Here is a 60948-nt window from a genome sequence, read left to right as displayed (position 1 = left end):
TTCTTTGTTGCAGATGTGCAGGAGAGAGCCATCTTGCAGTAGGTGTGGTGGCAGAAGACCAGAAGGAATTTGTATAAACACTCAGGGTGTGCTGTGCACCCAGTGGCTGCCCAGGGAAGGCTGTGCTTACATGGGGACATCCTAGGCTGAGCCTGAGAGGGAGCTGGCAGGGCCTGGTGGGCACTCTGTCACTCTGTCTGGTCAGGGACAGAGGGAGGTGTGTGGGGGTGAGCAGTTGCAGGGCTGTTTAGGTTGGAAGGGTTCTCTTTGGAGCAGTTAGCTAGTGAGGGGTGATGAAGAAGGGAAGGGTAGAAGGAAGGATTGATGTAGTTGCCCATTCTTAGGGCAGGGTGTGAAATGGAAACCCTGGTGTCCAACAGCTCCTCAGCCTTGGAGTTTTGTCAGATGAGGGGTGGTGACTTTGCCTGAACATTTTATGGCTTGTGCCCTGATTTCAGTGGTCTCTTGGTAAAGGAGAAGGACAGCAGCAGTGACACCCTGAGTGGGTGCAGAGCAGCAGGGAAGAAAGGAGTACCACAATGAGGAAGCTCTGTAAAAATAACTCAGTAGAAGTGAATGGCTTCCCAGTGTTGAGCCAGCCTGTTTCCTCTGGAGCTGCTGTGGAGTGCTGGACCAGGACCCCCCTGCTCCTGTCTGCAAACTTCACTGGCATCTGCAAACAAACTTGGATTTACACACACGATGATTCTTTGCAGTTAAAAGGCCACATCTGCATGGCAAAACCAGGTGTTTTCATCCTCCTGCTCCGTTTGAAATTGAAGGATGTTTTAGGGCTGCAATCAGGGATTAACACACCTTTGAGCTAGTCTGTGCATTTGACATCAGTGCTTTAGGCAGTGATTTTGTGGAATTTAGATTACTGTCTTCCTGCTTACATAGAAAAATATCTTGCTAGTTCTGATTTGAATTAGAATAATTTTTAATTTTGAAATTTATCCTTTTCTGATAAAATTATTATAGATTATTAAATTAACCAGCAGACCTACCTGAATTTCTACTTATTAATTGTACAGATGTGTTTTTACTATAGGATTCTTTAGCAGCATTAGCAGCAACAACTGCACGTTCACTTTCAGGAAGATTGTAACTTTTCCCCTGTTCACAAGAGGGCGATAAATCCCCTGTCATCTTTCTGCAGCCTCTAGTGTGTGTTCAGTACCTCGCTGCAAAGCGTCATAAAGACCAGCTTGCTGTCAGAAAACTGATATATAGGTATATGATCTGTATGAAATATTGCGATGCCTTTTGTTTTGGTTCATGGGGAGTTTAAGCTATTCCCTGTTTATTTCATCCCACTGCAGATCCTACTATGAGTAGAAACTAGATGTGGAAAAGTTATTTATTATATCCATCCACCACACACTGCAAATGTTTTCTTCCTGGTACACATACAGGTACTAAATTCAGACAAATGTCAAGCATGCAATAAAAAAGTGGTTTTGAGCAGAACATTCAGGAGAATTTCCCACAACCTAAGCATTTTTGTGTATGTTTATTTCTTCCTCATATTAAAACTTTTTCTTTGGTAATCGGAACCTTCTGTTTCTTAATGTTAATCTTTTCCTTGAATTAAAGTACATTTTGTTTTGAACCTTCCCTTTAAATATCATCTAAATTCATAATTCATCTAAAACCAAGACTTTTGGGGTAATAGTATTGGTATAGACAGCTGTCATAAGAACTGTGATTTCTCTATTTTTGTTGACAGTTTTGTAATTTATTAACATGCTATTATATATCCAATATTTATACTTATTCACATTCACTATCTCTTTTTCACATTGTATAATAAGAATGATTTCAGGAGTCTTACATGGAATAAGGAAAAGAAAAAAGAGCAACTTGTTCAGTGTGCTAAATTTTATCCCTCTGTTGATGTTATCTGAGTTCATTCCAGCTCCTGTGTTTGAAGGATCTGGTTTTCTTCCAGCTCTAAAGCTCCATGACCCAGCCCATGCAGTTTTTAAGCTGTCAGTATTTGAACAAATTCTCAATAATTTACCATTAGTATGGCCTCTGAAGAATGTTTTCACTTTGTATCTTAATATGAAAAATAAATAAATACTGAGAGTCTCTAGCAATGCACTGAGGTATTTGCTCAATATGTCAGTACAACGTCCAACTGAGTTTAAGGGCCTCAGCTGATGTGACTTCCTTAAATAATAAGACAAGTCCATGACTCTTGAGGTTCCTTCTGCAGTCTCAGTAGAGTTCTGGGGCTGTCTCAGATAGCTGAGACAAAACCACCTTTATATTGTCTTTCAACAGCTTCAGCTGTGTTTGATTGCAGAGACTCAGTCTTGCCTGGCTCCTCCCCAGCTGTTGGTTACCTCAGGCCTGCAGTACGAGGGAGCTGTTAGAAATCAGGGCTACCAAGAGCTTATTTATCTTGATATTACCTTGCCTGTAACCTTCACAATTCACCTCCACCCTCCTGCAGTGGTGCCTGCAGGGGCTGCACCAGTGCCAGGGCAGAGCTGTCCTTGAGCGCAGCGCTGGGTGTGTGCTCTGGCAGCTGGGATGCCAACAGGAGCACGACTGGGCAACAGCACAGCTGGGGAGAGGTGCAGATTGCAGCTCTGGGGAGAAAAATTTACCCTGTTGAAGGGAAATCAGAGTCTGCCTGTACCTCTCCTAATCACCAGGTGAGGTCTGTGGCTTCTTCACTGTTTTTTGTCAGCTCTAAAACTGGAGTGTTTTAATGGGTGTCTTACAGTCAGTAGTTCCCAGGTTGGGAGCACCACTGTAAACACAAACTCCTTCACAGAGATTCTCTCAGTATGGCCAGGCATTTTGGCTATTTTAGCAAAAACCAAAATTATATAACAAACCCATGTGACTGTGTCTGTTGGTTTACTATCAGCTTTCCTCTGGACAGCAGCAGAGTTCTGTGTGCTTCATGAATGTCTCCTGACTGCCTTGGCTGATGCAGCCCCAGCTCTGCTGTGTGTCTGGGGCATGAAAATCCTAATAGGCACACTCAATTGTAAATATGATCTGCCTCACTGTAATGTGTAACTCGTGTGTTTCCAGCCAAGGAAAACAAACTTTTCTTACCACAAAAATTCACCCTTCAGAACTCCATCTGTGTGTCAGAAGGATGCGTAAGTCATATTTTTGTCATATTATTTGGAGTTTTAAGTACACCACAGTAATAGGAAAGTAAGTATGCAGATGGGCCGATTCTTTTTATACCATTTCAAGACACAAAGAGGAGTTGAGAGTGAACAAGGAAGAGTAAATGAGGCATTTCCAACTGACCCACTAAGTGTGACTCAGCTGAGGTATCTAATGAGAGCAAGAACTTGGTAACTAGAATTAAGGAGGGAGAGGAAAGCATGCAGTAGTTCTTTTTTATTTATCAGCTGGAGGAAGATTTCTCCTACCTATTCCTTCTGTAGTGTTAACAGGTATCTGCTCAAACCAGTTTCTGCTTTTTTAAGCACTATCACTGAAGCCATTCTAATGCCATTAATTTGACAGGTGAGGATGAAAGATTGTAAGGACAATAGCAAAATTCAGGTGTGTGAGATCAGTTAATGCTAATGTGTTGTCATTTTATTTTAAAGCTCTCACACTTTCTTGGTGATTTTTCATGGTCAGCTCTTCACATCACTGACTCTTCTTTACAGCTAACAACTCTAACTCTCTTCACAGCCCAGCTAGCAAACTTTAGCTCTCTTTTCAGCACAGCTAACAAACTCTATCTCACATCTCAGCTAGCTAACTTACTCTTTTGTAGCGCTCTTCTTATTGCCCCTATTAAGGGCAGGCCTGTTCCTAATCTTTAGTATTAGTACTGCAGCTCCTCCAGTGTGAGATTACCTTCTCCACTTTGTTTTCTTACATTCTGTCTCTCCACACTAATCTTCCCTGAGCCACACTGCATCTTCAAATACTGAAGCTGAGGATACTGGGTAATTTAAAGCAAGACCAAGTATTGCTGTTGTTTAGCAGTCAGCACCCTTGAAGACCACAGCAGTGTCTCTTCTGCACAGCTACTCATAGATAAGGTTGATCTGACATAGGGACCAGCCTAGACACTTGCTGTGAAGCCTAAAGCAGTAATCTATTATAAGTTTTGGAATACAGGTTATTTTTTTTTTCTTTTTTTTCTAGAGGAAAAGGGCAGGAAGGGTGGAAACAATGAGTCTTGCAAAAAAAGGAGTGAATGCTAGGAAACAGGCTTGCTATAACTTGGCAGTTTTCAGAGATGTGCTGCTAGTTGTGCCTGAAGAATAAACATTCTGCTTTTCTGCTGACTCTAGCCAAAGTTTGTGGCCAGCAAAAAGGCAGGGGAAGCTCTGAGGAAGTGTGTGTGTGCCTAACAGGACATTTCAGATGCTGATTACAGGTGCTTTGCCCAAGCTTTTCATTCTTTATTTCAAAGAAGGTTTGAGTCTGGAAATGTGCTGTGGGATTAGAAACAATGCCTAAGCTCTACCCAGCTGGCTTGGAGAAGCTTTTGGACACTGATATGTAAGGCAGGCTTAAAAAACTGAGATTGGGCCTTGAACAGTAAAATAACCTCTTTTTCTTTTGTGGAATCAGATCAGAGATGTGGATGTTAACAAAGGATTATGAAGCTGTAGTTCAGTTCTCATAAAGAGAAATTATGATTAGTTACAGAGGCTTGTGAGCTTCCTTTCCAGCAGCAGAGGGGCATGGACCAAGGGGCTGGGTGTTGGAATTTCACCCATGCTTCACTGGGCAAATGACAGTACCTCTGTGCTGGTTTTCCAGTCTGTAGGATGAAGGGGTTTTCTTACTGGAGGGATTGAAAGGCATAATCGGTTGTAGAATGAATTGAAACAGAAAGTGCTACCTCAGTGCAAAGTGGTTTTATCTGCTGCTGCACACCCACAGGATTTACTTTTGAGGTGGAGACACATTTCGTAATGCCTGTGATGTGTACTGAGACAACTGGAAATAACAAAGCCTTGGGGTAGTGGTGTTGGAACCTTGCTCTTATTGAGGTCACTGGCAATTCCATCACTGATTTCAGCAGGAAGAGGATCAGGCTGCTTTATCAAGAGGCCTTAGGTAAACACAAGACTTTCCAAGACTAAGGATCTGGGGTTTTTGGAAGGCTAAATTGTGCAGTGCCATTCCCTGCCTTGGCAGTCCAATGGTATAGTGTAGACACTTTATGTCAATTAATTACTCAGGGATTTATTAACTTGAAATTTTAAGAAAACTGATAGCTTTATTGCTGTCTGCAAACAAAACATGCAGAGTGAAGGAGGTTCACATACCCTAGGCATTTTGGCAGAAAGTGAACATAAAATGTGTTAATTGAACAGAGGACAGTAATTTCAAAAGGATGTGTGCCATTAAAATGGATCATACAATCCATGAAAGAACTTAGAAATAAACACAGTGTTTCCACCACTGTTGTGGAAACTGAAAAGTGACAGTGGATGGGGAGACAACAACAGAAAAAAACCCAGGATAATCTCCACAAACACAAAATAAAAAAGGTCTTGTGGAAATTTACCCCAATGTAAATCAAGTTGAAAATGTATTGATATTTGGGAGATGCCTCTGACAGTTATGAACTTAAGCAAGAAGGATGGATATTTCTCTGAAGAATTTCAGAGTGTATAGATCTGCAAACAATTTATATATCAAAACAGTCACCAAATGGGCTGGAGAGGCAGAGCAACAAATCATTTCCAGAAACTGCCATTTTCAGAATTTGTAAGTAGGGGTAATCTCAGTGTTACAAAAGTGAATATTAATGTCTGTATTTTAAATAAAATCTGATTTTGATTTTGTTATGGGGCCTTAGAACTCCTTGGAAATGATCTTGGAAAATTGTGCTGTAGCCATGTCAGCTGGGGTCTTTTGACATATAAATGACAGAAATCTGGAAAGTATTCTAAACTACCTGTACTGTCTTGTTAAATCACAGTGCAGTGTTTCATCTGACCATTGAAGACTGTATAGTAAGCAGAGTTAACAGACAGATGCACAGCTGACTTCCTTCTTAAAAACAGACTATTCCTTATTTATTTCTAATGTTTCCTTAAAGAATTTGTTCTTCCAGATGATTTTATGCTTTTGCATTCATTTCTTGTTTTGGGAAGGAAGATCTTTTAATAATGTTTAGCATCAACCTCTCCCACATGTGCAATTTGCTGCTCTAGTAAAAGTGCTGTTCCCCTGCAAAAGCTTATAACGTGCTATATGAAATGTCAGAAATTAGAAAGCAAACCCAAGAACCTCTGAAAGAAAATGTACTGCCATGAATATCTGAAATTTACCAAACCACTGCTTTTATTATACTTAAATTTTAATAAACACTTAAGAGTTTGTGCTTCAGTAGGCAAAGAGATGTGTCTTGTGTGTAAATAGCTGTGTTTGACTTTTTTAAAAAAACTTTATTCCACTGCAGTAATAAATCCTACAAGCAAACTAGGACACAGTTTAGGCCATGAGATATGGAATAAAATCTCTGAAACCTCTCTCTATGCTTGCTGGTTGCCAGTTGTGGCTGTAGGGCAAGAATGCCTTAGAGAACTGATTTTCTCAATGTTTTCATGTGTGTTCAAGTTTTGAAAATAAGAGGGAAGGGAGGAAGCCAAAACTCATGAAAGGGTGCTAATAAACTCTTTGCCTCTTCATTGTTTTATGCCTTGCCTCAGAGTCTATGTCCTCACTCTCCAACGAGACAATATGGCACAGGATTGATTTCTGAGCGCGTATCACTCCTCAGTAGAAAGCTTTTCCATAAGAATGCTTTCTATTCATAACTTCCTTGATAGCATTTTTATCCATTAACTGTACCCAGAGGTATCACTTAGAAAAAGCTATTATAAATATTTCTTAAACTACAGAAATTAATTTAATGTCCTAAGGCAGTTCAAGACTAGGAGAGACTATTGGTTCACTTAATCCATTCCCTTCTTGGTCCAGGCCCGGAATTTGTTTTCCCAAAAACCATGAGAAATAATATGTCTGATGAAGAATATTCTCTGAAAAGAAAAGGAGTCTTGGTCTGAAGACATAGTTGCTGGCTTGGTTGTTGTTTTGAGTTTTTTTCCTGACTTTGTTTTTTTTTCTTATTACAGTTTCCTACCTGGAAACACCTAATTCTTCTGATTGTTTTACATAACTGGACTTGAACAAGTGTTTCTCTTTGCTTGTACCAGTCTCTGTGATTTCACAGAGCTCAATGCCTGCCTGTTTGCTGATTTCAGCTCTTCCAAAACCAGAGGTACATTCATTCACTTAATCTTTGCTGCTAAAAACATACATGTCTGAGTTTATAAATAGAATTGTGTCCAAAATGGACCTAAAGGGCCTACTTCCTCCTGATTTTAAGACCAGCACAGTTACAGTCAATTCCTAAAATTTATGAGTAACTGCTGCTTTGTAAAATCAAAACAGAATAGCAGGAAGAAATTGTATTTTTAGCAAATACAAAGTGTTAGTGAGACACAAAGTGTTAAGCTTGATTCACAGTTCAGGCTGCTCTGTCTGTTGAGTGTTTAAGCTGTGGCATTTCATTATAGCCTTGGCTGCTTTTTATGTATTGTGCTGGAGCAGTTGCTAAACCACTGCCCTTTGCCCTGCTGGACTGGAGCTGCCCTGCTGGAGGCCTGCAGCCCATCCTGCTCAGAACTGGGAGAGATTTCCTTCAGCTCAAGGAGCAAGAGTGTCTGAACTCTCCCCATGCTGCAACAAGCTTCGGTGCAAGTCTACCCTGACACCAAAAAGTTCTATGTGAACCCAACTTCAATTTAATAAAACTCTAGAAGAAGAAGAAGTTCAATAAATGCTTGCACTGGATTTTGTATGGCTTTGAGGTAAACACTTATTCTTTTTCCCTTTGCTTCTTTTTGCAGAAGGTAGGTAAAATCTCTTGGTTCTGTTCTGGGAATGTCTTGGGAGAAGCGTGTTGAGGGCAGGAAAGGCAAGGGCAGTGTCCTCCTTGACAGGGGCACAGTGTCAAAGTGCACAAGAGAGGTGAAAAAAGAGGCTTGGGAAGGATAATCTGGTTCAGCTAAGGGTCCAGGGATCATCAAGGCAGTTCATAGTGTTGGGACAGTCCTGGAGTTAAACAGGGAAGCAAATGAGTGGGATGGGTTTGCATGGGACATGTTGGGTACAGGCTGAGCTGCAGTGCTTCTCAGGTCAGGACTTTCCATCTCATGGTTAACTCATTACCAACAGGAAAGGAGAGGGAGGTTTTAGAAGTGGCTCTCAAGAAGTGGAATTAGACCCAAAGACTTTTTCAGGACGCATTTTGTGACTTAGTGTTTCCCAGGTCAGATGTGAAAGGCTAATGAGAAGGTCAGTGTACTCCCCCAGCTTGTCTGACATATGTAAGTGATAACCTGGCAAGTGTTACAGCTGATGAGCAGAAACAGATGTGTTTATAAATGACCTGTGTTAATCTTAAAGTCGCCAGTCTGAAACTGAACCCAAAGAAGTGTGCATTGGGTTAAGGATAGAAAATTTATTTCTGGTTTTCTGCCAGTGATTTAGTCATTGGAGAATGGGTTTACACAGGCAAGAACAAAAGGAGACACTGAGCAGAACTCCTTACACCCACCAGATGTGCAGAGTTTTGTAGGATTATGGTGCTATTACTACAGAACATAAGATGGTAGATTTTCCAATATTGCAAAACATGCATGAGTTGTAGACGAAAAGGAAACTGTTTCAGTAATCAGTAGAAATGTGATTTAGCAAGTTCAGAGCTGGAAGGCCCATTGCAAATGTTCTACTATACCTATGTTTGAAACTCCTTCCATATTAAATACAGATGCTAGAGTAGGCACGTTGGGGCAGTATTGACATAGGAACATAAAAATCTTCAGGGGATGGTTATTGAGGATTCTTAAAACAGAGCTTAAATTATTGCAGTGCTCAAAAGGAATGCCTGGCAGTCATTAAAGCTAGAGAATATTTTCAGTACTAGTGCAGGAAGATTTTTATGGTCAGGACAGATCATACATCCCTGAAATAGATCCTGCTATCATAAGAGGGTTGCCAGGTGTTTGTAAAAACTGAATCACTAACATTTTGCAATTAGAGCCACTTTGCTTTGTGTTTTCTTTTGTTGGCTCTGGTGCAAGACTAATTGTGAAGGCAATTAATGATTTCTAATGAGAATGAGTATTCTAAGGAGGAGATAAGGCATCTTTCCTTTTGGCATAAGTAAAAATAGTGCTGGCTTATCCCGGTGAGGATTGTCATAGCAATCCTTACCTGGATTGACAGCTTCCTAAAGTGGAGTTATATCTGGATGAGTGCAATTAAAAGATGATTTGGCAAATGCCATTTTAGAAAAAGTATCTTTTCAAATATCATAGTAAAAAAACTCTGCTTTGAACAGAAAAGCTCTGAGTGTAAACAAACATGAAACTGTAAATGACATGAGAAGAAAGCAGACAATGGGCTCAGGTATTAGTTACTGGTCAGTTCTGTGAATCATGGACTTAGAGATGTTTTTAGAAGGACCTAGGTTGATCCCTTGCTTGATCCATAGAGGATTATGAAGTGTTTCATGTGCATGGAGTAGGATAAGATCCTTGGCCAGATGGTGTCTGATCTCATGGGCAGGATAAGGGCTTACATCCCTGTTTCTCAAGCTTCCATCCCTATAGGATGCATACATCCCTACAGAATGCATACATACAAGTGTGGAGGACATACAGGAGCAGAAACTGTTCAGGGAGAGTAGCAGGCTTTGCATAGACATGGGGTCATATCATCTCTTTAATTAAATTGCTGCAATTGCACCTTGGAACCAACAGAGAAAATAAACTGGGTTTCTAAATAACCCCCCTGTGTGCTTATATACTGGGGTAATGTTTTTTGCCTTTGACACGTAATGCACTGAAACGTGCTACTGGATTTATAATTTCAAGTGATACAAGGGAGCCTGGCCATGAGTAGTGTTGACAGTGTAATTTGGTTTTATTGGTATTGTTGGCACTTCATGTGTGGGACATTCTTTTCTGGTTTATTTTTTAATGAGAAACATTCTATCAGATTGTGGAAAGAACAAAGCCTAATTGAACAACCCCCCCAATATTCTAAAGAACAGAAAAATAAAACACGTTAAACAATACTTGACTTTTATGTATAAGGCATTGTCTTCAAAAATCTGAGTCGTTTCCATCCATATAAACAAGTTATATAGTAGTAACAAAGTGCATGAAGCAAATTGCTAAATTTAACTAAGGTATTAAAATAAAAAGTACTTTAAAACAATACTTTAACACAGTTTTTTGCCATGATTCTATCATGCATCAACACAAAGCAGATCCTGAGGCAACCTGTGCCTTTGACAGTCTTTCTGTATTATAATGTAAATAAATGGAAGTAATGATCAAACTTGTAAGAGGGTGAAGAACATCAAGACAAACCATCCATTTATAACAGAGTTGTATTTAAAAAAAATAAAAATCAAAGTGCACTGCTGGTACATCTCATTTGAGCCTATCTGGTATGTGAATAACAGAGGGGCATGATCCAGTCTCCAAAGGTTCCAAGGCTTTGTTTAAGCACCAAGGCAATAAAGAATGATGGCTGTTCTGTTCATTGCACTACTATGACTAGCATGACAACGGAAAAATTGTACCAGAATATATAGTAAACATCTTTTGTATACTGAGGAGGCAAACACTCTTAAATTATCTGATGTGTACAGTACTGGTACTTAGTGTCTTGGTGCCAGTACCAGACTGGTCCAGTAATTATCATTCAGATCTATTTCTAATTACAGATAAGGCATATAACAAAAAAGTAAATATTTGGTTATTGATATCTCATGTGGTTCAGCAACCCAACCAGTCAGAGCTTATCTTGCCAATTTTAACAATCTTCAAACTCTTGTCTTCCATTTGTAGATAGTACTGGTCTTTGAAAAAGTAGGTATATCCTGTTAAAATAAATAAATAAACATGCTCAGATTATGGAGCACATAATTTTTGGTCAAAGATTTTTTGTCTTAGTGATTTCATGAACCTTAATGAATTGAATGACTTATTTCCCCAAATATTCATATGCATTTGTATTATTAAAATATATACATTTAAAAATACATTGAAATCCCCATCCTGTAGAAGAGAGCTCTTGTTAAATGGAGCATTATTAAGGTCACTACTTTGTGAGCCAGAGTTTTCTGGGATGAAATGTTTGCTGGCAAATTTGATGTTGAAAATGTGACTGAGTCAGGACTCATGTGACACCAGTGTTGCTCTCAGACTTGAGTGCATATCTCTGCAAAATTTAAGGCCCCTTAAAACCACGGGCCAGGATCTCAGTTGGAGTGCATAGGAAATTAGGAAAAATTGCGACATAAAACCCATTCATGGCTGTGATCAGGGAGATTATCATCCTTGAGTTCTGGTTGTGCTAGGGCAGGATGGTGCTGAAATGGTGCTGGGACTGTGTGCTGGTGTGGAGGAACCTGGGGAGTGTCGAGGAGCTGGGAAATGTCCAAGCCACAAGGACTGGCTCAGTCATGCACCCTGGTGTTAGGACATCCTGTGCATCAGACACTGGGTGGCTCCATTTGGCTCCTACTCAGGGACCACAAGAAATTAGTTTCCAATAGGTTTTTCAGCAAACAAATAAGAGAGTTTGTTAGTGATTTAAATCAGAATTACAGCTTACCACTGTCCCCAAGGCCCAGGACAGCATCAAGGTTATCTGGAACACCATTCCAAGAGTCAGCAATGAATTTAGGGGATGCAAGCTCCATTTTCTTCTTTTCTTCATTGTACCTGAAGGAAATGATATCTCTACATTACAAATCTGCATTTAATGTTAAATTTTAATATAATTTTTCAGGGTGTTCTCAGCAAATGTGACAATGTAAAACACAGAGAAATATAATAACTGAGATTGTAACATGGTTTCTATTTCATTACAATTATTGCTGATTTTTTTTAAAACCCTGTGAAATTTTACATCTTTCCTTCAAAAATGCAATGCTGAATTGAAAATACGCTTTCTAAGGAAAGTTCCTTCCAGAAACATAATTTGGAAGGGAATCAGTGCTGAGCAGGAGTTGTGGAGGTGTCCTGAGCACTGTGATGTGCAATATAGTTTGAACCAGGCTTCAAGTACATCATGTGAGGCCTCAGTGACCCTTCAGGTGCTCAAGCACCTCTTCAGGAGCAGGAGACTTCAGGGAGGGTGTCTTTGACAGTACTGGAGGGAGAAAAGCATTTATGTTCCCAGTTTCTATTTATCCATGTCCATAGATATCTCAGGTTACTTTTCCCTCATTGCTCTATGGAACTACTTGGAATATATCCAAAGTTACACCAGTACTAATGAGCACTAGGTTGGTCAAAATCAATTTAAATGATTCATTTGAATTCCTTACTAATTTTTTTTTTGCTGGGCTATTTAAAGAAAACCTAATACCTTGCTGGGTAGCTTTAAAACTTCAGCTGTGGAATCTGAGCCAGCTCCTTTTCCCCTCCCTCACAAAACTTTGCTCTGCTCAACAGTCTTGTTATAATAACACTAAAATAGCTTGTGGCTGGAATGAAGGAGAGAGAAGGCTTCCAAAAAATCCATTTAAAGTAAGTGTGATAATGACACAGGAAGGACTATGGTATGTAAGTATTTTGATTCCACTGACAGAGTCCTTGTATAAAATGTAACAGCCACATACTTAAGGGTCAGAGCGTCTGTTCAACAGAGATGCATTTTTTTCCTGAACTATTTTTCAACTGCTTGCTTTCTTCCTTACACAGATAGAAATCACTTAATCCTATTTTGTTTCCTTAACAATAAATTATGCATTCTGCACTGACTGCACTTGATAAGTTACTTTAATACAAATACTGTCTGTGATTGGAGTGATGAATTACTTGGAGGCCCTGCAGTACAGTTAATCAAAACAATAGTTGGTACAGAGGAAACCAGCAGCTTTTTAACTCATAGTCTGTAGGTTTCAGTAGGAGTCTGAAGTGTTGCAAATGGCTGTATTAGAACTACTTGTAAGTATTTAAATGGTCTCTACAATATGACATTAAAGAATTTATAACATTCTTTAAGTTTTTAGGGGTTTTTTAATGTTTAGATAATGGAGAAAAGCACTGTCCTTAAAGTAATTGAAAATTATGATCAAGTGGTAACTGTAGGGAAAGACTATTTTATTTACTTACAGGAATCCACAGCCATTAGGTCAAAATAAAGAAAGTCATTCAGTTTAATCATAACATGAAATTATTGTTCACATAAAGTGGACTCAGTTATACTGAGACCTCCTTTGATATCTCGTATAGAACATCTCTCAGAATGAACTCCTAAAGGTTGGAGAATCTATTAATTTTCTGGGTCCACTTTCAGCCTGTTGTGTCATGTCTGCATTCCTGAAGTGAAGTCCTGTTCCTGGATCAGGCCTCTGACAGTGACTGCAGGAGTCAGGGCCTCTCTTTTGTTCTGATGCCATTTTGACAGCACAGGGGTAACTCACAAAGATCCCCCTCTGCTTTTTGAGATGCTCTTTGTGCCAGATCTTCCTGGCAATTATGGTAATAAAATTCTATTAAATATAATCATTCAATTAGTAGAATCTTCAGGTGTAATGTAGAAATACATTACACCTGAATTTAAAAAAAATCATTTAAAAAAAGTAATTTTTAAGGACATTCTTTCTTAATCTAAGATGATAAGAGCATGGTAGCAGGTCACCTGAGTTTCACTGGAAACATGAAAAGGATTGAGAGACTGTCCAAATGAATTGAAGCTTAGATTTTGCTCAAACTGCTTACAGATACACTTGTGCCTTGTTCACATTTCCTCAGTGCCAACTATATTAGTAGAGAAAAGGTGTAAGTGATGGTAGATCAGCTGCTGAAAGGATTTACAGTCATCCACAGCATGTTTTGGGTAGTCACACTGTTGTTTCCTTTAAATCCAGTCCCTCTTAACCTGATGGCTTAGTGAAAGAATTTCTTAGGCAATCTGGTCAGTCTTTGAGTTCAAGTGATTGGAGGTCAGTGAATTTTTAAGGAATTCCTTAAAAATAGAGAGTTTTCTCCCAGCATTTGTGAGGTGACAGTAAGGATAACTCGTCCCTGTTAAGAGCCAGGGACTGCTGTGGGGCAGTTGCTGGTACATGGGGGCACAGTGATGAGTTGTTAGTGGTGGCAGCCTGACAGACACTCCCAGATACCCTCTTCCATTGCTGTTTTTGAGGCTGTTACTTTCTCAAATATGTGCCAGTTTCCTGCTGCTGTACTGAAGCATTTCCTGCTGTCAGCACTGTCCTGGCAGTCCTTGTTCTGCATTCCCAGAGGATGTGCCCTGTGTTTGGTCCCTGCCTCCTGAAGCTCAGGGTGCATTCAGCCCTGGAGACAGCTCAGCTAACAGCATCCCACCACCACCCAATGCATCTTACTTCCAGTATCTGTCTCCAGCAAAAATGTATGTCCTCTTGTTCCTGCCCCAGTTGAAAGCTGCATCCACACGCTGCACATCAGGGGGCAGTCCCAGGCTGCTGAGCTTCTTTGGATAGCCCCTGTCCAAGTTGCTGGCTGAATAAACCCAGTACTCATTTCCTAAGCAGGGGAGAAAAAAAAGCAAACAAAAACTATTTATTAAACCAGACACTGCCTTGGTACATTGGAGTTATATGCTAAAACAAGTAGTTTATACAGGAAATTTTTTGTAGGATGAAAACTGTTTGAAACCAGGCAGGGGCACCTGCTGTTCAAATGCAGCAGCTCATTTTCACCCTTTATTTATTTTGTTGGCCAGTTTTATTGAGTGATTAATAGGAAGTTTTTGCTCAGAGTTCCTGTTGTCCTTTGTCACACAACATTGTCCAATTTCTCTCCAGATATGTACTAATGGACTATGTGGTAGTGTTCCATGTTCTTTACATGGAATCATAATTTGCATAGTAAATAGCCTCACTGAATTCTCTGAAAGCCATGGAAAGATTTATTCATAAAAGGACATTTCTTTGATCCTGATCTAGTGGGAAAGTAAGTAAGAAAAGTATTAATGTGAGAAAAATGTAAGGTGTAGCATTTGAGATTCTTGGAAGTTATTGATTCACTATTCAGGAGCAAAGGTGGTATTATATTACTTATAATACTAATAACTAAGGACTAGAAGTCCTATACTATAAGTATTTTTAGAAGGTTGTGTTATTTTCAAACCAATCTTTGTTTTTTAATAGTTCTTATTAATTTCTTTAAAAAGGCAGGTTAGCTACATTTTCCTGGAATTTATAAAGAAAAGGAGAGGTATAGATGTGATAAGATTATATATAATATATGCAATATTTGAAGTGTTTTGGTTTGCCTGACTAATTTTAGGGTTTTTTTTCCCCATCTATGTAAACTGAAGCAAATGGCCTCTGGGCCATGTGGAATAGATTATCATTACTTTTTTCTCTCCTGTACAGAAAATGTACAGCAGCTTTTGCCATATGGTTTTTACATGACTGGAGATGTTTAGTCATGTTTTTAGTAGATACTGGAGCCCAGGTTTTGCTGGCTCAGTTCTTCATGTTGAAAACAGTCTCACAGCTCTGCTCATTTGGCCACTGCAGCTGAACCATATGTGGCAGACAGAGCAGAGCTTCCTGTCCTCCTCTTCTCCCATGGAGGCAGCTTCCCTGTATCCTCTGCCTGATGAACCACCAAGGAGAAAGAGCCCTAGGTGTAACCCTAACCCTAGTGAGGAAAAGCAGCCCTGGCCTGGGGCTGCTCCCGAGGAAAAAGCCGTGGAGGAGCCGTGTTGTGGCAGTTTTGTGCTCCCCTTGGGATGCCTTTGGTGGCTGCAGTGCACCTGGAGCTCTGGGCTTTGTGGTTTCACCAAGACAAGGAGAGGCATGAGGAGAAAAAATTGTAATCTTCTCAAGCAGCATGTGGTGAGATAATGGAGGGAAAGAAATACAGAGCAGGGACTGAGGTAAGAGAGCTCCCACTGTTGTTTTTGCTTTGCATTTTAAGTAATGATTCCTGTTTGGTTTTGCCTATTGTTTATTATCTCTTTTTAGGTGCTTATAGTTATTCTTTTGTTCTGCTGGAGGCTGAATGCTGTTTTGAGTGTTTCAGATCCAGCTTTTGTCCTAAAATCCTCAACTCGTGAATAGGGACATCGGTCACCCTACCTGCTGGCTTTTACACAGGCTGCTCCCTGTGCCAGGTACATTATGCAAATGGATACTTAGATTTTGAAACTTAAAACCCATACCTGTTAAAAAAATATAGCCTTTAAAACCAATACCTGAAAAAAACACAGCCTTCTCGTCCTGAGGAGCCTCATAGACAGCATCAATTTTCTCTGGCAGATCAGGCCAGAATGTAGCAACAAGAAGAGGACCTGTGGGTTTTCCTCGGGGGTTTATAGTTCTCCACATGAATCTGAGCAGAACAGAAAATTGTACAAGATTTACAATGAACTAATTCAGCAGCACATCTGTTTCTCATCACTTCTGGCACAGCCACGTGAGCATGCACACACACACACACACATGCGCACACTTGTGACTCCTCTCTCCACTGACTGAAAGGCAAACTCATTTATTTGGAGTTTATGCTGCTAGAGGAGCTGCACCAAAAGCTGCATGCTGGACTGCAGGTGAAATTGCTGATTGTTCCTGTTGCTTTTTTGCATCGGAGCAAAATTTATCCTATGCTTTGAGTACACAAATAAAGTGCTTTGAGCATACAAATAAACTCATTTATGAAATATTTAAACTTAGAGCCCTCCTGGTGCTGTGGATGGAGCTGATGGACGAGCATTTAACAAAAGCAGAGTTTTGCATTCCATGAACTGTTCCTGCAATTACTACTGTAGTGGCTAAAAGTTCAAGTTTAATAGCAGTATATCATAGTGCTTGGAAGTGAGTTTGGCTGTAAAAGAAATTGCTGGCACTAAAAGCGTTCATTAGAGAAATGCTAAGGGTAATTTATTGGCTATTTTATGTATAAGTAGGATGATCATTTGATTTAAGCTTTAAAAAGCTCTAATTATTTTTAAATGGCAAAGCTTTGTGCTGAGGGCTTTTGGTGTTTAAAATGGCACTGCTATTTCATCCTCCATAGAATGAAGAACTTTTTCCCCAACAGAACAAAAGTTTTGACTTGGTCTTAAAATGAAAAATCAGCAGGCTGGTGGAATTGTTCTTGCACCAAGCTGTAGTTGTTAAATTCTGAGGTCAAACTGCTTTTACCATTAATGTGTTTCTGAAGCTCAAGGTGCTACTGGCATTTTAGTTTTTTGCAGGATATAAATTGTTATTACCCATTCCTGCCTAGAATAATTATACCTTTGGGAAGCCCAGGATATTAAACTGCATTTTTTTGGTCTAAAATTTGGAGGAGCAGTCCTAAATTAATTTAACAAATTGCTGTATTTTTATCAGCAATGAAGATTGTAATATGTTATCCTATCCTTGTTTTGCATACACAGATATATTTTTAACATGTACAAAAACATCTCTGAGCATGACTCATATTTTCATTTACAAAAAAGAGGTAAAGAATAAGTCATCTCACTAACTAGTCCTCTTGAAAGTGTTAAAACACATGTGGCATGCTGTAATAGGTAATAGTGCTCATTTCATGCATCTCTTTTTAGACAGAAAAGAAGATCCAATATGATATGGAACAGAAATTCATATAGAAAATCTTGATAACACAGCATTCATAAAAGAAGTTCCTTTAAAAATCCAAGTTACAGAATTCTCAGTCAGTTTGGAGCTGATTTATGGCTGAACCAGCTCCAGTAATTGCTATCTGCATTAATTTCAAACTTTCCAGGGCCAATGGAGACTTAACACCAGGTTTTTAATAAACCACACATTTCAAGGGACTTGTTAAATTGGTGAGGTTTTCTTTTGGAAAGGGAAACTTTGTCCAAGATGAATTTTGTTTTAGAATTGGGTAGAAGGTATTTATATTTTTACATGTCTTACTGAGGAAATGGTGAAGTTAATTATTTGGCTTTCTCATTTCAGTTTGAACAGAATAAAATGTTTTAACTCGTCCATAATAAATCTTAATATTACATTTATAGACAGATTTATTAATTTAGTTACAGTAGGTATTTTACATCATGTTTTAACATAATTTATATTTGCAATGATGATGATGATGATGATTTTTATATGCAGTTATTGAAAATGGGTCTTTTTTCGTGTCCTGAAAAATTTCAAAGTGTGGACTTCTGTTCACTCTCAGAATAAAACCATCTGTGGAAATGCTGTTTTTGAGCATTCGGTGCCCAACAGAAAAGCTCAACTGCTCTCTATGGCTAACAGCCATAATTCCTGTAGTTCCCATTTCCTGGTAATTTCCTTTCCTTTCCTTGATAATTAATCATATCTGACCTCCTTTTTGCTATTTACTCTCTTTGCCGTGTGACAGTTGGATTCTATGGTAATTTTCATGAATCATAAAAGTCACAGGACACATGACAGACAGTTGTTTCTTGAATTCCAAAAGTGAGTCACAATGCTGTTTGCCTGATCCTTGGAAAGCTGCAAGACTGACAGGCAAAGCCATTCCAGAGCAAAACAATTCAACAGTTGTCTGCTTTTACTGCATGCTGGATAAAGGCTGAACAGATTGTTTTGGTATTTGCATAGTTCTTAGACCAACTGTATCTACATGCAAAATAGTTCCATTTTGTTGGGATTATAGAGAATATTGGATCACCCTGGTTTAGGAGCAGATTTCATATTGTTCCTGTGTGTGACTGTGGGTTTGCCAGGGCAGAAGGAAGGTGGAGGTCTGGCTGAAAACCCAGGGCCAGGAGGGAGCAGAAGAGGAGCAGGAGCTGGGCATGGTGTGGAACTTGGTGGGGTTTTACTGCTGTGAGGTTTTTCCTTTGAAGGCTCTGAGCTCAGGTGAATACTTCAGCACTCTGATGACCAAATTAGCAAAAGTGGGCACCGTTTTTGGCAAACTTGGTATGGGCTTGTGGGGCCAGCCCTGTGAGGCTTTGTGTGAGGCTGATCTGTCAGTACTCTGGAGCCATTTGGTGGCCAAGGAAAGAATGTTCCTTGCCAGTAGGGATCACTGGAGTCTTAGTCTGCTGCTGACAGGGCCAAGAGAAAGAATACAAAAGGTACCAGGGTGATCCCCACAGACCAGATCAAGCAGAAGGTTTAAATTCCATTTCTGCAGTGCTAAAACACATAGCCATAAAGTCCATCTTCAAACCTAAAGCACCATGATGCTGGGTATCATGTAGATCATTTGATCTAGAAGGAAACACATGAAATCATGGTATTTACCCTTAAAAATCAACTAACTAACCCTGGGTTTTTTTGTTACTAAAAGCTGGTGAGTAGAGTTAAACCATGCAGCATAGCATTAAATGCTTCATATATCAAGCTGAAAAATTTGAATCTGGAGAAGATGGCTGGACTCAGGTACATCACCAGGAGATAAAAATAATTTTTAAATTGCTATTTTGTGAGGGCAACTTGTTTGTTAGTTCCTGTTTCCTTTTAAATTTCAACTGGCAACTGGCAAGGAGCAGTGAACAGGTGAGTTGCAACACTTTCCTTAGCTTGAGGTGCTTGTACATGTTTTTATATGTTAGGAGACATGTTTGATTTTGGCACTCATTGAATGTGTGTGGAACCAGATCTTCAGTGGTGTTGGGAGAATGTTCAGGGTAGCTGAGGATAAATGATTCCAAGCTTGGCCTTGATTTGTGACAGGGAAGAAAGGAGCTTTAGTGTCTCTCACAATGGTGCTGCCAAGTCCCATACTCCTTAGGAGATGCTCTTCATTGCTGAGCAGTTGGGTAATACAGGCCCTGGCAAAGGCAGGGGGAGCTGCAGCTGAGCTGCCACCTCATTTGATGAGGAGTGTCTCTGCTTTTGCATCCAAAATGCCTTTGGTGCCTTCTGTCTTGGAGGCTTTGCACACATGTAGCCTATCCCAGGCACCAGTGTCCTTGATGTGTTACAGAAGCCACGAGTCACATACTGCTGTTGTTTAATGACTTTGGACTCAGCCTGAATGAAACCATTTCCATTTCCTTTAGGAGTTGATCAGGACACTTTCCCAGCTCTGAATACACAAAACAAAGGGTGGATGATGTGCCTGATAACAAATATCTAGATTTTAGTGGATAGGTCTCACAGATTCCTTCACTTGAGGTTCTCTTGGTAAGCAGTTTATCTCACTTACCTATCTTTGAAGAAAAATGTTTCTCCTCTAATTTGTGCGACTCCATCAAACACAATTTCATGCTTGCAGAGCTCTGGAGTGACAGGTCCAAGGGTTGGCTGTGGGCCTGGTCCTGGTCCTGGTCCTGGCCCCACATCAGGTGACACCTCTGTGATGGTGAACAGAGACATTCTGTTACATGGGAATGAGGGGCTTCACATGGAGAGCAAGAGCTGCCATGGCTTCTAAAAGGGTAATTATTTGGAGAGAGTTCTTGAAGGAGGAAAAACTGATAATGAAATCTCTTCAGAAGAAGGGTGGTTTAGCAGAGCTGAGGAAGCCTTGACTTCCACTCCTGCCTTATTCCTCTGTGTGGCCTCATTTGAGACATGGTGCCTGTGTGTGTCTGTCTGGGCTGCCTGTTTAACCTGAGAGATAATTAGAAGTGACTACACTGGGTTCAGAAGTGAACATTAAAATTTTTATTTTGCTGGCTTCTGAAAAGAAGATCGAGATTTCAAAGTCCTTGTACTCAGAATTATGTGCAGCTCTGCTGAGAAAGATGTCAAAGTGGATTTCTCTTTTTTAAAGAAGGGCCAATATTTGGCAAGTTACAAAGCTGCATTTTGAGCCATTTGTGTGATCTTTCTGCCCTCACCAAGAATCAAAATGTGTTTTTCAGAGCATGCATTTTTCCATCTGGTTTATTTTATTTGGTATTATTATTTGGCTTGGGGCATTTGCCTCTTTTTCTCGGACATTGGGTTAATTTACGGCATGAGAAAAAATTTGAGTGTAGTTGATTTATAATAACAACAAAGCGAGAAGTTTTTTTGGATACTTATTTTACATGGAAAGCTGTTTGTAAAGGGTTATATGAGTTAAAAAGACAAAGAAAGATTGGATCTTGAAGCATGCTTTAAGACACCTGGTATAAGTTCTGAACTCTTATCAAGGATACACAGTATGGGCTCAGAAAACTCACTTAATCTTGACCATGTCTCAATTCCCATTCTTAATTAAAGCAGCTAAGAACAAGGAATAATGAAGATTCAAATCAGATTTTTGTCTCATGTGATAATATTTTTGGCATATTCTTATTAAAATTTCTGAGATGGGGAATACTGTAGAATATAGTCACAGTTAAAAAGATCTCTCAGTAGAAAAGTGAAAAGCAGGGAAAGAGAAATAGAATATGGGAATGACTGCTGAATTGACTGTAGTGTCCTGCTGCCTCTGCAAGGTAGAAAATGTATACATGGAAGGAATCTTAATCATGATACCACTTATGCATTTTACTAAGACTATCTGTGGAGAAAACAGCAAGTGCTAAAGATGCAGCTACATAAAAAATACTTAAATTCACTTTTTCTTTAGGAGTCTGCCTAATACATTTGCACTGAAGTTTCAGCTCCCACACATTTTCTGCAAATGTTATTGTGATGGTACAGCTTGAATTGTGGGAAGGCAATGTGAGCTGTTTGCAAGCTGGGACACAGGAAACAATGTCCTTCCCCTCTTGCAGAGGGTCACAGTCTGGGCAGCTCAGAGTGTTTCAGAAAGTGACATCCAGGCCCACCCACGTCAGGTATTTCAAGCTAGAGACAAACATGGCATTTCGTTGTCCCAGTAAAGGCACTAGAAATTCTCATCTAAAATTTTGTTTGTGGGGTGTTTTGATGCTCCTTTTGATTCAGTAACTTTAGTGATCTGTCACACTTAAGTTGTGATATTTGATTGAAGTAGGAGGCCTGGTAATATGAAGAAAGCAGGGGGAAAGGAGCAGAGGATGTTTCTGGCACTGGTGGCATTGTGCCGTTTGTAATTCACTGCAAATTCTGAGTGCCAGATTTCAGCCTGTGCTGGCTGATTTTCTGATGAGTTCTGCTGATGGGGGAGGACTTTACCATAAAGCTCCTGGATCCCTTTAATGTCATCCTGAGAGAGACGGAAGTTCTTGGTGTAGGTGTAGATGGGGGCCATGAGAGCTCCCGGGTCCTCAGAGTGCTCTAATCCCATGGCATGGCCAAATTCATGGGCAGCGACCAAGAAGAGACTGTACCCTGAATAACACAGGAAGACAGTGTTAGCTGCTTGCATTTGAATAGAATCGTGCCACACAGGTTATCCACAATAAATAATAGTGATTAACATTTACAGCCTCCCATGGTGAACATCACACCTCTTGCCAATAATGCCATTTCACTGGGGAGGTTCTATAACCTTCCTGTGTGGGTGATCTGTGCTGCTGTCTCCCATGCAAGGGACTCTGAGCACAGCCTTAATACTTGTGTGAGAAAAGGAACTGTAACAAAAAACATTGGACACCCCGTTTAGATACAGAAGGATTGCACTTGCAATCTAGATATCAAATCTTCCTTTCCACCATGAAATGGATTGTAAGTGATAAAAAGGTCTGTAAATATGTGTTTCTGAGAACAGGCTCTGCATCAGCACTGGTGTACCAGATATTGTTAGGTTAGAAATAACCTTCTATCAGAGAATGAGATTTTATCAATTATGCCCAAATAGTCTCTGAAACTTGTCAGATTTCTTTCTTCCTAGAATAACCCCCCAAATCTAGCATTTATTTGTAAACATGTAAAAAGCCTTTTGCCCTTGTTAAAATATGGCAAATATTAACCAAAGTAATTTTAAATAACGATATCGGCTACATAAACTTTATACTGTCACACTTTTTAAACATGTTTTTCATCCTTCCCAATATCACTCACAAATGTATTAATTTTTTACATTAGTGTTTGTTCCTAATTTGTATCAGTGCATAATTTATTGCGTACTAGCGAAATGCTATAAGTACTTGTGGCTTTTAGCCTTGGAAGGAAAATCTGGTGGGGAGAAAAACATCTATTTATGCATTAATTTATTTCATGGTTTTGTATTTTGTATTTTGTATATATATATATATCCTGCTTCACTCTAGCTTTAGAAAATCTGAATATTTCAGGCAAGCTCAAGGTGTGACTCTAGCTGTCGTCTCACGCTTCAGCACAGGGGCTTTGCTGAGACTGCAGCTGGGGAGAAGCGCAGGAGTGCTGAGCGTGGCATCATCGCACAGGTGCTGCCATGGAGGTGGGCACTGCCCAGTGAGCCCCGTGCTGTGACAGGAGGTGTCACCTTGGTCGGGACAGAAGCCCCACTTGCGGTCGTCGTCGTAGCTGCTGGTGGAGGCGCACCAGAGCTTGCCGTCGCTGCGCCCCGCGCTCGTGCACGACTCGTACTTGTTCCCCAGGAAGATGAAGGGGAACACGCACGGAGCTCCCTCGGAATTCCCACCAACTGTTGACATGGCTGTGCAAAAATGACAGGAAAACACAGTGAGAAGGGGGTCCCTTTGGCGTCCTCTTAACTGCACTAAAGCAGGAAGGAAGCAGAAACAGTGAGGTCCTTCCAGGAATATGAAGAGTGAGGTTAAAAGTAATATTTGAAAGTTGTCGGACAGAATTAAAAAGGAAAATTCTGCACATTGCCATTGCAATGGACTTGCCAATAGTTTTGGTGGGGGAGAGAAGGAGCCCTGGACTCATGTTCAGCTCTGGGAAAGCAGCAGTTTAACTTATGCCTTTTACTAACACTGTCTGGGGAGAAAACAACAAATGTTAAAGATCTAGGTACATAAAAATACTTAAATTCACAGCTTTTTTAGGAGACTGCCTAATACATTTGCACTGCAGTTTCAGCTCCCACACACTTTCTGCAAATGTTATCGTGATGGTACAGCTTGAATTGTGGAATAACCTTCTGCTTTATCTTTTTTGGAAGGTGATTCCCAGCAAGTGCCTTTTAATGCTCATTCCTGGTGTTATTTTAAAGTGCTTTAAAGTATTTAGGTGGAAGGTATGGTTAGTGTCAGAAAGGTTAAAGAGCTGTTGAATATCCACCTGGCTGATGGGTGTCCCACTGAAGAATAAGCTTTATATATCCTAATAAATAGAATATTTAATTATAATATAATACAATATATTATATTAGATATATTATTATAAGTATTAGAATTTACATAATCTATAATATAATTATAATATTTAATATAATATAATAAACAGCAGGATGCTGTTAAAAATCATGTGATTTTAAACATTTTTTAAAGAAAAGGATGTATTAAATGGGGATAACGTTTTTTTAAACCATTTTTTTTGCAAATACCTGAGAAATTTTCCTGTGTTCTCATCTAGGTAGTATATGGCAGTAATATATAAGAAATAATACTTGTATGTGCAAGTACAAGTATTTCTAGAGGGAAGAGGATGTAACTGCATTTAAAATAACAGTTTAAAGTAGGTGTCATGAACAGAATATGAAAAGAATATAAAACTCATTTAAATTCATTTACACAGCTACCTGGAAATTACAGTTCCTTTCCAATTATGGTCTGTCTTCTGGGAAGGTACATGACAGCAATATAGAGGCAAAGCTGGTTGTGTCCCTAATTATTTGCTAGTATTTATTTCTCATTCATTATTATTTATTAATACCTTTTTATGCTGGAATTAAAAAGCTTAAACTAAGTGTATTTCTTACTTCCAGTGATAGTGACTGCATTACCTAGGACTTTGAATACATTGATTCTAGATATACTGGTTCTTTTGTCTGTTGAATGATCCTTTAGAATTTTCTCTTCCTAACCTTGTAGCAAGTTATAATGAATTTGATCCTTTCTTTTCTTTTTTTTTTTAACATCTGTAATGTAAAATGGAAGGGTTACATCTGGTTATCAAAAGTAACAGAAAGCTGAATATCAGTAAGGCCATTTTCAAGAGATCCCAAAAAATCAAAAAGCAGGATGCATGTAGGTTTGGATGTAGCTTCCCATTGGCTCTGTTAAAAGACAGATTTTAGAACTGCCATGGTTCACTTCATCTCTATGCTTATGGCTCTAGTGTCACAAAATGAACACCTGCCAAGCTATTCAACACTATAAATTAATTTTTGTTCCTTTATGTAGTAAAACTCACATTAGAAAGTATAAAAAAAGTGTGAAGAAAGCTGAAATTTCATGGCTAAACCATTTCACTTAGTTTTTTTGAATTGCTGAAAAGATCTATTAACACAAGCTTAACGTACTAAACAGGATTCCTTTTTTTCACAAGTGTACATGGTAAGTATTAAGTTAAAATATTAATCAGACTTTCTTCTGTCTCATGAGACTTCCCTTCCAGGGCCATTAACAAATAGTAATCTGCTTGTTATTATCCTGCAGTGGTAGCTATGCATTTGTAGGTTCATTGCCATTTTTATTCCTGACAAACCTGAGCTGTGACACACCAACAGATTGCTCCTGTTCCAGTTACCTCCTTGGCCACCTCTGCTGAAACTGTGTTTAACTCGTCCACTTTTGTGTGCTCTGTGCAAAGTGTGCCAAAGGAGAGTTGTTAAAACCATGCCCAAATAGTCTGTGTTATGCAGGCAGAACACAGAACCTTCCTCGTACCAGTCTCTGGGCAGAATCCGTATTTCTTATCCCTGTCGTAGTCTTCGGTGGTTCCGCACCATCGGTACCCGTCTGTCCTGCCCTCTGTTGTGCACTGCTCATAGGACTGGCCTTGGAATTTGAAGGGAAACTTGCATGGCTGCCCATCACCATTGCCACCCATTGTAAAAAGTGCTGTAGGGAGAGGAGAGAGGAAAATGTCAATACACAAAGCTCAGTATCAACAAGGAATCCCAGTGTTCCTGTGGGAATGTGCCCAGGTCTGGACAGACAGTGGACACCATCAGATGGGATGTACTTCACCCTCAGAACCCCTGTTTTACACCAGCACTGAAATGCCTTGGCAAGAGAGACCAGGGCTGTTACAGTCTCACAAGTGTACAGAAGGGAATGGCTGATTGATCTTAGCACAAACTCACAACACAAACCTGATATTCCTTCTTAAAACAGCATTTAGAAACAGGGTTCTGAGCAAGTCACTCATGTCCCTTAGCTCGGTGCTGATTCATTTGCCTTCTGTCAGAGATGTTAGCTAGAATGGCAGACTTTGGGCAGAGTTTCTCAAAATGCTGGTGTACAGTAAAATTGAATAATAACCTGTAGGTTCTTCCTCTATATTTGCTTCTCATTTCTGAGAATCTCTGCTCAGCCACTCAATAGAGAAGCTGGAGAGGACAAATATGACTGGTCCAAGAAAGCTGGACACTGGAAGCTTCTCCCATCCTTTGCCTGCTCAGTGCTCCTGAGTTTTGTATTGGTCTTCTGGGAGAGGAGAGGGGGTGAAGAGTGCTTATTGTCAGCCCATATGCACAAACAAGGCCCAATGGCTCAACCCTGAGAAGCAGAAATCTTTCTCATGTATGAGGGATTAAAATGGTTCATATTAAAATGACTTGAGTTCTGGGATTGGATTTAGGATTTTACTAAACTTTCTGGAATATGTAGAGGAAGATAAATACAATCCCACATGCTGATATTAAAAAAAAAAAAAAAAAGTGTGTTCAAGTTGAATTCTGTGAAAATGCAGGTGGCTTGGAGTATCAGACATCTTGTGAATCTGACTGTGTCTCCTCCTGGCTGCTCTATCAGTGGGAATCCTCTGTGGTAGGACAATATGCTGTGCTGGTGAGAGGAGTCTGTGAAGGCAACAAACTGCTCTGGGCCTTGCCCTGACAGAGATTAAAAGTCCTCATGCATTCATATGCTCATTCCCCTGGAGTTTTAAGAACAGCAGTGCATAATTTGGCCTTTTTAAGGTGTCCAAGGGCACCTTTTCCCTCTCTCTCATCCAGTAAAATGCTGCAGCTAAAACCCAAATGTGTCTGTGGGAAGCTTGGCAGGTTAGCTCTAACTTTGCTGTTGTTTTTGGTGATTCAACAGCCATTGCAGCCTCAGTGTTTGTGTAGGGTCTGAGGGGTTTGCCTTTGCTTAGTCTGATGCATCAGGGAGAAGAGGCATTGTTTATGTTTGTGCTTCTTTAGAGCAGCCCTAAATAAACCCCCCAGACCTCCTCTGGCTTAAGGGTGATTGGGAAAGGGCTCTGACCGTGGGGTGTTGTGACACAGATGGTCCATTTTGCCTTTTACATTTAAACCAGTAACTGGCCACAGCATCAGGGACATGAACCAGTAAGTTATAGAATCCAGTCCCACTAATTAGAGGACTTGGAGCTTTGCAGGCCTGGCTCACCCACACCTCTGGTCTGCCTACAAGAGTGATTCTGTCCTTCATCCTGGGCATGGATGGGGTCCTGTCTGCAACACACACTGTGCCTCCCCAAAAAAGCAAGCTGCAAATGTTGGCTTTTGCCTCAGATGCTGGACTAATATAGGAAAGTGCATTAACTGAACTGTGGCTATTGTGATTGGAGAAGAACTTTATATATATATTTTTAAAGTAATGATAGAATTGGAAGGCAAAGTTAAACTGAGTTGTTTACATGACTCACTTACCATGAGCTGCTTCCAGCTCTAGTTCTGGCAAACTCTGCATTTTAATAGCCTTTTTTATATTGGTTTACATGTGGCTAAGTTGCAAAAACCATATGGAAAGCCTGTCTCTTAGTTTGCATGCAGCGTTTCTGAGTCACAGTCAGAATGCAGTTTTTCATTTTGCTTGAGGCTTCATCATGTGATGGTAACAACAATGGTTTATTAAGTTTTCAATCCCCCCCTCCTTACCATAAAATTGCTTTAATGTAAATGAAAGTTGGAGACTGGGCAGTTTCCCCAAAATAAAGGGGCAATTTACTTGTAAGGGGATCTTAAAGGGCCTTGTTCTGCCTCATGGTAGTTTAAAAACTGGTGAAGATACACTGATGTGAGAGCAGATTCAGCCTGGGCATTACGAATATGTGCACTTCACTTTTAGCTCTTGCTAGAAAAATCAACCAGTTGTGATGTCAGGAAACCTCAGGCTGGAAGGCTGCTAACACCCCTGTGGCACAGATCCAAGGTGGAGGTGGCAGCAGCTCCAGGAGGGCTCTGCCTAGCAGCCTGTTGGAGCTGTGGTGAGTGTGAGGCAGGTACAGGCAGAGAGCAGATGATTAGATCTTGGAGGACCAAAGTTAGGAGCTTAAACTGCCTGTAGTGTCAGTGGAGTTTGGAAATGAGTGCTATCAAGATGCCTTGATCCCAAAGGAGAAGTTCAGCACACCTGTGTAAGATTTGGGTAGTAGGTAGATAGCTTTCTGCTTTACCTTTTGTTTGGACAAACTATAGTTTAATCAGTTTACAAACTGGGGTGCAGATCTGGGATTAACTTTAGAGAAGCCTGGTGCAGCACCATAGCAGTAAAGATGTTTCCATATATGCACTGTGGCTCTATAATGAGAGGAATTGAAACTAACTTCAGTGAGTTAAGCATGAGAGAAACAAAGGCCAACAACCAGGAATGTTGCCCCCAAAACAGAGTGTCAGATGTAAATCCTCCCCTATCTGAATGTATTAGCTGGGGTTTAGCAAATGGTGCCTTGGAATAATGAGTGAACAATGCCACTCTGCACTTAATAAGGAACATCTGTGCATAGCTGTTCATGGGTCTTGCAAAACAATTCCATCAGAAACAAAAGGCTGAAACCCTTCTGTTCCATTTCAGAAACCTTGACAGTGGCATTTCCAAGAATTCACTTTCAGAACCAGCTCTCTCTGACAGTGCTTCACTGCTTGCATTTTCAGTCTTGCATGACTCGAGGATGTTGCAAGGGTGTATCAGTCAGGCTATGTGGATTTCCATTTCTCCAGCTGCCTATAATCTGGGCTTCCTTCTGACTGTATCTGAATGCTTGCAGTATTTTAAAGAAATGAGCCAAATTTTTATCTTTTCTGGCTGAAAGAAGTAACCCAAGGTAGAGGAGATTTGGGGAAAGGTGGGAAATGAAGGAGATGGCAGTTTCACAAATAAAAAACAAAGAGTGTGCAGTTATGTGCATGTGCACACTTATAGCCTGCTGAAGTAAATATCCTGAAATTCATACCACAAACAATAACTTTTTAAAAAATTAGTTGCAGTCTGTGTAAAGTTCATACTCCTGCTTGTTCATCCTCTATAGCTGTATAATAACTGTCACCAGGGTAGATCCCAGCTCTAAATGTGATCTATAACAGGCACTGAGGGGTTTAGAAATTAAAGAATAACATTTTACCTCATTAGGACTAGAAGACTGATATGTTCTACAACAGATTGTCTTTAGAAACCACCACCATCCTGATGCAGAAAATACACAATCTTGTATTTGAAACTGTATGGTCTTGCTTGAAAAAGTCCAAAAATTTGTCAAGCAGGAATCCATGTAGTGTAAGGCAACAACAAGATTCCAGAGAATCCTGTTTTGAATTTTTTCTATGTACACATACCTGCAAACTTTTGAAAAATGTGTTTCTTTTCAGACACAGGCATATTAATACATGTACACGTGTGACAGTACTTGTGTGCTGGGACATGTTGGGCTCTACTTGTGCACTCTTGGCTGGCAAACCCCTGAGCATGTGTTGTTAGCTTAAGGCATCACCAATTTTCTTTCAGCAATCTGCATTCTCTTTCCTTGTACTGACTGCACGTAGCCATAATGTTGTAATTTAGGGCTATTGTTTCAAGCAGGATTAGCATGAATCTGAAGAAAGCACCACTGCTTTCTGGTTTGTTCTCTTTAAAACTCTCTTCTTATTTGTTATGACCTGGGGGTAGTAGGCAGGAGTTTTAGTGACCTAGGGCTTGATATGAAAGGTAAAGATTGATGGAACCCTCCCCAAAGCTAACAGTTGGTTATGTACAAAGGGAAAAACATTAATGTGGGAAACTGCAGTACTGGGAATGGCTGTTAATATCTGTGCCAGGAACTAGCAAACAGGAGGTGTAATGAGTGGCTGAAAGCTCCTTACCTTCTCTACGTCTTCTCACTGCTGATAAATTATCTCAGTAGGCTACAGCCAATTACACTTAATTGCTTCTCTAAAGGTTTCCTGCTGTGTGATGTACAGGAGATGAAATTAACACTCATACCAATAAATTGTCTGAAATGCTGTATCCTCAAGCTGTAAAGACTCATCAAGATTTTCAAACACAGAAATATGTGTTCCTGTTGTTTTAACAGGAAACATATTGTCATAAATACGTTTGAAAGATAATAATTATAATCTTGTGTGTAGTTAAAAAAAGTAATGGTTACATGAAGTATCTAATGCATATATGGCTATATATATATATTATATACTTCGTCTAATTTGCAAATTAATATGAATTAAAATTCTTATGAAAGATAGTTCTGTTCATATTCCAAGGAGGTAGAAATGAAGTACAGTCTTAGTTTTCATGGACTTCTAATAATTTTGTACAGATACTGGTATGTTGTGATTTCTGAAAGACATTCATTCCTTTATCTGAAAGGGAAGGAAGTGGGATAAGCACAAAAAGAAATGGATAAGCAAAGAAGAAGGGAACAGTCTGCCAGGAAAAAAATCAGTAGAAACATTGGTCTACTCACACTCATGGGGACAAAATCCATATTTCCCATCGGCATCAAAGTCTTTGGTTGTGGAGCACCAGAGGAATCCATCGCTGCGTCCTGCATCTGTGCAGCTGTTGTACTCCTTGCCATTGAACCAGAAGGGAAATTTGCAATATTCACCATCTGCATTTCCATACTTCACTCTGACCACTATAAGGAGAACAAATGTAGTGGTGAAATTAGCCACCCACTGATGCAAAAAATACAGCTTCTGGGCATCCTCTTTTCTTGGAAAATACTGATATAGAAATGCAGTCTGAATTTCCAATTTGAAATTCAATATGCTGCTGGTCTCTCTATTGGCAAGATGATCATAGCTGAAATATAAACTGGTAATTTTAAAATAATTCCATGGATATTACTCATGGTGAAGTGTTAGAATCAGCCCAGGAAAATATATATGTTGTTACTATGGCAAGGCAAAGTTGAAAAGGTGCTGTTATTACATTTAGTAATTTAGTTTCTTAAGTAATATGGTCTAAAATGTTCAGTATAGTTTCAAAGGTTCCAGGCAGCAGCTGAACATGAGCTGAACATGCCCTGTGCCTCATAAACTGCTTTGATATTTCCAATGGGCCTTGCATGGCATTTGCTGTAGCAGGGGGGACAGGGTGGAAACACAAACACACCCATATCCTGGGGTTTGTTTCAGTTTGTCACATGGAGTCTTCTGAATACAGTATTGGTGCTGGAATATATACTAATGCATAGGTAAGTTACTTATGCATAGCATTTTTTAATAGCAGAAATTTTAAATTTTATGAATGAATTTTTACCTCCTAATATTTAGTGTCAGTCAATGAAAGCATTTAATGCAGCATTAAAATCGAGCAGACAGCAGACCATATGTTCTGAAACATGAAAAAGTCTGGTACCTTGTCCCTCCCCAAGAGTCCACAGTTCATCATCATCAAAATGGGAGTCTCCTCCAATTCCTGGTCCTGGTGCAAAGGCATGAGCCAGGAGACCATCTTTGCCATCAAAGGGATAGCCATCACCATGTTCTGCAGGAGTGAGCAGACAAAAAAGAGCAGTTTCTAATGACCTCAGGCACAGTCTATACAGGACTGGTGATTATCATGTGTACTTTCCCATCCAAGACAGCAGCAGAATACTTTAGTGAGTGAATTTATTGCTTTGGGTTGTACTAGCAAGACTGATCCAGAAGAGAAGCAGCCAGTTCTTACAAAGAACATGAAGTGTCAGCACTGCAGTTGTCACAGGATGGTATTTTATATCTCCTAAGTGTGGTGGAAAGAAATCAAAAATTGTGAAGGACAGTGAAGTATTGTACCTGAGATGTATGACTGCATACACAGTGCTGCTTCTTGGTGAGGGCTGACAGGGAGTTATAACTTAAATATTGTGTATGAGGGGTATTTCCAGGTAGTTCCTACCCCTCTCCAACACAGAGATTGGAAAGTAAAGGCAGATTTCACTTTGCAGGCTGCTCTGTTGTGCTGCAGCTGAGATTGCTGTGCTCTTTGTGCAGGGTACTCACTGCCCCAGCAGGAAGGCACAGCTGGGTGTCTCAGCAGTGAGCTCTGCAGAGCCAGCTTGCTCCTGCTGCTCTGAGCCCTGAAGGAGCCTGTTCCTCCTTTGCTTCAAGCACTCCAGCACTCACAGGGCAGCAGCAGGTTAAGCAGCTCTGCTCCTATTACACTGTGGGCTTTTCTTGGAAGTTCACCACTTGTGGGTAAGGAGGCTGGCACGGGCATAGCCCTGGTATTCATTGCTCTCCCACCACACTGACCTGTGCAGCAAAGCTGGCTGCCAGCCTCTCCCCTTGCATCATTTCTGGTCTTTTGGTCTGATGTCTTGGCATTAAACAGAAGCCCTAAATACACAGGCCTGACTCTCTCCTCTGTTACACTGATTTCAGGCTGGTGTCACTCCTAATACAAGTTCAGTTAATTCCCTTCAGGAGACCAGTGTGTCAGTTGTGAAGTACAAGATTCTGACCTATATTAGGGGCTGCAATCCCATTTATTTCAAAGTTGACCCTTTATTTAAGAGAAGGGTTAAAAATGAAGAAACCTGGTGGATGTCTCAGCCCCTGTGAATCTGACCTGCAGTAAAGTGATAGCAATGACTGAGTGTGGAAGGAGCCACTCTTTGCCCACAGTTTCTTAGCCAAGCACTAAAACCAGCAGAAACACTTCAGCTTTTGTAAACTTTTTTTTTTTTTTTTTTTTGGCAAACTGAGCCAGTCTGGATGAGGATCTGAAGTCCTGAGTGTACAGAATCTCTGCAGCTTTTGAGGTCAACTCATCAGTAGCTGAAGCAAAGAAAACCAGCTTGAAATTGAAGCTTTTACAAAGACTTCAGTTATTCTTTGAACTGTTCACTCAACTTCCAAAGTCTACCTCCCAAGAAATTGGCTGCACAAGTATCCTCATTTGTATTAAAAATTCTGTGACTATCCAGAAGTTAGATGTCCCATGTTTACACTGAAAAGCCATAAAAATTCTTCCAGGGGAAACCAAAATTAATTGAGAAGACATGCACAATGAAAATGAATCAAGTCACCCATCATCAGCTGTACTCAAACCATAGTTCAACTCATGATATTTTAAATTCTTCAAGATCAAAGAATGCATTGAAAGCTTGCATTCTGCCATGATAAAAGAATGGAAAGCAGCTATGGAGTCAAAATGGGAAGACAAAAATCCATTTTAAAACTCTAATATGTTAGAACCCTCACCACTATCAATGGAAAACAGCATACAGAGCTATAAATAAATGGTATGATGGCATTCCATTTTCTTCTGTGGCAGGAAGCCAGCTCACACCATCTGAAGATCCGTACCAATATGTCTCAGTTCTATTTCTGATTTATAAATTTAAAAATAAAATGTTGCTCCTAGCAATTCTCTTTTGGAAAGATAAATATAGTGCAAGGATATTGTATAAATACTTCTCTCTCTCTCTAATGTATAAGAAATAGTCTTAGTGAAATGAGATCTTAGCTTGTGTGAGCCAAGTGTGAACTAGGACAAGGTTTGCCAGAAAGGATCATGGGTGCTACTTATTGAGGGTGGATCGTTCTAAACTGAGGATTAATGACAGGAACAAACCCAAAAGCTTAGTTAAAAATAGAAAAATATACCCCATCGACCAAAATTAATCATGATGTCTGCTTCTCCATCATGTATCCGGTTAAATCTCAGTGGTGTGACATCACTCCAGACTTGAAAGGCTCGAGCAAAGGCATCATCTACTGTCTCAGGATCCAAATCCGGGGTATAGCCTATAATCCTTAGAGGGAAAAGCAGCAGTTAAGTAACACACAAACATCCTCCCTGTATTAGCTGTTTACTGCTCAGCACACTGAGGAGGCTCAGCAGTGAAACCAGCTAAGAGGTAACACTGAGACCTGAACACCTCCCTTTGATTCACAGATGAGTTTAGATGTGGCACTTACTGTTTATTTTCATTTGGAATTGACTCAGCAGCAAGAAGAAAATTATAAACCCAGAGGCTGTAAGGCCTGGATGGCAGTGGGCCTTGCACAAAACATTCTGGGTTTTGCACCAGCACTGAGACCAGAAAAGGAACGCAGTAACATTCTGAAAGATTCAAGTGTGGAGTGTTTTGCTCTTTAATAAGAGAGAAAAGCAGCCCTTCTCCCTCACCTTTGTTGCTAACCATATATTGTTTAATCCCTGTGGAATGCTCATCCTTTATCTGTGTGTGGGATACATTGGCAATAAAATCCACGGGGAAATAGGAGGAAAAAGCATGGAAGACAAAGCTGTGTCCCTGAGAAAGGGACAAACTCTGAAGTGTATTGCTTTCTTCTTCTTCCTGTGTTTCAATGGCACTTCTTGTGCCTTGTATTATAGCCTGCTATGTTCCATGTAAAGACAAAAGACAAGTTTCCAATTCTTTGCTGCTGGGGCTGTGCATAGTGAGGGAAACTATTTTGTGCCTAAGGAGGATGAGGAAGATTCAGAGGAAACACATCAGCAAGCAGGGGCTGTGAGAGCTGCCACAGGTTTTTTCAGTTACTAGGTTAGTTGCAGCCCAAGGGATGCTTTGAGTCCAAACTTGTGAGGGAACAGCAGACTAAGTCAAGCAGCTACAATAAATCTGCTGTTCTTTCTCATTCATGGTAAGTGTTTGTTCATGGGCTACCTAAGGTAATGAGTTTTTTACCACAGTGAGGGCTGGATTGGTCTCTAACTCTTCAGAAGAAGATGAAATTGCCAAACTTATTGCAATAGTTGTTACTTGTTGTAACTCATGTTTGTATGTGTCTGAAATACAATTGTTTGATTTTAAAATTTATTTAATCATCTCCTTTTTAGGACTGCAAAATGAAGAGGAGTTTGGCCTCTGCAATCAATAAGTACTTTGGTCCTCCTGGAGCAGATGGGCAGGTGAGGCACTCCTGCTCCAGCTCCCTTGGGATGCTCTCTGCAGGGCAAAGAGTAAACCCAAAATCTCTTCAGTTTCAACCAGAACCAGAAAGTTGATGTTGATATGGTTCTTCCTCATATATTGCAATTTGAAATGACAGAGGTATTTGTTAGACCATTTGGTAATTATCCAAACAACAGGGGCTTCTATCTAGAGGAATCTTGTCTAGCCCTCTAAACAGCTACTGCATTTCTAAGTGCCTTCCTTATTTCTTTGAAGTGTTATGGGTATATGTGACAGAACCCACCATTACCAGTCTGTACCTGTATGTTATATGATTCTTTTCCCATTTTGGCTTTCTTGCAAAGAAGTTGTAATTGGCTACATCAGGGTTACCACAGCGAGGTTTCTTCATTGTCTCAATAGTATTTTGATCCAGATCTCCTGTTTCAGGCAGCCCAAAAAATTTCTGCATTTTCTTCAGAGTATCTTTCAGGACAAATAAATTGCAACTGTCTTTTGGGCAGCCATAGTATTTATTCAGGTATTGCTTGGGGAAAAAAGCACAGAACAGAGACTTTAAAATTAATAAAATAAATAGTTAATCATTATCAATAAATAGATATTATAATACTATGTTAGCTTTCCTTCTGTAATTTGCAAGTTTTCTTTTAAAAATTACAATTATTAGTAAGTGAGGAACAGCAGAATCTTCTTAATTAACCAAAGAATCCTTGATCACATGATGTTGCTAATTAAACAATCATTTCCATTCTTAGCTATCACTTTTACTTAATGAATTGCTTTCAGTTATTAGAGCATAAAACTTTAATGTAGAACTACAAGTAAAAATGGGTTTGCCTTTTTTTTTTTTTGTTTCTTTATTATGTAGAAATCTGCTTACAGTTTTAGATTTTGTGCAATGTTTTCTTGGAAGATTCTGCATTATTGAGAAACTTCTCAAGAAATCAAAGCAACCCCACAAATGAGACCACAGTGATTGCAAAGAAAAACCCCATTCTTTACTCGAACTGTCAGAGTTGTTTGAATGTTGGATGGGTTTTCTTTTGAGTCAAACATTGCAGAGACCTGAGAAAGAAAGTGTTTGGTAACATCTCAGTTGCTTGGACACTGCAGCCAATCAATGTTTGCATACTTAAAACTCCATTGAATGCTCCAGCACATTATGGCCAGACTGATGTTTCTGATACAGCTGTGGTGGCAGTTCACAAAGTTCTTTCTCATTCAAAAAAAAGTGGGCATAAGGGACCCAAAAGATGGCACAAATGACATTATTTTCATCTCTTAAAATCCCACCCATGAAAGTCTCCTCCCCTTTTCTTAAGGATGGGTTTACAGGGTTTTATGCCCCGCTGTGAAAGAGAAGCTGTGTGAAATGGCAGGTATTCCCAAAGTGCACCCACATGGGTGGCACTGCACAGAGCTGAGGGATGCTCTTGCCAATGGTGCTGTGAGAATGGAAGGTTGCAAGTTACTGATCTTCCCAGTAAAAACAGTCTGCAGCAGAGGAAAAAACACCCTCCAGGTATTCTATCCCAGATATTAACTACAAGTCCAAGGGAGGAAAACACCTGAGTGAAGTAAAGGTATGTTTGCCAAAAACATATGAGGAATATCAGGGAGAACTATTTGAAACTGAGCATTACAAGAAGTCTGACAAAATGGCTGCACATGTAAGTCATGCCACCAAATATTCCCAAGAGAAACCTTGTTTCATGTGTCTAATTAATTGCTTAAGTTCGCCCAGGGGACTGGGGATAAAACCACAATACCAGCAAAATAAAGCAGAGGATATTTGGTAACTGCAGTTGGTCAAGCCTAGCTTTCACAAACCTTCCTCACATAGTCCAGGCTAACCTCCCCTGCTCAGCATAGGAAATGGTTCAGGGATTACTCAGAAAAGGATTTAATCAAGATGTTACACTATTTCCTTCAGAAGGTTCACCATCCATCATGACTGAGCACAGACTGTGGCTAGCTTTTGTGATTTTTGAAACCTCTCATGTGCTATTTCTCCAGTGGGGACTGGCAAATAAAGGACACACAGCGGCTTCATCTTTGCTTCCACTGAGCTGCTCTCCACACATAGTGAATGGGGCCTGGTGGGAGTTATGTGAAATGCATTCAGAACATAATCAAGCCAAGCCAGTTTCATTAGCCAAGCTAATTTTCATTTAGCCTAATTTGATGGGTTTTCTTATGCTTCTGCTTGCATCCCCCAGTGATGTACCTGGTGTGATACAGACTGCATGTCAGGACTGACTGAAGAACCAGGCTGCTGCTCTTGCCATTTCAGGTTTGGGAGCAAGCTATACAATCAAAACTATAAACTGAGGCATGGTGAAGAATTTTACTTGCTAGGATTCTAAATAAAAAGCCCCCTTTCAGTTTTTCCTAAAATGGAGATTTTATTGAAGATGAGAAGTGACCAAGATCAGCTGTTCTATGAGGAGAGAATCTTGAAGAAAATGTAATGTCTGTGCAAACCACATCTTGGCCTAGGCTGTGAAATGCAGTTTCCTCAGAGTCAGCAGGGAGCTGTGGTGATCTGGAATTTTGATCCAGCCCATTAATGAAACAGGGTCCAGCTGCAACATAACAATTTGTGTGCTGATGCTGAGTGTTGGGGCTGTTCTGATGGAGGGCCTGAGGAAAGGCAGCCAGTTAGCATTGCCCAAGAATGCCCCAAGAAAGACAAAGAAGGACTGCAGTGTTAAACCAGCTTGTAATTTTCCTCTGAGTACACATAATAAATAGGTTGTTTGAAAGAAACAGAGATGAGGGGAGATGTGGATTGCGATTATTGAATAAAAGCCTGGCTGTGTCTAAGAAAATAGATTTTCTTAGAGTAGTTAAATTGCTCACAGACACGTGGGACCCCACTCTCCTCTCCCAAATGCACTGCCCCTGCCCCCAGCTCTTGGCTACTGTGCTGCTGAGGCAAAACCTTGGGTGATCTTGTTTTGTTAACAGCTGAGGAATGCCCTATTTGGGTCAGTTTGTCTGTTTTTCCTAAACTTTCTGACACAGCTCCCAACTGGAAATTTTCTCTGTACCCTCCCCCAGACCTTCTTTAACCTGGCAAGCTTTCCCGAGATGCACACAAACTCCTAAGGAAAAGTGACCAACTTTCAAGTCTCTGTGTTCTAAAATAAGAATAATTTCTCTCAATCCTCCTTAAAATGGATTTACTGCCGAAGAAGAGAAATAATTAGTCTATAATTTAGTCTATAATTTCCATGCTAAAGTAAGGATAATCCATCTCAATCTCCCTTTAAATGGGCTTCCCCATAATGTCACTTTTATGAACGCCCACAGGGCTAAGAAAAGGTTAGAAAATAATGCTGTAGAGTTAGAGCTATAATTTTCTAATATACAGAAATACAAACTCCTTTTTTTGTTCTAGATTGGATTTGGGAAAAAAAAATTGTTTAAACCTTCGTGAGATTGTTTTCCAAAGTCAAAACTAGTCACAATGGCTTCTGAAATTCAAGCCAGCTTTCGGTTGTAGTGTCCCTTAAAGTAGTGTTTATGCAACCCACAGTAAACATTCTGGAAAACACACTTCTGAAAGCTAGGATACATACATACATTAAGGAGTCTCAACTGCCCTCACTTCTACTTGATTCAAGTAAAAAACGTAGATGTCTCTTATTTGCCCTTCTCCCCTCTTACCATTGCAATTTTTTGATTATAATCATGAGGATTTAATGAAAATGTTTTGTATCTTGAGACTTAAGGGGAAAAAAACCCCAAAAAACCGACTTTCTTTGCTGGCTTAAAAAATTTTAAGAGAGGAAACATGACTTGGCTCCAGTTTTAACTTTTGAAAGCTGATACCTTTGCTAGCTAGCTAGCACTTCCAGGGAAAGAATGCTACAGTCATTCCTTAGCCTCAGCTGAATCAAGAAACAAACATCTGCTTATGAAACAACAATACAAACCCGAAGAAAAGATGAAAAGATGAAACCAACACTTACCACTGCTAGCTCTTTGTCTGTTTTGGGAGTGCTGTCTCCAGGAAATTTAATGATTGGTGACGGTGCGGCTAAAGTTTTGTTAAAGAGATAAACTTGGACGAACAGTACTTTAAAAACGAAGCCACGGCCAACGTGAGTCTTCATTCTGCCTAAACTTGTGCTCTCCTCTTTGGAAAAAGCTTTTCCCCACTGCCTCTCCTTTACTTTAGCTGCAAAGTGCACCAGTTGCTTATCTGCACATCTTAACTCTGAGCACCGGGCTCCCTTTTGCTTGCTCCAGCAGTTCCTTTGTATGTTTAAAACATCCAGATGCGCAGTCTCAAGCTACCACAAGAGGAAGTCTGAAAACTAGTGGAAACATGAGAAAAGGGCAGTTACCAGATGTGATTGCTGTGATTTTAAGGTAGCAACAGGCAGATAGCTACTATTGCTGAAAGAGGCCACATTTTCTCCTCATTTGCATATATGAAAGTATTTATTTTTGCCAGAGAAGAGGGAAAAACAAAACCTGATTTAATCTTAAAGACAAGGTGTCTCACATATATTTGAAATTTAAAGAAAAGAAAAAGAGAAAGAAATTACTAAACATTATTTTCCTGGCTAAGCATTTTTTACTATTTTTTAGACTAATTTAATGTCACAGATATAATGATATACCTTAGTTATGTGTGATTATGCTCCCACACAGTGCTTTACAGCAAACATTTTGATTATGGATTTTGAGACAGACCCTGCACAGGGCAGTGCAGCTGAGCAAGGCTTCTTGTCCCCCTGCTGCTGAGGCTACACAGAGTGTGGGTCTGTACTCAGGGCTCACTGTGCTCCCTGTGAGCCTCCCTCCCTCCCTGCTCTCTGCACAACGTGCACGGCTCTCAGTAAGATCATTGTGGCTCGCTGGGTTCAGAACCAGCTTTAGGCTTTGCCACCAGCAGGTATCAGCTTACCCCTACAGGGTAAAAGAGAATTCGTCAGATTCAGCAGCAGAAATGAACAGAAATAAAGGATGTCAGGGAAATTGTACAAAACCCAGTGTTTGCTAGTAATGGGGTTTTGAGCACCTGGTGAAACTGTCTTAACCTGGATTTTGGTGTAAATATGGCCATTGTCATGGTCAACAATTTATTATTGTGTCATTCATAATATTGCTGGCTTTGAGGTGCTATTACAAGTGGAATGTTATGTTAGCTGAATTTCCCTAATCTAGAGATTTGGCTCATGATTTTTCAAGATGGGAAGCTGCAATTCTGCATGATTGCAACTGTGTTCTGGCCAGCCAAGGGTCCACTCTTTCTCCTGAACACAAGTCCAGCTATGAACGTTCCTCTGACTTGTATGTCACCATAAAGATTGCCAAGACTTTCCAATCAGTGCTAAATGAAAGTTTACCCATTAGCAAATAGGGCTGCTAATGAAAAGAAGGTACTTTGCAGGTGTCTGGTGTTCACTGATGTTTGATAATTGGTTGTAAATAGTTAATATTGGCAGTTGTTAGATTTATGCTAATTTCAAGCTATTTTGCTAACTGCACCCCATCATCCATGATGTGAATAACCTTTCATAAAGGCAAGGGTTTCAAGGGCAGGGCTGAGGGGCTCAGGGAGAAAGCATTTGCAGAGGTTTTGCTGCCCATACCCTTCAACTGGGAGCCCAGCACAGCAGCTGTATGCAGGGCTGCTGGCTGAATCTGCCATGGGAAAGGACACTTGAGGCTCAGGAGAGAATGAGGAGTTAGGGGAACTTGTGTGTGAATGGAGCTGTCTTTGTCAGCAAGTGGCTTTGTATTCATCCCCACTCATCCTTTCAGGAATGAATCTGAGCTGACTTGAGTTACGGTGAACAACTTTCCCCTGATGGTTCAGCTTTGAAATGACACATGCTTTTTTAGCTTTTCCCCATCAGCAAAAATCCATGGTCATTTAAAGTGTTGCCTTAATAAGCAGCAGTTCTGAAAATATGATGCTGTTTTTCCAGAGCCTGGTACTTGGTTGTGGGGAATGACTCTTCTGCTTTGTTTGTGATGACAGCTCATATTTGTATCTGGCCATGTGACACTGTAAGAGAACAAAGGCCAAGGAAGCCTTCGCTGTATGAGCCAAGTTACTCTTAGGTCTCCTTAATTAAGCAAGTACAAATATTATGTGTCATGTTGCAAATTCTGCAGTTATCTCTGTGCTCCATGTTAGGTCAAAGACTGATGTAAATCTTAAGGCATGAGAACCATGTCGTTTTCATAAGAATTTTAATGTAATTTATGACAGCTTAGCAGCTTTCATTTAGAAGGGTACTGTGGTGAAGCTGTTTAAAGCCAAATGTGTCCTGGAACATTCCAGTTGCACTCATAAGCCTCATTGAAAACTAATGAATGCTCTGTTCTCTGTCTGTGCTAATGAATATCGGATCAGAAATGGATGAGGAAACTTTGAATAGACTGTGAGGTCTGTGCAGTTTGAAAATCTCACTGTATTCTGTGTCTTATCCTTGCTGGCAGGGAGGGTAGGTTGAGGTCACCTTTTAAATACACTTTGTAAAAGAAACTGGCAAAACAACAGAAACTACACAGATCTGCAGTGAAGCATTGTTTCACACCTTTGTTTGCATTTTTGCTGGTAAATTGCTTTGCTGGTACCACTTCAGTGTGTGAGCAGTTAAGCAAGTAATGTTCAATTAGGAAACATAATACATAATAGAATATTTGATTTATGAGTATTGGGTGAACCAACAGATTGAGTTTCTGAGCAGTGAGTTGAAAACATTCTCTTTCATTAGCACATGACATCAGAGATACTGTCTGAGCTGCCCTCTTTCAGATTAGCAAAGCAAAATAAATTCTGGTGACACTTTGTTAGAGTAGGAGTCCTATTGTATTGAGACTATATTTGGGGTAATCTGCTTCTTATCTCCTTGTATTTGTCTTCAAGCTCTATGCCATCATCCTGTTCTTAGTGTGCCACAGAGGTGCTGCTTTTACAGGCTGGGAAGGCAGTGGTGCTCAGTCCTGGCAGTGGGGACATTGTGCTGGCCTCTTCTTTGAGTCAGAGGTTGGGCTAAAGATTCCTGAGGTCTGTTCCAGCCCAAATTACCCCATCACCCTCCCACTCTTGCTGAGTTTGAAGACATGGTATGATGTGTTTTCTTATCTCAGACTAGATAAGCCCCAAATCAGGGAGACAGACTCTGAAGGGTCTGTAGGGATGTGTTCTGACAGTGATGGATTGACAGGATAACTGCTGTTGGTGTTTGCTGCATGGACATTCCTCAGCCCTCCATTCTCTGAAGAGATTACCTCTGACAGTAATTAGTGACTTCTGGGTAGACTTCCTAGAAGTTAAACATTAAAAAGAATACATTAAATACAAAACACAGGAGAGGAATCAAAAAGCTTGCTGAGAAGAGAACCTAAGGCCATCCACAACTTTTTGGAAGAGCTGAAGCAACAGTCTAGATCTCCTTTCTCTTACCTTAATCCTCTGTAAGGTGTTTTGGCTGTGTAGGGAGATGCTACCTGTGGATTAACTACAGAAAAATTAGCTGCCTTTATTTATCTGTGGAAAAAATTAATCTGTTGGATCTGTTTCTGTATTAGGTATTTATCTCATAAACAAATTGAGGTGTCTCTCTCCTGAGTCAGAAAATGCTCCTCTATAGTTACTGAGTTTGTTTCAGGTTAGAACCACTCCATATTAAAATTTTAAACCATCTGCTTTGTGAGTAAGAAGCCAAGTGTACTCTTTAAATGTCTACTTTTGTACATGAATAGTTACTGTATGGCAGACACAGTCTGAGAAGGCAAATACCTCTTTTGAGGACATACTTCAATAATAACAGTAAAAAGGGAATCATGATGTCTTTTGAGTTGTAAGCTACATCTCTAGGTAGATCTGACTGTGAAAAGAGAAACATGAGCATACATTAACATGCTGTTTTTATCAAAGGGTTTTTCTGTTTCAGAAAATGATTTTTGAAATGATTCAGAAACACTCAGCAGTTTCAAGATTAGACTTCAGATAGTGTCCTAGATAATTTGCTTACAGAGTAGTCATCCCTCCAGAAACACACTGTAGCAATTCCTACTGTCACTAATTCCAAATTTTTTTCAGAAGCTGATCATTTCCTCATGGTGTCAGAAGAGTATGTTGGGCAGAGTGTCGTGAGCACAGGCCATGGGAGGATGGTGATTTATTCCTGGTGGGGTTTCATGTTTTAAATTGAAAACTCTTGCTAGGCTGAAGAAATAAATAATCACCAGGACAATTAAGGTCTTAAGAAAACAGCTGATCCTCTGGTTACCAACTTACTGGTTCTAACTGGGTGCAGTGGGATGTCTGCAAATAAACTATTGCAGTATTTGTATATAACCTCTTTTTTTGTGTTCTCTATGTCATGTGCTGTCAGTTTATTGCTTCTAGTTTAGGAAGCAAAACAAGTTATTAATGTAGATGGACTTGCATTGATTTCAGCAGGATTTGTGGAAAAGAAATAACTCATTAAAGTCGTCAGAGCTGTAGTGTTCTCAGAGTTTTGCAATCAGAACTTCGAAGGAACTGGAAAACCCAGAGCTCAGGTGATGGAAAAGTTTGCCTGAACTTCAGGAAAGGTGCCAAAGAAAATATCCCAAGGTCCAGTTTAGCCAGACCTTTGGCTACTTTTTGGTTTTCCAGGGTTGCCTTGTGACTCATTCTCTTTTCAGAAATCCCATTTTGCAATTTCTCCTGGATCAGCATTCCAGGGCCTTTCTTCTTGTCTGGGGAAGAAAAGCTTATAAGCACCAAGAAAGCAAAGAGCTTACAGAAGAAGACATGGCACTGGACTATGCTGAAAAAGGATTTTGATGGCTTTTATCATAGGTCTGACTTGTAGGGCACTGTGGTAGAAGTACCAAGGCCATGAGTGTGGTGCCAGACAGAGGCTCCCCAGAGCCTGAGCTCTGTAGGAATCATGCTCATACTCACTGCTCTTTCCTACTTGTCCTGAAGGTGGGCCATCTACACAAATAACAGTAGGGACACACCAAGGGTCTGCACTCTTTCTGGGGTTGACACTGGCAAGTCACTGAGCTGCAGGCAGCTGCCTTTCCTTTCAGTGCTGTCACAGGAGCAGTGGGTGCCTGCTGCAGGGGCTGAAGAGATGTGTGGTCCTGTAGGAAGGTGTGATATCAGCAGTTTATCTCTTTTAGTAAGGTGGTCTCTAGGAAGCAATGGTTAGTCACAGCAGTCCCCACTGAGTTTAAAAGGATTAATAACTTCAGCTAGAACTCATTTATATTGCAGGCAAGAGAGCTCATCTAAGCCCTGCATGTTGAAGGGTTGATCCTAACAGAACGTGAGCTTTAAACACCCACATCATTTATTATCTGGATGTGCTCTCTGTCTGCTCAGCAGCTGGCTCAGGCCTCAGTGATGTGATTCACCATATCTGACCACCACATGAGGGAGTCTTTAACCTGTTGGAAATCAGTGTGTGTGTTTGTGTGCACGGAGGGGTGAGAGTGGAACAGTGTACAAAGGGTCAACCACTGGTACCAGATGTGATTTTCAGCATTTAAGGTAGCAATTATATTTGCCTTTTGTTTCTCTCATCCTTTCTGTTTTAATAAGTTAGACCCTAAGGATCTGAAGTTCTGCTGACACATGGATATAATTTATTAGCTTGCTACTAAATTAGAAATGAAATTTTTAAAATTTGATGATGAACTGGACTTTGTGGATACAATGTGCAGAGCTAATTTGTCTTCAGACATACAGGTGGCTCCCTACTGGTGCTTCCACATTCTGGGGGTTCAGAAGAAGTCCTGATGATGCTGTGTTTGGTTAAACCTGGCAAACTCAGTGTGATCCTCAGGAGCACTGGGAGCAGATCCTGCAGTCCCCACTGCTGTTGCCTTGTGCCATGTGTTGTGAATGGGCTGTGGAGCTCCATGAGGCACCTGCAGTGTAAAATGTGAGCAAAGATGATGGGGCCAAGCCCTTTGGCAGCCAGGTAGCCACCCCTACCCCATGGTAAGAGCAAGAGCTGAATGGATGTGACTGCATGGCCATCTCCTCAACCATACTGCAGAGCCAAGGCATTTCTGCTTCCCAGGTTTCAGAGAGAGACCCTAAGGAATGCTGCACTGAGGGACACATTTCTCAAATCCTGTGAAAAGGCACTTTGCTCCCAAACAGTGCCACACCAAAGCCTGGCTATTCCCCTCTGCTCTTCTGTTTGTATTCATGGGAGATCTCTTTGCTGTAACAATGGGCAAGAGCAACCCTGAACATGTCAGAATAATGGTTCTGCTTGCTTTGCTGCTGCTGCTGGGCCCCTGCTTGTTGCTAGTCACTGTACACCTCACTTGTCATTGTAGGGTTGGTATTCAGACACCAAGGGACCTTAATTAATGACTTTGAAGATGTGGTCTTTTATAATTTATGACAAAACTTTAATTAAAATCAAATATATAGTAGTTGAACTAGCAGAGGATTTAAAGTGCACAATCTTTGAAGGAGACAGTGATTCCCTCTGACCACTGGTGGTGGATACTGAATGCAAATTCCATTTCATCACAGCAGATTCAGAACAGAATGGGCTTTTTTTATTTTGTTTTGTTTTGTTTTTGTTATTTTGTTTTTGTGGAAACAGATCAATGATCTTACCATCAGAAACCAGCAAACACAAACAAAACCAACCAACAAGAATAACTATCTGCTACATATACAAAAGATAATAAATTAAACAAAATGTGCAATTTAATAGAGCTAAGGGAAACTGGTCAATAATCACATCAAGACATTTAAAAAAATTGCCATGAGAGGGAGATGAATAATGGAAAAAAATGCATTTGAATAAATTAGTCACTGCAAGCTGGTAAAAAATCAGAAATGTCTTTGTTAGTAGCTATACAAATGGCTTAACAGTAGCAAAATATGATTCAAAAATGTCTTTGTTAAATATGGACCATCATTCAACCATCTGTAGTATCTTTACCTTTACAGTAGCAATAATTTCTTAGTTATAAACATAACAATAGGAATATAGCTTATAAATAGAAAATCACTTTCCTGGGAAGGAGAAAGGGATTTCCTCACTGGTTGCTCTTGGTAATGTTGCAAAATAGTTAATTTGTTTTATATTACTAACTTTTCAAGTATTGCTTCAACCAACTGCTAAAACTGCAATTTGTGAACTGCTAAAATGGAATTCCTGGGCACAATCATGGGGGATATTTATTTGAAGGTTTTTTTCTTTTGCTTTTATTGTCAATTTGCTACAGCAAATTACTGCTCATATTGTATTATTTAAGGCTGTTTGTCTGGCAGATATATTTGTATGTGAGTCTCAGTAGCACTGGGCTAACCACCATTAGGGCAGCAGAGGCTCAGCTTTCCGAGTGCTAAACCAAAGGGAATGTCACAGAACTGCAGGCTCCTCTCTGCCTGAGCAGTATTTTGTGGCATCAGGCTGGAAAAGTGTGCAGAGAGATGCTCAGGGGCCATAGCAGGCCTGACCAGGCTGTTCCTGGCAGGGTTCATGGGGCAGGAGCTGCTGGAGCAGGGAATCAGACTCCTGACCTCCCTGCTGGTATCATTGCAAAGAATGTAAATTCCATTCTGTCTAATTCTAATGGGCTGAAGTTCATTCAAAAGAATAGTGCTACTCATAAACAATATGAAGAGGAAAGCAGGCATATTAGCAAAGAGAATATTTAATACTTCCAAAGCACCTTTTACCCAATGAGTTCACATTGCATAAAAATGATCAACACTTCAACACTTCTGTGAACTAAGCTGAATATCTCCTTTCTCAGATGGGAAAGTCAAAGCACAAAAACTTTGAATGATTTATCTGCATGAATTGGTAGCAGAGCTAAGAACCAAATCTTGGCTTGCCTCAATCTGCCATGGTATTATTGCTCATATAAACTATTCAGTCATTTATACTACATAGAAGTGACAAGCTCTGTCATTCAACTGGATAAAAATAATTTAAAAATATGATATCAGTACAGCTCTTTCTCGCCATTCTCCAAGATCCTTTTATTAGAAGTTTGCCTTTTTATCTCCCATGACACCAAGCTGTGGATTTAAAGTTTACTGAATTCATTCTGCTTGTCACTTTCACCAAACAAAAGGGCTGGGCTGGCCAAGTCACCTTGTCCAGTGTTAGAGCACTGCTATAAGAAAAGTGAGAACAGGCAGGGCTGTGTGGAAAACTTGTTTCCCACCTACAGGCATATCATAGATGTGAAATCTGTTATTTGCCTCTCAATGTGAGAGCTGTGCAGCAGTGTAAATTTAGAAGATGTGTAATGTACTCTCCTGAAGCATGGGCAAACCTCTTTGTCACACAGCTCAGCCTTTTTCTCTCTCCCAGGCCTTGGGGTTCTCCTCTGCCAGCTGTGAATCATGAGAATGAATCTTTTACAGTCATCTTGTGTTGCAGAATGTAACACTAAAAGAAGTGTTCTTCTCTTCTCATTATGTTGCAAACTGGAATTTCTAGATCCTAATGAAAATTGTGTAAGTATCTTAAAATTATGAGTACAACTTAAGTGTTTTGACCAAGAATTTTTCAAGTGCATTAAACCCCAAATATCTGGTCTTTTACTCCTGAAAGTTGTGAGGGTGGATTCTGCCTCTTGTAGACCTTGGAATGTTGGTCATTCACTTTGCTGGGGAACAAGACAGAGTTCCTTATTTTAAAGACCTTTGATTGCTTTAAGGTTTAATATTTCTATTGCATAGGAGCCAGATGCTTTTCTTTATCCATCTGTCTCTCCCCCAATGCCCACATGCATGCCTTCTAGTTTACATGCTGCAAATAGCTTCTTAAATGCCATTACAGTGAGGGAAATGGCTGTAAAACAATGGCCCTTGCCCCCTAGACCTGCTCCCATATGTCTGACATATCTGCTTGCTTAACAGAATTGAGCTTTTAATATTGCTAGCAATTAAGAGACACTAGAGTTGTGGGAAAGTGAGCTGGTTTTCTGCTCTGTCTGGGACATTAACAGCATCATTCTCAGATAAATCTCTGTTACTGATTCTTATTATTGGTGATGATATTTGAGCCCTGAGCATCAGACTTCTGACTCCAGGTTGCATTTGCATGGAAAAAGAAAGGGTAAAAGAAGGGAGAAAAGAAAATCCCTTGCCTCATAAATTAAGTAGACTTAGCCTAGAAGATATTGAAAGACACTAATGGTTCCTTAAAGCACATTTTCCTTATTTTTAACTTCAAACAAATAAAGATTTTAATGGTGTCTGTAGAAAAAAAATGCATCAAAGTAGGGAGATATCATGATGGGTCTTTCTTTTTAAAAGCTGTTACATGATCTTCCTCTGTTGCTTGTTTTATGATGTGCCTCTTCTCCAAGACTTCAGCTCCACCCCATCATGTGGCTGCACACACCCCCTCTTCTTTGTGCCCCTCCAGCCACATCCCAGGCTTGTAAAGAACGTGTCACTGTTTCATTCAGATGTGACTCTTCCAAAGATATCTCTCATCTTTCTCAAATACACACATTCCTTGGAGGCTCCAGCCTGTGGGAAGCAGACACTGCTGCAGGCTTGGAAAAATACCTGAGTCTAAAACACATAATCAAATGAATTTTGAGGGAGCTGAGCCATTGCCATATTCTGACTATGGCAGGAAATATCTACTGTCCCTTTGCTGTTCAGTGCAGCTTCCATACACAGAGTAAGAGCTGGAAGATGTGGGGATTTTGTGGATTTTTGGGTTTGTTTGCTTGCCTTTTTGTGCTTGGTAATGCAAAACAGTTGTCCCATTTAGCCATCAAGTTCAGCTGTATGTTTGGCTGAGGATGCCTTTGGGAACATAATGGATCACAGAAGCATGGGATCATTTGTGTTGGAAAAGACCTTCAAGATTGTTGAGTTCAACAGTTATTAATCCTGTTATGTCAATAATACTGGAAAAAATTTGATATACATCTTTGACTCCAGGTAAAGGAATGCTGGGTTGGATAGAATTAGGTTATATTCCAGTATAATAGAGAACACAGCTTAAAAACACTTCCTAAAGATGGGGGGAAAAAAAGAAGTTGTCATGTAGAGCTTTCATTTCTCCATAGGAAGCACTTGCCCTACTGAGAGGTCTGGAGAATGTAGGCTTGCTCTCATTAAATAGTGTGTTCAGCTCTGCAATGGACAGTGTTACAAACAGAACATGAGGCCTTAGTGCCTTCTCTCTGATGCCAGAGTTATTAGGAAACTCATTCATGTTATTCTGGGAAAAACACAGAACCCCACGGGTCAGCCCGGGGTCTGTAGCTTTGGGTATAAAGCAGCTGAAGAAAGGTCACTTGATGCAATAACAGATGGTTTCCTGTGGACTTCCAACTCTTTGCTAAGTATCAAAATTCTTCCTTTGATGAGACATGAGATTACTGACTGTATGACTTGCTTTGTTATCAAAATTGGAATAGTGTCATGCTTCATTTATGAGTATTTGCATAAATCAACACATCTTCTTTAATAAGATGTACAATGCTAAGATCTTAACTTAGGCTAGAGTTGCTTCTTTCCTCATATTTTATGGAGCACATGGACTTGATTTTTAAATTTTTAATTCTTACACATCTTATTAAACGTGCAGGCAAAGAGAAGCACCACCAGTCAAAGACATCATTATTATATGCATGGAGGGTTATCTTCTGCATTTCTACCCTCATCATTCATTAATGATGCACAGAGGCTTGTCATTTGTCTTTTCAATTCTTTGATTTTATTTTATTGCTCATATTTTATGACACATGGAGAACTCTGCAGCAAGCATTCATCACCAGCCTTACATGTCTATGGGAGTATCATCTCTGCTGGGCCAGGAAAAAGTACCTTTTTCTCCCTTTGTATTTTGCTCATTAACTCGGTCTAACATCACTCTCTTATTGTTGGTGTTTCTTGCAGTCTTCAAATTTCTAGGAAAATGACTAACACAGCTCTGCTGTGTGCTGGAAAAGCAGCTAACCTGTACAGAGGAGTGTGTGTGTGTTTTACTCACTTTTGTCTCATTTCATAGCTGCTCCTGTGAACCCCACTGGCATCAGGGATGGTCATTGAGACCTCAGGTGTAACTCCACTTTGCCATTCAGACAATGATCCTAGATAAGATTAAGATACTGCTTAGTCTTTGTGAAACTGCCAGCCAGAAATCTCTCCTGCCAGCTGTGTTGGGTGTGTGTCTCTGCAAGGCAAGCTCTGGTCCACTGGGACCAGTGGGGAGACCATTAAAGCAGTTCTGACTTCTACATGCCACTTTGGAAAGCCCCCCAAGATACTCTGATCAGAGTCTTTGGAGTGTTTTAAGTTTTTCAAATTCAGTTTAAAGAGCTTAATCAAACTTTCTGACACAACTGGCACACATTACCATTTTTCAGCTGTAAACACACAAACCCAGGCATTTCTAATTGCCAGTAATTAAAGTGTGTGGTTGGTTTTGAAATGCTTTCCTATTGAAGGAGTCTGAAGTGGTACAGCTCCCTAGTGATGCTCCCAAGGAGACAGAGGCCTGCCTGAGGCCACCTTGCTGTCTCTCAAAAGGTAATGGGGAAAAAATTGGGCTGTGTACTCATCTTGCATAAGCATTTGAGCTGGGGCTACTGTTGTGCATCCATAGAAAAAGTTGGATAACTCCTTTTTATTAAAAAATTAATTAGTTGACTGTGCCAAATATCACTTACTGCCTGATATGACATTTAAAAGGGCTCTGGTGTGTATCATTTTTTTCTGAAATGGTTCAAGAGCTCAGAAGCACAAACCCATACTGTCCCAGCAGGATGTGGGTGGCTTCCACTGCTTTATTGAAAACATTTACCAATGAAATGTTCTTTGGACTAGAGCTTACCCTGAATTACTCTGAAAACATCCAGAGACCTGCCAGCTAGGGGCCAAGTTACATGCATTTCCTCTTTGGAGGAGCTCTTTGGAGCACACAGAGAGGCAGTCCCTCTCTGATGCTTCAGTGCTTTACCCACACACTATGAGAAACAGGGCTGCCAGTTCTCCTGGGGAATATGATATACCAGACCTCTCTCAGTTTCCTCTGGAGCATCTGGGGCTAATGACTGATGAGAGGAATTTGATAGGAGGCATGGCCTAATCTAATATGGTAATTCCTAGATTTTCATGATAGCTTGACAAAATCCACTGCTGCTTTCCCTTCCTTGTGCTCACAGAAGATTCTTGCATAATCTCTTTTAAAAAAATCTTGCAGAGCTGCTGAGCCAGGGCTTGGCAGCCCATCCTCTAGGGACATGCTTGCAAGTATTTTTGTTTCTCAGAGTGGTATTTCTGGTGGCCACATCGCAATTCAGTTTTCAAGTGCTTGTCTTTTATTATCTCTCTCAGGATTTCTTGATCTTCCTGTCTCTTCTAGTCAGTTCAAAAATACAGTAAGAGCAGCCTTTATTGTGGTATTCTGGCCCTTCTGTTTTCAGTTTCAGCTACAGTGAGGAAGCCCAGAAGGAAAAAATTGTCTTTTTTTTTTTTTTTGTCCCTTTAAGAGTTTAACCATTTGGAGCCTGAATTGGTTCAGCAAGTGCAGAATAGGGTGATGTTTTTAACTCTGAGGATTCAACTAAAAGAAAAAATAGAGATAACCTAAACTTTATGCATTCCCACCAACATGAAATTAACAAAAAATATTTAATGTCTAGGTCATTAAAATGTGTTCCACTGCAGTGTTAGCAATCCAGTAACTCTTTCAAAGGTTGAGCAGTGGAAAGTGCACCCTCCTTTGGATTACTGTCATGCATGTATGGAGAATGGGTGAGAACATGAGGAAATGTTAGGCAAGGGGCATTGGAGAGCCATGTGAATTGGATTCCTTATCTGCCATTTTAATCTCTATTTCTGCTCCAGGCCAAAGAGCTGTGGTAGAGCAGAAGCACCACAGTGAATGTGTACTAGGACTATGACTGCTTCCACTGTGTGTGCCTTGTTTCCTCTGGATACAACTATGTGCCAATGAAATGAGTAAAAGTGTTAAACTGGTCTGACATCCTGAAGATTGAACAGAGGGTAGTTTTCCAAGATGATTAGGTTTATAACTAAGTACTTAGAGGGGAAGTGTTTTGGAGAATTAAAGCTGTTAAATTGCAGTCACTTAATTATCCTGATTCCTTAACAAAGCCTTTTCTGCCCAGAAAGAAGAATTGATGCACAACTTCTATTTATTTTTTAAATTTGTATTTTATTTTACGTTCTTCAAAGAAGGAAGCATGAGTTTGGAGTTTTTTACAATGCAGGATCAGCTCTGCTCTGGTAGTGGAGGACATGGATCCTGCAGTACTTTGGGTATGGTGATAAAATACCCAAAGGACTCAGGTGTTAGCAATCCTGCTACTCCCTCTAGAAGACTTGCACAGATGCATAAACATTACCAGAGGAGTTCTTCCTGCTGTGCTTTCATTCAGAGCAGAGGTGAAAAGGATTGTGGTCCCTCTCATTCACAGGGCAGAAACATCCTGGGTTCACTGGGAAACATCGGGAGGTGTTTGGAAGGGAAAAGGAAAAAGCCTCAGTGGGGAAGAGAGAAAATGTGTGCTGAGGATTTGGGTTGTAAAACTGAACTGGATGGTAGGAGAATGAGAGTAAAATGTCCATTCTCCTGAAGGCAGCTACAAATGTCAGACAGATTGCAATTATGGGATGGTGATGTTTTCATTTATACTTCTGCTTCCAGATCCCACTTGTAGGCAGGATCCACTGAATGAAAACATCCAATACTCAGCTTGCAGTCAAGCAAATTGCTTTTAATACAACGAAGTAGTGGCACACCAGAGGTTTAAATCTCCTGTTTAGAGCTTTAACATAGGATTTTTCAAATTCCAACTCTGACACTTGGAATTCAGACCAGAGCTTTCCACACCAGCCCCCTAGAAATTTATGGAGTAATTTTCCAGGGATTTACTCAGGAATAGCCCATGCATCTGCCTCAGCTGTCCATGGACAGGTTGTACTCCAGGGCTGGAAGCAAGTCCCTGAAAGTCTGAGCAAATTACCAGAAATACAGGATTACATGGCCTTCATAAGTGTCTTGCAACCAGGATCCAGAGGATGTCTGCCCTGCTTCCTCTTATATCCCAGGGTAATGAAAATTTTCCACTCAAAGTGTTTTAATGAGGATAATTACACACACTTGCTGTATTTAGTTTGTGATGCTCTGACTTCCCATCTCATATTTGCAAAGCCACAAATCTATTTTTAGATGGAGACACTCTCCTGGTTTCATGCTGAGTATAAATATTTATAAGAATAAGGAGCCCAAATAATTCAAGAATGTTAAATTCATCTAAATACTTTCAACACATGGGTGAAGTTGGTAAGTAAAAAAGGTTATCTCTGCCATCTTACAAGAGAATTTGCTGAAGTTATAGTTAATATATATTTTCTAGGCTTGAATTTACTCAGAGATCATCTAAACTAATGGCAGAAATAGAGACATTCTAAAGATTTGGCATTGCCATCTGTTTTGGTCTTCTGTATAAAGAAGTGCCACGTAGGCACACAGTTTGTGGTGACTGGGATGGGGCTGGGCCAGCCTCATCCCCAATGAGCTCCAGCTGTGAGCAGAGGTGAGCAGCATTGTCACAGTGAGCCATGGAGTGCCCAGGGGCACTGACCAACCACCAAAGGGAACACAGGGCACACAGGTGCAGGGCATTAGCAATGAGGGGCACACAGGTGCAGGGCATCAGCAATGAGGGGCACACAGGTGCAGTGCATCAGCAATGAGGGGCACACAGGTGCAGGGCATTAACAATGAGGGGCACACAGGTGCAGGGCATCAGCAATGAGGGGCACACAGGTGCAGTGCATTAGCAGGAGGCTATAAAAGGGTGGGCTAAAGAGCAAGAAGGGCAGATGCTTGTGGCCTTCTGAACTGACCTGGTGCCACTCTGTGTCTCATGGCTGTCTCACCTGTGGCAATGCCCAGCAGTTTTTTCTCTGCAAGTGCTAGTGAAGGCATCCCAAATGTCTGAAGGGGCACTAAGATCTATCAAAGTTTCCTACAGCTGTGAGTGACTTTCAGGCATTGGTGCAGAGGACATCACCAGGACAGTGTGTAAGTGAACAGCATTCATGCTTCCACTCTGGAGATACCTGTCTCAGGCTTTCTTCTGGAAAGTTCCCTTGCTGCGGTGCCAGGAGGAAGGAGCCATGCTACGCGTTGGCAGACTTGGTAAGTGTGCATGGGATTGTGACGTGGGGAAATACTGTGAAAGTAGAAAACTGTGATTTGTTCTCTTTGTTCCAAACTTAAAGTTACTCCAAGGCAAATGTGGCCTTTACTCCTCTTAAACTGGCAGCAGAAGTACTTATGGGAATCCATACAAGTGCTGTGCATAGCAAAGGAAACCCATCTGGAGGGCAGCTGGTGCTACCCCTCCGTTTGCAAGCTCTCTTGTGACCCAAGTGCTAAATTGGCCCTCTGTGCTTCCTCTGAGTGTGCTCAATACCATGGCACAGAGCCATGAGAAGATCTGAGAGTCATGGCTCTTTAGAAGTGCCAAGTAGGCTCTGCTTTCTCAGGTGCTTGAGCTGCTGGTTAGAGAGCATATGGTGATGAAAACTCTTCTGCTACAGATCTGTGAACTCTTGAGCAAGAAAAATTATGGGCAACCTCAAAATAACAATGTCAAGGTGGGCTGTGTAACTACCTGTTGTTCACTTGCAATTAGCAGAGAAATACAACCTCTGCAGTTGGTGTTTGCAGCCCACAGATGAGGTAGAAAATGTTAATGTCAATTAATATGCATACAGTCATGGTGAATAATGCCAGATCTGATACTAACTAGTACTAAGCCTGTTGAGTTCATACTAAGTGTGTTCTGAGATAAATCCATTGCTGTTAAAGTGGTCTAAAAGCACCTTTCCTCTCTGGTGGCTCCTGAACCACTGACTCTTTGGAGCTTGTAAAACTTATACATGGGAAGGTCATGACATGGGCTTATTGCCTCATGATCTTCCCTAGACATGCATTTCTGACCTGCTGGGGCTGCCCCAACAGAGGCATTTTTTGGAACTATTATGACTTTTCTTATGTTCTTAAGCTAAAGGCACCCTCTACACCTAACTTCTGTTCCAAAAAGAAATGAGAATTCTAGGGTTGAGAAACAGGAAATGCCTGTTGGCATGAATTTAGGAACTTTTTAATGTGTGTCCCAGAGAACACAGTTGGGAGTGACACTGCTCTGGAGAGAGATTCAGTTTCTCAGACTTAGCAGAAGCCCACCACACAAATGCAAACATTTATAACCTCTAGCCATTCCATTTGTGCTTGTTTAACTGTGAACAAAACATTCCTCCCCCATCCCTCATTCTCATCCTTACATCTTTTCAACTTCTCATTCAGACATGAGGGAGTGATGGTCTTTTCAGGTCTTCTCTGGTAATAAGCTGTAAAAAGACAGCGAAATTAATGGGTAACATGGATGAGAAATGAGTGAAGCAAAGGCTTGGCTTGCTGTTTGTGAGAGAAAAGCAAGCAGGTGAGCTCTAGGTATGCAGCAGAATGATGATCCCACTAGGATTGTGCTGTCAGGTACTATCTGGGATGCAGCATCAAAGAGAAAAGGAGCAGTCACCAAAACCAGATGATCATAAAGTTGTTTCATAACTGCCTAGCTTAGCTTTTAGCAAATTAGTGAGAGGTAGTTTTCTTTAATGCTTGGTGACACAGGCACAAAACCCTCAGTACATCTGATTTCTAAGGTTTCAAATGAGGGCATGTGTTTCTCTGGCATCCAGAATATAAATATATATGAAAATATCTCTTCATCTAATAGTGAATATGATCTCAGTTCTGAGCAATATGTGGGAGATTAAAGCCTGATGCTTCTGTGTACAGCCTAAGGCACTCTCACAGTGGGAGGAACGGCGATCCCCTTGTTCCATGTACTGTTCCAAGTTCCATAAATGTCTCTGTTGCTGCTGTCACCTGCTACCATGCAAAGATCAGTCTGGTTCTGCATGTCAGCTTTGTTAAGTGCTCGTTCTTATTAGCCTGAGCAGTGACAATTTGTTATTGTGGGCTGCTCTGGGATGTTTCCCTCTCCAGCAGTACATTGTTTGCCAAATCTACGTGTTAGTGCATTTGTGCAGTGCAGGCTGCCTGGGAGGATCAAGCTAGGGTTTAAATGTGAGCACTTTGTAGCTGTAGGCCAAATTCTGTCTTCAGTTACATCTGATCAGATCAAGGCTAACATTTAGTTGTGTCATACAAATACCCCAGCTCCTCCACTTACATCAGGATAATTGCAGGCGGAATGGATCACTCAGCCTCAGATGTCTTGTTTATTGAAATGTAACAAAGCATCTTTTGTGTTAGTTTGATTTGTACGGTTTCATATGAGCATTGAAACCATCTCAGTGTTTTGAGTGTCACTGAAGTCACTTAAGAAAACAAGAAAATTATTTTCAGAGTAAGGGATAGCAGGGCCTTCTGATGGAGCAAACCAAAGGCTTTTGGAGTCACTTCCATCATAGAAAGCCCAGGGCAGCTGCATTCCTAGCAATGCATTTTGGCAAGGTGCACGAAACCAGACCAGGCAACCTCCCAGAGGCAATAGAGAGGCTTTATGTCTCCTAGAACATTCTGTTGTGGTGTCTGCAATGCATCCTCAGCCTTCAGTGTGGGGGCTGAGATGTACTTAAAATTTCCATGCCTTCTTTTGTTATGTAGTTCTCTGGAGAAATTGAACAATTCTTTTACAATGCAACAGAGCCTTGATTTTAAGCAAGCAAGACATGTGCAAAGCAAAGGGGGTCAGGAGCTGAACAGCACAAATGACTCCTGTTCCTGGCATTCCCTGTGGAGGCTGAGAGGCTTCTGACTCAGAGCTGTGCAGTCCTCTCAGGCAGGCAGGCCCATGTTCCCCCAATGAGTTGCTGCTTGAGGTCTCCATACATTAACACAGCTACAGGAGTGTCTTCAGCTGGGGTAATTCCAGTGAGCTCCCTAAAGTCAATGGGAATTGAAATCACTTGTGCCACCTAGATTTGCAGCAGCTGACAAGTCTAAGTGATAATCTGTATTTCAAAGGGATCAAAGGTTTCTTTTCCCTCAAAGGTTGCTTTCACTTAGGTGAAGTTAGTCTTTCTGAGTGCTTGAGTGTGTCTGCATCTTTGTTTAAGGCATTATCTACAAAGTTCTACTCAATAATGGGTATCTTCCTGTGTGTTTCAAAGAGTATGTAAGTAATGTAGAATTTTTCAGAAGGGCTTTACTCTCTTTACTTTCTTCCAGTAGAAAACAAAACACTCTTACAAATCTCTTAGTATAAAATTTAATTTTGAATAAAAATATTCACATTTTCCGCCTTAACTGAACAGGCCTAACTACATATTTGCTTATTGAATAAATGTTTTTTATGTTTGGGAATAATTATTGTCAATATCACTTAATGAATACTGTTGTGAAAATGAAGCTCCCTAATATACTGTCACTGAAATCAAAAGCTCTGTGTTAGTTTATATTAGTTAAAAGTTTTAAGCATGTGTAGGAAGCAGAGAAATTAAGTAACTAGACATCTTTTATTAAATGGGATGTGATAAGTTTTATGGGTCAAGAATACAGCTAATACTTTCAGGCTGTTGAATAACAAACTGTGTTTGAGACTCAAAGGGACTTGACAGCAATTTTCTGTCTCTCTCAAAAAGCAACAAGTATTTTATGGGTCAGGTTTGTGTGTTTTTGTACCATTTCCTTACCTTACATGCCATAGATAAAACTGGGATATGTGAGAAGAGAGGATTAACTGTGCAATTCTGGGCCTGTGTACTTTTGGGATGTCTTGGTGATAAACTGATGTGACCACTTGGTGACCTCAAACAAACTTCAGAGAATAAAGCCAAACTTCTGACATGGCAACTTGAAAATGTGCAGAGCATTTTCATTAGGTTAATTGAGTCTTTTGTGGTGTGTGTGTCTGGGTAAGGATAAATCATGATTGTGGCTTTTTTTTTTTTTTAACTGCACTTATAATTGAGCCTGGGTTGATTATTATTCTTGGGTATTGTAGTTCTGCCAGGAGACCCTGGAGGTACTGCAGGCAGTGTATCTGGCCTTCCCAACATTTGAAAGGAAAAGAAAACAAATGTGTGGGATGGAATGTTTCCTAATAAAATATAATGTCTAGAGTATTTTGTTCCTGTTTAAGAATGGTATCTTGCAATGGGGATTGATGTAATCTCAATATAAAGAAGTTGAGTCTTTAGTCAAAGCAGCCCATGTGTTTTGATTTTAATTTCCTCTAAGTAGTTTATTTGGGTTGCTTCTAATGATGAAGACTATCTGTGCTAGGCTGCTTATGTGGAAAATATAAAAAATACTATGATAAAAGGCTTTGAAAATCTACTTTCCTAACTGCTTCAAGCCCTAACACAGACTCCTCTACCTTCAGCCTGTTGTCCCTTTATGAGCCAGTTTGACTTTCCAAACTCAGATTGCTGTTGAGAGAAGGTAATAAATTACTTCAGGATCTGAGAAGGATAAATATAATGTGTATTTGTCCAGAGCTTTAAGGGAATAACTTCCCTAAACTAACTGGACATTGCTGGGTGAGCAAAACAAAGAAAATTTCTGCCTCTATTTTCAACTTTTCTGTGTACACATAAAGGAAGACATGCTCACTTGTGAAGCCAGCTTTGGCTAAACAGCTGTCAGTAACAGAATATCTATAGCTGTGGAGCTGAAATTAGTGTTTTGTGCCAGCTCAGTTGGAAAACCAGGAGGTCTTGAGAGTACTTCTGGCATTATCTTAAAAATAGTATTGAAAATCATTGTTACTATTAAATTTGCAGTTTAGAGTGAATGAGAATTTATCTCTGCTAAGCTTGCTTAGTCTGGCTGTCAATGACTTCAGGGGTGTTCTCTGTGTGGTTTGGAAGGAGATGCAATTCACAATAAGAGGATTAGAATGTGGTGTGCTGCTTGTTCATTTAAAATTGTTTTGCTTGAATCCAGAAGTTATGAAACTCCGTTGGTGGAGAGGGAGAGAATTCAGGAGTGGGAGTTTTCCAGGGTCTGAAAGTTGACAAACAGTTGCAAACAGTTTTCTGAGTCTAAATAAAGTTCTTTTATCTTGAGGCAATGAAAGATCCAGCCTTGTAGCTGTGGAGTCAGCCAGCAGATTTGATGGTGTGGTGACTTTTTCCAGCTGTGTGTTATTGTTACCATGTCATCCCCCACCCCACACTACAAGGGCATTCAGGGCTGGAGATGTACCTGGAGCTACATCAGCTTATGTGACTCACCTCTATTTCATACCTGAGCACACCTGGCATGCCCCAGCACAGAGGGGTTACAGATCTCTTCCTCTGAAACTCAGTAACTGCTGGGGATTTTTTTACTCCTGTATTTAATTTACAGAGTCATTATGTGGACATTTATTTTCAGTTTACAAATAGTGCAGGTTCTCTGGCATGTATTGGTTCTTTAGCCTATCAAAAATAGAGCACAATTCCTCAAACAAAATTGCCAGACTTGGAAACATAAATGTACTGTATTCCTGCTTTATTTTTCTGATGGCATTAATCAAAAGTCCACTGAAATCACATGAGAAATGATGCTTCAAATCATTCTTCATTAAAAAAAGGCAAGAAAATCCCCAACCAACTCTCCTATGGCACTTTTCTATGTTTAGACTTCTAAAAATGTGTTTTAGAAGGTTAACTGTGGCCTTTTCCCAGTTTGGGAAAGTTAACCCACTTTTAGTACATCAGAGCACATGTCACAACTTCTGGGACTTTTTTCATCTTCTTTTGTTGCTGTTGCTGAGCCACTAATGGTTGTTTATTCATATTTTACCTGATGGTCTGTGCAATTTCTCTTATCTATATGGTACCTTAGCAGTGTTTGCTTTTTCCATGTGACCCCCTTTAGATTTGCACATAAATCACACTGTTGTTGTGCATTAGACTGCAGTTTATTACTGGCTGCATGTCAGAGGAGTTAAAGTGGCCGTGGCCATGACATGCCCTGACATGTCTTGGAGATTTTTTTTTTTTTGTTTTTTGTTTTGGTTTTTTTTTTTTGTTTGTTTTTTTTGTTGTTGTTGTTGTTTTTTTTTGTTTGTTTGTTTGGGTTTTTTTGGGTTTTTTTTGGTAACTTTTATTTATTTATTTATTTTAAGAAAAAAAGGAAAAATGGGGTGTGGGAAAAAAAATTAATTTCTCAAAAGGCCAAGTCTTTTAAGGAAGTCTGAATATTTCTCAGCAAGTAAAACTGAGCTCTAGATAAAGCTGCCCACAATCAGAGGAAGGGAAAGCCATGATTAAATTTCTAATGGATGGTCAGGGTCAAATTTAAACCCTCCTGAGCTGCTACCGTGGAGGTGTCCTCCAGGCTCTGGCTGCTGCAGGCCAGCCCTGTGCCACCCCTGTGGAGCAGCTCCTGGCCTGGCCCCAGCTGCAGCTTGAGGTGACAGCATCCTGCCCTGCAGTTGTGCTCTGCAGTCTGTGGTGGGAGGCACAAGACAGGATTTCATTTGGAAGGAATGTCCTGGTGGGAAGCAGCCCTGGGGCAATGTGTGACAAATGTCTGGTGGAACAAACTGGCCACGCTTGCCAAAGGTGCAGAGCAGTGGAGAAGTGCTAAAAGTTTCTGTTATAGACAGCAGCAAAAAAGAAAAAAGGAGAGGGAAATTAAATGACACATTGCCATGGCTGTTCATGTGTGAAGGGGATAGAAGAATTGAGATATTGTATAAAACCTTTGCATTTTCATTAATTGCCCACTACAACCACAATTATTTTTTTTTCTCTCTGAAATTCAGGTCAGTGTATGATGGTTTGGTGTCCTGTAATGGGCACCCTAAACTTTGGCTCTGTTTAATGTCCAGTCCAAATCTTGTGATTTAGACCTGGTCTTGGGCTTCTGGAGTTTATTTCAGCCCAGCAGACAATTCAAGTCAGATGGGAGTTTTTTTCTGGTGTAAAACTAGTGTGGGATAGAGGGATTGAGTTTATCTGCAGAATTATTTTA

At 40.4% G+C, this 60948-nt stretch overlaps 1 protein-coding gene across 1 annotated transcript; it reads right to left on the bottom strand.

The window, feature by feature from the left end:
* Positions 1–9927: 9927 nt before the first annotated feature.
* Positions 9928–39302, bottom strand: MMP2 (matrix metallopeptidase 2). Its single transcript, XM_009090629.4, has 13 exons — positions 38965–39302; positions 35287–35513; positions 33711–33859; positions 31477–31605; positions 30578–30751; positions 25597–25770; positions 23283–23456; positions 22052–22207; positions 20166–20313; positions 16243–16379; positions 14402–14561; positions 11656–11765; positions 9928–10918 (listed from the first exon to the last, which is right to left on the bottom strand). Exons 1-13 carry the CDS (start codon positions 39106–39108, stop codon positions 10815–10817), a joined length of 1986 nt encoding a protein of 661 aa, XP_009088877.1. The 5' UTR covers positions 39109–39302; the 3' UTR covers positions 9928–10814.
* Positions 39303–60948: the final 21646 nt, after the last annotated feature.

Source organism: Serinus canaria, chromosome 11 (assembly GCF_022539315.1).
Source record: "Serinus canaria isolate serCan28SL12 chromosome 11, serCan2020, whole genome shotgun sequence".
Lineage (NCBI taxonomy): Eukaryota > Metazoa > Chordata > Aves > Passeriformes > Fringillidae > Serinus > Serinus canaria.
This window is presented reverse-complemented; position numbering and strand designations above follow the sequence as displayed.

What these genes read in the sequence shown, in the direction of transcription:
- MMP2 (XM_009090629.4), bottom strand. Translation starts at nt 39,108, where the DNA reads ATGAAGACTCACGTTGGCCGTGGCTTCGTTTTTAAAGTACTGTTCGTC. An exon ending in AAGAATCATATAACATACAG is followed by an intron (nt 33,860 to 35,286) that starts GTACAGACTGGT and finishes TTTCCCTCTAAG; the next exon opens with GATTATAGGCTATACCCCGG. An exon ending in CGGATTCTGCCCAGAGACTG is followed by an intron (nt 23,457 to 25,596) that starts GTACGAGGAAGG and finishes ATTTTTGCACAG; the next exon opens with CCATGTCAACAGTTGGTGGG.